Here is a 55,139-nt window from a genome sequence, read left to right on the forward strand (position 1 = left end):
TAGACTAACATTTAGTTGTATTACTGAAACAGGATACAAGTGGAAAATAGAAAGATCCAGTCCATTAAAAAAATTGGGGGCCCCTTACACTTCAGTGTTGTGATGCAAAAATTCGAGCAAAATGTAAAGCGCATAGAATTAAAAAGGTATTGTCGGACATTATTCATTCTAATCAGACAGGTTTTTTACATGGGCGATACATTGGAGATAATATAAGGCAAGTACTGGAAACAATAGAACACTATGAAAAATCTGGGAAACCAGGCCTACTATTCATAGCAGACTTCAAAAAGGCATTTGATAAAATACGACTAGGGTTTATATATAAATGCCTGGAGCATTTCAATTTTGGACAATCTCTTATAAAATGGGTTAAAATCATGTATAGTAACCCTAGGTGTAAAATAGTAAATAATGGCTATTTCTCTGAAAGTTTTAAACTTTCAAGAGGAGTGAAACAAGGTTGCCCACTATCAGCATATCTATTTATTATTGCCATCGAGATGTTAGCTATTAAAATCAGATCCAACAGTAATATCAAGGGATTAGAAATCCAGGGCTTAAAAACAAAGGTGTCATTTACGCTGATGATTCATGTTTTCTTTTGAATCCACAACTTGAATCCCTCCACAGCCTCATAGAGGATCTAGATACATTTTCTAACCTCTCTGGATTACAACCAAATTATGACAAATGTACTATATTACGTATTGGATCACTAAAAAATACAATTTTTACATTACCATGTAGTTTACCAATAAAATGGTCTGATGGTGATGTGGATGTACTCGGAATACATATCCCAAATGAAATAAATGATCTCACTCCAAAAATAAATAATAGAAAGTTAGCAAAAATAGATAAGATCTTGCTACCATGGAAAGGTTAATACCTGTCAATTTGTGGAAAAATCACCCTGATTAACTCTTTAGTATTATCCCAGTTTACCTATTTGCTTATGGTCTTGCCTACGCCTGGCGAACAGTTTTTTAAATTATATGAGAAAAAAATATTCCATTTTATTTGGAGCGTCAAGCCAGACAAAATTAAACAGGCCTATTTATATAATGAATATGAATTAGGTGGACTGAAATTATTAAATATTAAAGCATTAGACCTATCACTAAAAGCTTCAGTCATTCAAAAATTATACTTAAATCCGAACTGGTTCTCTAGCAAACTAGTAAGATTGTCTCACCCAATGTTCAAGAAGGAACTTTTTCCCTTTATTCTGATTACAACCCCTCACTTTCAGGTATTTGAAAAGGAAATAATCTCCCAAATATCACTATTTCTAAAACAAGCCATAGAAAGTTGGTTGCAATTTCAATTTAACCCTCCAGAAATGACAGAACAAATATTGCAAAAAATATTGTGGTTAAACTCAAATATACTAATTGATAAAACACCGTTATTTTTTGACAAAATGTTTAAAAAAGGTATAATCTTCGTAAATGATATTATCGGTAGGAATGGTGGAGTTATGTCTTACATGCAGCTAACAAAAACATATGGAAATGTCTGCTCTACCCAAAATTACAACCAAATAATTGCAGCATTACCGCAAAAATGGAAGAGGAAAGTGGAAGGAGGAAAAAGTAAGGAACTTGTCTGTCGGCCTTGCATTAAAGAACATAATTCGTTAAAGAAAATTGTGATAAATAAAAAAGTTTACCCGTTTCATTTAAGGACCAAAAGATTGACAGCCGTCCCATATAGATTGCAAAATAGTTGGGAAGAGATTTTTGACGTACTGATTCCATGGTATAGTGTTTATGAACTGATACACAAAACGACGCCGGATTCAAAACTTAGAATTTTTCAATGTAATTATTATATACAATTCTTGCTACCAATAGAATGTTATTTGTATGGGGGATACAATCTTCCCAGCTCTGCAGATTTGGCTGTGAAGAGACAGAATCATTAGATCATTTGTTTTGGTACTGTCCATTTGTAGCTTGTTTCTGGACACAGGTCCAGGAATGGCTGAAGGATTGCAATATTTGCATGGAGCTGACCCTGCAGATAGTACTACTGGGGGATCTGAAAAGTCATAGTCAATCGATCAATAAAATAATAATACTTTTAGCAAAAATGTTTATTTTCAATTCACAAACTGTAGAAACAATGAGAATAGAAAGGTTCAGAACTTTTGTAAAACATCACAGTACAGTTGAAAAATATATGGCAAATAGAAATCCAATATGGATGGTGTTAAGAGATAGATGGGAGGTGTTGAATGGAGCTGAATGATGGGACTAATAACAACAACTAATAACTAGTGTAAGACATGCTGTGTCCATAATAAGTATATAGGTTATATATTGTGAGCTTTTGTGAAAGAGCACAGTTAGAAAGATATGGCATATAGAAGCATACCAGATGGACATCATGAAAATGATCAGAGGAAGTTCAGGAGTAAAAACAAACAAAATATAATTATTGACTGTGTCCATAAAATGTATATAGTATGTATAAGCATGAAGTAGAGGCCTAAGCATTGTTGTTCACTAGTTCACTCCAATTAGGGAAGGGATGGTGGGGTTGGAAAGTAATAAAGGGAAAATATATATATATTTTTAAAGGATATGTATGTATATATATACAGTGGGGGAAAAAAGTATTTAGTCAGCCACCAATTGTGCAAGTTCTCCCACTTAAAAAGATGAGAGAGGCCTGTAATTTTCATCATAGGCACACATCAACTATGACAGACAAATTTAGGAAAACAATTCCAGAAAATCACATTGTAGGATTTTTTATTAATTTATTTGCAAATTAGGGTGGAAAATAAGTATTTGGTCACCTACAAACAAGCAAGATTTCTGGCTCTCACAGACCTGTAACTTCTTCTTTAAGAGGCTCCTCTGTCCTCCACTCGTTACCTGTATTAATGGCACCTGTTTGAACTTGTTATCAGTATAAAAGACACCTGTCCAAAACCTCAAACAGTCACACTCCAAACTCCACTATGGCCAAGACCAAAGAGCTGTCAAAGGACACCAGAAACAAAATTGTAGACCTGCACCAGGCTGGGAAGACTGAATCTGCAATAGGTAAGCAGCTTGGTTTGAAGAAATCAACTGTGGGAGCAATTATTAGGAAATGGAAGACATACAAGACCACTGATAATCTCCCTCGATCTGGGGCTCCACGCAAGATCTCACCCTGTGGGGTCAAAATGATCACAAGAACGGTGAGCAAAAATCCCAGAACCACACGGGGGGACCTAGTGAATGACCTGCAGAGAGCTGGGACCAAAGTAACAAAGCCTACCATCAGTAACACACTACGGCGCCAGGGACTCAAATCCTGCAGTGCCAGACGTGTCCCCCTGCTTAAGCCAGTACATGTCCAGGCCCATCTGAAGTTTGCTAGAGTGCCTTTGGATGATCCAGAAGAGGATTGGGAGAATGTCATATGGTCAGATGAAACCAAAAAAGAACTTTCCTGGTAAAAACTCAACTCGTCGTGTTTGGAGGACAAAGAATGCTGAGTTGCATCCAAAGAACGCCATACCGCCATACCTACATAAAGTTATGTCTATTTCAATGGGGGAGGTGCACTTGCCGACGTGAGATGCTTCGTACTTGGCAGCTGTATCACTATGTCACCGGCAGAAGCTAACGTGGCCAACTTTTTTCCTCCCAATACTTATTTATTTAGAGTAGGATAACAGCCTACATGGGAAGTTAATTGTAATATTGGTACCATGATTAGTTGGTAGCATAGTGATCAAAGGAGGCTGCTGAGGGTAGGACAGATCATAATAATGGCTGGAATGGAGTAAATGGAATGGTATCAATCACATGGTTGCCATGAGTTCATGAGTTCGATACCATTCCATTTATTCTGTTCCAGCCATTATTATGATCTGTCCAACCCTCAGCAGCCTCCTTTGATCACGATGCTACCAACTAATCATGGTACCAATATTACAATTAACTTCCCCTATGAGCACGTCCTCCCCAATTAAGGTGCCCCCAACCTCCTGTGACCGTGATACAGTTTACTCAATCAATGGGGAGAGAGGAGCATGCACTGTCCTTCGCTCCCACTTGCCGAGCACTGCTGTCCCACAGTATGGCAAGGGAAATAGCTAACGTTAGCTAGTGTAGCCAATATGGGTGACAGCTAAAGCACCATGATTGTAGTGATTTTCACCAAAAATGTACAACTAGGACATTAACGTCAACATTTTTGTGGGGGAAAAAACGAACAATTACTTAAATCAAAAGAAAACTGAATAATTCTGAACACTCGCCCAATTGTGCATAGGCCAGAAGGCCAAATCTCACATATTTGTCCATATGGGGTGGCAAAGTCTAATTATGATTTTCATGAAGGTTCATGTCTGTGGGTTATATTTTAGTATGATAGCCACATAACGGTAGCTAAATGTGGTAATCACTGCATTATATGTTAGGCGGTTTGTTGGGCCAACAGGATTGAGGGTATGTAATGTAATTTTGTATTATCAGGGAAAAATCTACTCAAACTAAGGCAATTTGATATGTTATTAACTTCATAATACAACACATTAAGGTTAGAAAAAATGGAATGTCTATGGGCCCACCTTGGGGGGTCAAAGGTCATACATGTATGCATTTTGTGTTATATTGAGCCAGAATTGCAAGAACATTTGCTTTCAAACTGCACAATTTTGGGAACCCCTGCCTAGATGATAATTACACCACATTTCACACAGAACAAGGAGATCCATTGGGGAAGTTTTTAAGTCATAATAGATTTTGTCAATAATCAGTCCCAGCAGCCTACTGTAAAAATGGCTGCCTTTAATTTCAATGGGGAGGAACTGCACTGATTTTGCATGGCCATACAGTGCCTTGCGAAAGTATTCACCCCCCCTTGGCATTTTTCCTATTTTGTTGCCTTACAACCTGGAATTAAAATGGATTTTGGGTGGGTTTGTATCATTTGATTTACACAACATGCCTACCACTTTGAAGATGCAAAATATTTTTTTGTGTGAAACAAACAAGAAATAAGACCAAAAAAAACGTGCATAACTATTCATCCCCCCAAAGTCAATACTTTGTAGAGCCACATTTTGCAGCAATTACAGCTGCAAGTTTCTTGGGGTATGTCTCTATAAACTTGGCACATCTAGCCACTGGGATTTTTGCCCATTCTTCAAGGTAAAACTGCTCCAGCTCCTTCAAGTTGGATGGGTTCCGCTGGTGTACAGCAATCTTTAAGTCATACTCAATTGGATTGAGGTCTGGGCTTTGACTAGGCCATTCCAAGACATTTAAATGTTTCCCCTTAAACCACTTGAGTGTTGCTTTAGCAGTATGCTTAGGGTAATTGTCCTGCTGGCAGGTTAACCTCCGTCCCAGTCTCAAATCTCTGGAAGACTGAAACAGGTTTCCCTCAAGAATTTCCCTGTATTTAGTGCCATCCATCATTCCTTCAATTCTGACCAGTTTCCCAGTCAGTGCAGATGAAAAACATCCCCACAGCATGATGCTGCCACCACCATGCTTCACTGGGGATGGTGTTCTCAGGGTAATGAGAGGTGTTGGGTTTGCGCCAGACATAGCGTTTTCCTTGATGGCCAAAAAGCTCAATTTTAGTCTCATCTGACCAGGGTACCTTCTTCCATATGTTTGGGGAGTCTCCCACATGCCTTTTGGCGAACACCAGCTTATTTTTTCTTAAACCAATGGCTTTTTTCTGGCCACTCTTCCGTAAAGCCCAGCTCTGTGGAGTGTATGGCTTAAAGTGGTCCTATGGACAGATACTCCAATCTCCGCTTTGGAGCTTTGCAGCTCCTACAGGGTTATCCTGTGATCCTCTGTAGCTCAGCTGGTAGAGCACGGCGCTTGTAACGCCAAGGTAGTGGGTTCAATCCCCGGGACCACCCATACACAAAAAAAATGTATGCACGCTTTGGATAAAAGTGTCTGCTAAATGGCATATTATTATCTTTGGTCTCTTTGTTGCCTCTCTGATTAATGCCCTCCTTGCCTGGTCCGTGAGTTTTGGTGGGCGGCCCTCTCTTGGCAGGTTTGTTGTGGTGCCATATTCTTTCCATTTTTTAATAATGGATTTAATGCTGCTCCGTGGGATGTTCAAAGTTTCTGATATTTTTTTATAACCCAACCCTGATCTGTACTTCTCCAAAACTTTGTCCCTGACCTGTTTGGAGAGCTCCTTGGTATTCTTGGTGCCACTTGCTTGGTGGTGCCCCTTGCTTAGTGGTGTTGCAGACTCTGGGGCCTTTCAGAACAGGTGAATATATACTGAGATCATGTGACAGATCATGTGACACTTAGTTTGCACACAAGTGGACTTTATTTAACTAATTATGTAACTTCTGAAGGTAATTGGTTGCACCAGATCTTATTCAGGGGCTTCATGGCAAAGGGGGTGAATACATATGCACGCCCCACTTTTCTGTTATTAATTTTGTATAATTTTTTTATATTTTTTTTCCTTTTACTTCACCAATTTGGACAATTTTGTGTATATCCATTACATGAAATCCAAATAAAAATCCATTTAAATTATAGGTTGTAATGCAACAAAATAGGAAAAACTCCAAGGGGGATGAATACTTTTGCAAGGCACTGTACATAGCCTGATGAAATATTAAAGCTTTAGGTACTCCAGCACTTTGAAATGATATGAGGTTAAAGTGCAGACTGTTCAGCTTTAATTTGAGGGTATTTTCATCCATATCGGGTGAACGGCCTAGAAATTTTTAGGGGACAAATTCACTTATATGTGTATTAAAGTAGTCAGAAGTTAAGTACTTGGTCTTATATTCATAGCACGCAATGACTACATCAAGTTTGTGACTCTACAAATTTGTTGGATGCATTTTCTGTTTGTTTTGGTTGTGTTTCAGATTATTTTGTGCACAATATAAATTAATTTAAAAAAAGTATTGTTTCACTTTTATTGTAAATAAGAATAGAATATGTTTTTTAACACTTATAAATTAATGTGATATTACCATGATTACGGATAATCCTGAATGAATCGTGAATAATGATGAGCGAGAAAGTTACAGAGGCATAAATATCATACCTGGGGCGGCAGGTAGCTTAGTGGTTAAGAGCGTTGTGCCAGTAACCGAAAGGTCGCTGGTTCTAATCCCCGAGCCGACTAGGTGAAAAATCTGCAGATGTGCCCTTGAGCAAGGCACTTAACCCTAATTGCTCATGTAAGTCGCTCTGGATAAGAGCGTCTACTAAAATGTAAATGTAATACCTCTCCCCTCTTATTGTAATGGTGAGAGGTTAGCATGTCTTGGGGGTGTGATATTTGTGCATCTGTAATTTTCTCACTCATCATTATTCACGATTAATTCAGGACTATCCATAATCATGGTAGTATACACATTAATGTAGAAGTGTTTAGAAACATATTCTATTCTTATTTACAATAGAAGTCACTCCAAAATGACACAATACATTTTTTACCATTCATTTCTATTGGGCAAAAAATAATCTGAAACACAACCAAAACAAACAGAAAATGCATCCAACAAATGTGTAGAGTCACAAGCTTGATGTAGTCATTACGTGCTATGAATATGGGACCAAATACTTAACTTTTGCGGTTCACCCGATATGGATAAAAATACCATCAAATTAAAGCTGACAGTCCTTTAACCTCATAGTCATTGTATCATTTCAAATCCAAAGTGCTGAAGTACAGAGCCAAAACAACAACAAAATTGTCACTGTCCCAATACTTTTGGAGCTCACTGTAACTTGTAAGGTTAGAGAGCATAATTTTAAGATCATGATGGTCAGGGATAGAAGAGATTATAATCATCAATGTTCCTTTTTAGAGATAATTTGTGTTTACCTAAATCTTTGTGGGGACAACTCAACAAATGACAAAGCACACCTTTCATTTTAGCATGCTGAGTATTGCTATACAACAGACTATTACAGGTGGCAACTACTGTTGAAAACCAATATGCTACTCTATTTTCATCTCATGTAATAATAATATAATATATAAATAATTGGTCATTTAGCAGACGCTCTTATCCAGAGCGACTTACAGGAGCAATTAGGGTTAAGTGCCTTGCTCAAGGGCACATCGACAGATTTTTCACCTAGTCGGCTCAGGGATTAGAACCAGCGACCTTTCGGTTACTGGCACAACGCTCTTAACCACTAAGCTACCTGCCGCCCTATGGACTTGTATTATTTCCCAGTATGACCAATTTCCTTGTGGGGAACAATTTAGCACAGTCAAACCTTTGCCACCCCAAAGGGGACATTTTCAAACTCTCGCGGGAGCCATCTTTCCTGCAATGGATTTTTTTTTTCTCGTTCACCCGGTACAGTAGGTGGCGGCAATACACCAATAGCAAATAGATTTCTAACTAACCCTCTTTGTTCAGTAGATTGTAGCACAGATAGAACAATGAGCCAGATATTTTACCGGATGTATAAATGTGAAGCATACGGTTCCCGTTTCCACTCACTACCAAATATGGTGATGAGAGGAAGCCCCGTGGTCGGCAGTGGGAGAAGATGGAGCGAGATGGATTTTGGCTGACATTCTGCACATTTTCTCATAAATTAAACATTTGAGCTCCATCAAGTTTTCTGATTCCAAAACTAGAATCTGTAACAAATCGAATGGACTGCGTTTGGTATACGTTACCCTTTGCCAAAAAATAAATAAATGGTATCGTTTAAAAGGAGTGCAAGGGCGAATTGAGTTATTGCACACGCGCACTTCACAGAGTAGGCGTTCCCTAGTGGAAATATGCAAATAAATGCTAGAACGCGCCAATAGGATCTCACTAGCTCGTGTTTGGCTCTGTCCACGTCCTTGCGTGTTCGGCCAACTATGATTCCTTTGCTCCCATTGGAAACGACAGGCTCTGGTCTGTCTTATAAAAATCTTTGGTGATAGTCTGCCATTAGATCTCGAAGAAGAACATTGCGCCAACGGGGGTACATTCACAAGACATGGTGGTGCAGCTAGAGGTCGTATACAAGGTAAGACTGAGAAACATTTTTATTTAAATATTAACGCAAGCTAATATTGTGTTGGCTTGTCCCACGACGTTGATGAACCGGGTCGGTGCGGTTGCCTGTGTGTTTCTATATAGTATTTTTAGCCGTTATGCTTGCTAGCTAAACTAACGTTAGCTAGCCTGAGTGAACGGTGTGAATTAGGTTGGTGGGTTGACCATTGAATGAAATAGCATCATACTAGCTAATGTTAGTTTAGCGTGAAGGGATAGAAGGGATACAGACTTGTCTAGAAGGGATACAGACTTTGTCAGAATTGACTTTTTGTAGCAGGTTTAGGAGAATTTACGTGCACTATCGGCTGCCTAGGCTAGATAGAAGTTACCTTACGCAGCAGTTTAGGATAATTAACGTATTAGGTTAGGATAATTAGGTTAACAAGGTCAGGAAAATGGTTAGGGTTAGCTCAAATGCAAAAACAACTTTTGACGTCATTTGACAAAAGTCTATCACATCTAGACATAACCGCGTCAACTGTGATTTGATGGCTAGGCAACAATGTGAGCTAGCCTGTGCTGTATAGCTAAACACACTGCACCTGTCCTTACCTATGCAATTTACTCAGCCATAAAGCTACTTCACGTTTTTCACGTCACTTTTATGTTCACTACAATAACAAATTGCGATCATCATCACCCCCCCCCCCCCCCCCCCACATGATCATCATCCCCCCACATGATCATCATCCCCCCACATGATCATCATCCCCCCACATGATCATCATCCCCCCATGGCATCTGTCTTGTCCAGCTTCTTTTGACCTGTTTAGTGAAGATTGACAGGCAGCTTGTGAGACGGATTAACCTAGCTAGTAGCCACCCACGCATGGATAAGATGTTTTGGCAGGCAAACCATCTACTCAGCGTTTCCTTTCTAGGAAGAAAACATTAATATATTTATAACTGTTCAAGCTAATGAGTCCAATAAGCGACGTGTGCAGTAGCAACACCTTGCCTTTCATATGTATGCATAGCTTGCAAGATGTGTGAAAGCTCAATGTACCACATATCATACGTCCTTTCAATTGAAGCATTGTTAATAGGCCTAATGATAATAGCGCTCACATTGTTTTGTAAATATTGATGTCCACAGGCAATTCATATGCCTATACCAGGATCAGTGAAGCGTCCATATGTGTTAAGAATTCTATGAGCAAAGTCCCCAACCCCTGTGTGCCTTGATTTTTTTTCGTCAGGAGTAGTGAAGCCAGATAACAAAGCATGCATTCGAATATGTTTGGTGTTGTGATGATAGTCCTACCATCAAATAATTTCACGACCACCACTGTTTGAACACGTCAGGCCATTGACCTTTTGCAAACCCAGCAGAATTCTAGTCACACTTCTGTCATCAATGTGCGGGTCACCTACTACAAGAACACAAAGGGACAATGCAGCAAAGCTCAGTCATTCATTGCTTGAGCTGGGCAGGAGCAGTTTGGCTTAGCTTATGTCCTATTCAGTGGTTAGGCCCCCCACACACATATATATTCACAGTCACAAACATGCGTGCTTGTTGGTGTAACTATCCATTCATAAAGAGATTCTCTCAGCGTCTGACGGTGACCTAGTTCCAAACTGGAAGGCACTACCGTGATTTTCCTATTAATTACATTAGGAATGCCTCCCCAAGCTATCTGTCCACAAATTAAGTTGTGTGTGTATACTGTACTTGTTTTCTTGTTTGTCAATGAACAGTGATTAGCCTAAGCCTACCACAGTGGATGTTGAGTTATTATATTGCCCATGGATTTATACTGTAGCCAGGTTAATTTTAGTAATAGGCTAGATGAACTGTAGTAGCCTTTCTGCTTCAGGATCAGAAACTTATTTCAAGCCAATGAATCAGCCTCATTGAAACCATTATATAGACTTGGCATGAACTGTCAAACATAAGAACAATGGAATGATCAGAAGAATAGTCTACATGTCACTCAGCTGGACTTAGGCTTGCCATTGACCTACATCAAAAACAGAGGGACAAAGGGAGGGAAAGGAAAAGCGAAGAAAGGAAGGTAAAAAGAAAGGTTCATTTGACTTCAATTACACCCATAGCTTTGGGAAAAAATCTATGTTTTTGAATAAGGATAAATAATTGTAAATCGGTTAGTAGCAACTAGCCTAATGCTTGTTATACGAATGCTTTCCTTTCTTCCAGAAAGTTAAGCTTCAGGCTTACGTACAGCAATAAGGGCTTTTGTGAGGACAAACCCCGTTTTGTCGATGACTCAAGCTAAAAGTCCTGACGATGGGCTTTTATGATACTGCATCTCATGTCACCCCAAGGTTGGCCCGCAGCTATGATACAGTGAGTGGGTTCATTTGACTGCAGGACTACAGGGAAAGGCAATAGTACAGAATACGTTGCTCTTTGTTTAGTGCAAAGTTCCTCTTTCCACACTGTCAGGGCAGTGTGATAACAAGAACTTTGACTACAGATGCATATCAGATTGGAGGAGATTGTATTCTTATTGTGCGTGGTTGTATTTCTGCTGAGCTCACTTGGAATAGGCTAACTCCCTTTTTTTGCTAAATTCTAGAGGAAAAGACAGAGCTAGAGTATCAGTGCATTTATAATGTCCATATTTTCTGTTAAACAAAGAGCCCTTATTAAAATTAAACACAACAGGGTTCTGGGGTTTGGGGTAAGAAATAACATTGGTTTTGTGCAGCAAGAAAACACATTTATTGTAACGCAGCTGCATGAGCAATTGTGTTTTGGGGTTAACCTATGGTTAGGCGATTCCATATCGAAGCAATCGCCTGTTCTCCCCTATTTATGACCTTGGATCAGATGAGACAACATGCTGAATTTAAACACAAAGCAGAGTGAAAGAAAAAAAGATGATATGTTTACCCATTAGAGAAATGGTTAGAATGTGATTTCTGGACCTGCCATGTGTATTTATTGATTAGATAAGAATGTAATGTCGAGTCCTAGTGAAGACCTTGCCCAACGGCAATAGACTGCCAAGTCATCATCCCAGTATTGGAGATATTTGGAGAGGGACATTTCAAGTCAACACAGGATGTTCTTATTATGGCTTGTAGGGCAGGGAATTGCCAGGGACCTCACGATCTCACGATACTTAGGTGCCGATACGGTGCATTCGGAAAGTATTCAGACCCCTTGACTTTTTCCATGTTTTGTTACGTTACAGCCTTATTCTAAAATTGATTAAATATAACATTTCCCTCAGTCTACACACAATACCCCATAATAACAAAGTGAAAACAGGTTTCGCAATACAAAACAGAAACCTTATTTACATAAGTATTCAGACCCTTTACTATGAGACTCGAAATTGAGCTCGGGTGCATCCTGTTTCCATTGATCATCCTTGAGATGTTTCTATAACTTGATTGGAATCCACCTGTGGTAAATTCAATTAATTGGACATGATTTGGAAAGGCACACAGTTGACAATGCATGTCAGAGCAAAAACCAAGCCATGAGGTCGAAGGAATTGAACGTAGATCTCCGAAACAGGATTGCGTCGAGACACAGCTCTGGGGAAGGGTACCCAAAAAATTCTGCTGCATTGAAGGTTCCCAAGAACGCAGTGGCCTCCTCCATCATTCTTATATGGAAGAAGTTTGTAACCAACAAGACTCTTCCTAGAGCTGGCCGCCCGGCCAAACTGAGCAATCGGGGGAGAAGGGCCTTGGTCAGGGAGGTGACCAAGAACCCGATGGTCACTCTGACAGAGCTAGGAGAACCTTCCAGAGGGACAACCATCTCTGCAGCACTCCACCAGTCAGGCCTTTATGGTAGTGGCCAGACGGAAGCCACTCCTCAGTAAAAGGCACATGACAGCCCGCTTGGAGTTTGCCAAAAGGCACATAAAGGACTCTGACCATGAGAAACAAGATTCTCTGGTCTGATGAAACCAAGATTGAAGTCTTTGGCCTGAATGCCAATCGTCACGGTGAAGCATGGTGGTGGCAGCATCATGCTGTGGGGATGTTTTTCAGCGGCAGGGACTTGGAGACTAGTCAGGATCGAGGGGAAAGATGAATGGAGCAAAGTACAGCGAGACCCTTGATGAAAACCTGCTCAAGAGCGGTCAGGACCTCCAACTGGGGCGACAGTTCACCTTCCAACAGGACAACAACCCTAAGCACACAGCCAAGACAACGCAGGAGTGACTTCCGGACAAGTCTCTGAATGTCCTTGAGTGACCCAGCCAGAGCCCGGACTTGAACCCAATCGAACATCTCTGGAGAGACCTAAAAATAGCTGTGTAGCGATGCTCCCCATTCAACCTGACAGAGCTTGAGAGGATCTGCAGAGAAGAATGGGAGAAACTCTCCAAATAGAGGTGTGCAAGTTTGTAGCGTCATACCCAAGAAGACTAAAGGCTGTAATCGCTGCCAAAGGTGCTTCAACAAAGTACTGAGTAAAGGGTCTGATTACTTATGTAAATGTGATATTTCAGTTTTGTATTTTGTATACATTTGCAAAAATTTCAAACTATTTTCGCCATGTTGTTTTGGGGTATTGTGTGTAGATTGAGGCAAACCTTTTTTTTACATCCATTTTAGAATAAGGCTGTAACGTAACAATGTGGAAAAAGTCAAGGGGTCTGAATACTTTACGAATGCACTGCATGTACTTCAATTCTATATATAACAGGCCCCCATTAACATCGAAGGGGCTGAAGTGGAGCGGGTCGAGAGTTTCAAGTTCCTTGGTGTCCACCACCAACAAACTATCATGGTCCAAACACACACAGACAGTTGTGAAGAGGGCACGACAACACCTTTTCCCCCTCAGGAGACTGAAAAGATTTGGCATGGGTCCCCAGATCCCCAAAATGTTCTACAGCTGCACCATCGAGAGCATCCTGACCGGTTGCATCACCGCCTGGTATGGCAACTGCTCGGCATCTGACCGTAAGGCGCTACAGAGGGTAGTGCGTACGGCCCAGTACATCACTGGGGCCAAGCATCCTGCCATCCAGGACCTATATACTAGGTGGTGTCAGAGGAAGGCCCAAAAAATTGTCAGACTCCAGTCACCCAAGTCATAGACTGTTCTCTCTGCTACCACACGGCAAGCGGTACCGGAGTGCCACGTCTAGGTCCAAAAGGCTCCTTAACAGCTTCTACACTGCTGAACAATTAATTAAATGACCCCACCCCCCTTGTTTTTACACTGCTGCTACTCACTGTCTATCTATGCATAGACAAATTACCTCAACTAACCTGTACCACTGCACATTGACTCTGTACCGGTACCCCCTGTATATAGCCTCGTTATTGTTATGTAATATTCTTGTTACACTTTTTTTTTTTTTTTACTTAGTATATATTTTCTTAACTTTATTTCTTGAACTGCATTGTTGGTTAAGGGCTTGTAAGTAAGCCTTTCACAGTAAGGTCTACAACTGTTGTATTCGGCACGTGACAAATAAAATTTTATTGCGATTTGCTCACTGCAGAGAGACGAAAGGACATGAGAATTTGTTTTGATCAGGTCATGGACATAAAAGTTCTAAAAACATGTTGGCTCACTATTAAAAAAATATGTGTAGTGTCTCTAATGTTTTATAACTTTAAATGCATTATGAAATAATGACATTAAAATGATTTTGAGCTTTTTAATGGTCAAAACATACAAAATATTCCATTGTCTCTGTCAGGTCCACATTGGGTAGACATTAATAGGAAATTACTATGAAATAATATATTACATGTAGATATTGCTTAGTTTTTATTTTACTTAGTTTTTATTCCTTAACCCCTAAAAGTCTAAACCGTGGGGGCATCATATTTATGAACAAATTATTTGATAAAATATTGAATTTGAACTTTACTACTATAGCCCATAGAAACGCATTGATTAACTCATTCATAAATGGCAAAACATATCTGACTGGCCAATAAAAAGAAAAGATTAAGATGGGCAGTCTGAGATATGGCTTGGTCAGCATCCCGGAGTCGCCTCTTCACTGTTGTCGTTGAGACTGGTGTTTTGCGGGTACTATTTAATGAAGCTGCCAGTTGAGGACCTGTGAGGCATCTGTTTCTCAAACTAGACACTCTAATGTATTTGTCCTCTTGCTCAGTTGCGCACCGGGGCCTCCCATTCCTCTTTCTATTCTGGTTAGAGCCAGTTTGCGCTGTTCTGTGAAGGGAGTAGTACACAGCGTTGTACAAGCTCATCAGTTTCTTGGCAATTTCTCGCATGGAATAGCCTTCATTTCTCAAAACAAGAATAGACTGACGAGTTTCAGAAGAAAGTCCTTTGTTTCTGGCCATTTTGAGCCTGTAATCGGACCCACAATTGCTGATGCTCCAGATACTCAACTAGTCTCAAGAAGGCCAGTTTTATTGCTTCTTTAATTAGCACAACAGTTTTCAGCTGTGCTAACATAATTGTAAAAGGGTTTTCTAATGATCAATTAGCCTTTTTTTAAATGATCAACTTGGGTTAGCAAACACAATGTGCCATTGGAACACAGGACTGATGGTTGCTGATAATGGGCCTCTGTACGCCTATGTAGATATTCCATTAAAAATTAGCAGTTTCCAGCTACAATAGCCATTTACAACATTATCAATGTCTACACTGTATTTTTGATCAATTTGATGTTATTTTAATGGGCAAAAAAATTGCTTTTCTTTCGAAAACAAGGACATTTCTAAGTGACCCCAAACTTTTGAACGGTACTGTATGTTGCATGAATACACAATGGAAATACAATTAAATCATTATTAAACTCACAATTTCACATTTTCAACACATATTTTCCAGATTCTGCGCTTGACAAGCAGTTCTCTTATTCCACCACTTGGGACAGTGAGTAGGCATGGTCATGGCTGTGTGTAAATTTACTCACACTCTCAAGCAAACATTCATATTGATAAAGCTCACACTTTGTGTGGAAATGATCTCATGCATGGTTTACGCACAGATTTGTGCCTACGCATGATTGATAAATGAGGTCCCTGATATCTCTAGCTTAAACAGACTGATTTCGATGGATTTTTGTTCAGTTATGTTCATTAGATTGACGCACGGTTGTGTCAATCGACTCGTCTCTTAAGGATTAAAGTAATCTAATTTCTGCCCAGGCAGTAGCAGCCAGGCAATCATCTAACGTAGTCTCTGTGCTCGCCGTACTGGATTGTCTTTAGCCATCCTATTTAGCTAGGCTAGCCTGCCTAGGTATGTCAGACAGCTCTGCAGCAGTCATTTTACTAGTTCTTCTGAGTAGATGAGGCATACTTTTTCGAACTGTCTCCATTCCTCTCTCATGCGGTCTGTGTGTATCTAACCTAACATAGCAGGCAGTGGTGTGAAGTACTTTAAAGTATTTTTACTTAAGTAGTTTTTTGGGGTATCTGTACTAAAAATGTTTACTTCATTCCTAAAGAAAATAATTGACTTTTTACTCCATATATTTTCCCGGACACCCAAAAGTACTTTTTAATGCTTAGCAGGGCAGGACATTGTCACTCACTTATCAAGAGAACACCCCTGGTCATCCCTACTGCCTCTGATCTGGTGGACTCACTAAACATAAATGCTTCGTTTGTAAATTATAAAACATTTGTGTTGGCGTGTGCCCCAGGCTATCCATATATTTATTTTTTTGCCGTCTGGTTTGCTTAATATAAGGAATTTTAAGTCATTTATACTTTTACTTTTGATACTATTTAAAATCAAATACAAATTGATACTTGGAGTCAAAGTATCGCTATAACATCGTCCCAAATAATATTGCAATATGTAACTATTTATTTTATTTTTTCATCACTAATGGTTAGGCTATATTTAAGCGGGGTTGTGGTACGTGGCCAATATTCCAAGGCTAAGAGTGCCTGGATACAGCCCTTAGTCGTGGTATATTGGCCATATACCACAAACCCAGAGGTGCCTTATTGCTATTATAAATTGGTTACCAATGTAAATAGAACAGTAAAAAAAATGTTTTGTCATTCCTGTGGTATAAGGTCTGATATACCACGGCTTTCAGCCAATCAGCATTCAGGGCTCGAACCACCTAGTTTATAATAAAACTTGATGAAGATAGCCTATGTCCGTGTTGTTCAAGAACACAGAGCAGCAGCTCCACGTGCGCGCGCAAGCACACACACACACACGTGGGTTTGGTGGAGCCTGCCTCTGCCCGTCCATAAATACGGAGTGGCTTTGTGACCAGACTCTCTGGACCCCTCTTCCCGATAGCTAAACAACCTTCTGCGCAGGTGCTACTTTACACACACCTTTTTTACGTTGCTATTGCTTCCCCCTCACTTCCTGTTCTCCCTCACCCCGTGGTGATGATTGGAGGTCTTTGTCTGGTGTGAGACATGGTCTGTTCTATTGTATTTTCATCAGCTCAAAACGGAATAAATGTCTGCGATACACAATGATCAATACATAACAGAACTGAATATAATGGAATAGTAACATTATAATGTCAAGACAAAATCAAAAACAATTTCTTATGCGATTTTAGAATTGTGCGAATGCTTGCATTTTTCTCTCATGGCCAGAACTCAGCAGCTCGCGCCATTAGGCAAAATATGTGCTTTGATTGAAACAAAACACAGTTAGGTTAGAGATTGTTAACATCTGCTCTATAATTTGCTCATGAAACAACACTACATAATTCAAGAAGATATAAATTCATATTCACATTTAAAATCTGACTTTTTCACCGGTAAAACGTGAAAAGCTATCCAGGGATTGACATTAGTCTGAAAGGCACTTGCCCATCAGACAAGTCACTAGTATTTCTTTGGTTGCGTGAAGATTAGTCACGTGCCCGAAAAATGTTGTTTAGTTATGAGACTATTCATTTAAACGAAACCTGGCCATAAGCATGCCGGCTCCGCGAGAGACCTGTGCTGCTGTAGTTATGCTTCAGTGATGCTTCAGTGTAGCAGAAAAAGAAAAAAAAAAGGTTGTTTTTTACACCTGTCTAACTGGGCAACCACAGAGCAGGCTCAACCTGCACGGCTACCATAAATGCCATACATTTTCCAACTTTCACTCAAACTTTAGGGGTGAATCAGTTTTAGGCTAGGCATACTGGAATTCTTTGCAGTTTTGTTGATTTTAATTTTAAAGGTGTCTTGGGTGGACGGGGCAGTTCGGTCTGGTCGCACACTTCTGCCTCATAAATATCCCTTTGAGATGGTGTGAACCAGCCAGCTCGCTTGCTGCTTACTAGGGCTGGGACAATACCGGTACCGCAATACTGGTATTGACCAGACCTGCTGTTTTCAACTCTCTCTCTCTACCGCACCTGCTATTTCAACCTCTAAATGCCCGGCTATGAAAAGCCAAGTGACATTTACTCCTGATGTACTCACCTGTTGCAACCTCTACAACTGCTGTGATTTATAATTTGACCCTGCTGGTCATCTATGAACGTTTGAACATCTTGGAGAAAAATCTGGCCTTAATGGCCATGTACTGTTATAATCTCCACCCGGCACAGCCAGAAGGGGACTAGCCACCCCTCAGAGCCTGGTTCCTCTCTAGGTTTCGGCCTTTTCAAGGGAGTTTTTCCTCGCCACCGTGCTTCTTCATCTGCATTGCTTGCTGTTTGGGGTTTTAGGCTGGGTTTCTGTATAGCACTTTGTGACATCTGCTGATGTAAAAAGGGCTTTATAAATAAAATGTGATTGTCCCGGCCCTTCTGCTTACACCCCTCTCACTGGACAGCTGCAGTGATGTGTGAATGTATGAGTGTATATAGAGGCTACATTATTAGTTTGTGAATGAGTTTATCTGCGTGTATTTTTGTGTGTGTATTTTTACATGCATGTATTTGTGTGTGTCTGCATCATTTAGGGTGTGTGTGTGCATGCATGGTGTACATTTGTGTGTGTTGATCGGGGGCCAGAGCCTGGGTAGCCTGTAACCTGACACAGAAGGGGAAAAAGGCTCTCGCCCACAGGTCAGCGAATTGGCTTCTGGTACTAATACATACTTAGGTCATGAAGGACGTGAAGGAATGAACTCGGGGCCGGGGGGAAAAAAAGATCTCTACTCATTTTGCCAATTGCCAGTGGTGGTGAGGACCTATTTAGAGGGACTGGAGGGGTCACTCATACCTCCAATTCTGTCATTCCCAGTCCCAAGCCTAGGGCCGTATAAAATCTGCGATGCAGACGGAATCACAGAAATCGGACAATAAAACGGAATTCAACAATATAAAAAATGTAGGAAATCAATTAAATGTTTTGAACTTATTAGAACATTCATTTGCCCAAGTTTATCATAAGACATGAACAGAATGCATCAGTGATTTGTATTTCCTGCAACTTTCTGAAGAGGCAATGACACAGGAATGCCCCTGTCTGTATATGTGCGGTGCGCGACGATCATGGTAGATGTAAAGGCTTTCCCAAAAACCTTATCTATTCCAATGTTGACTACAAAGTAACTTATGCCTACCTGGCAGAATGATATCATGATCATTTGCCTAAATCCAGTGTGGATTTGTGTTGCAAACTCTGCCATGATCACGTGTGGTACAGAAACCGTCTCCTGCTAGCTGCGCAATTGAATTAAAGAGTAACTACACTCTAAAATCTAAATGTATTTGACACAACCCCAATTCAATCATCTGTCACTCCAGTCCCAAGTTCCTACCACCATACCTCATTTGTTTAGCCTGATATATTAGCTATATAAGCGCCATATGGCTTGGAGCCTGGTCATTGCTGTGGGGACCTCTATTGATGGCATTGTGTTGATCGGTGATTGTGAATCTCTCTGTCCCGCAGATTCCTAGCTGGTGTGTGATATAAAGGGAGGAGATGGAAATGGCCGTCACGATTGGGCCAGACAGCCTGCTCCAGGTCAATGGAGCCGACCAGGGAGGCAGCCGCTGGAAGCAGCCTAACGACGACTCAGTAAGATGGGATTGAAAGATGAAGTAGTGATGCGGTTCCCCATGTTTGTTCTTTTTTTTTAGTTGCCGGGATTTAAAAAATGTTTAGGTGGGTGTTAGGGAGGACCATCTTGCTCAGTAATGGTAGGGGAAACACTAAAAGACTTGACACTGAGAATTGCTGTTGGTTGAGAATTGTAGTGTGTAGGTGTGAAAGACTGACACGGCGCAAAGAACTAGGGTCTATCTATTTCCTATATGGTCATCTTTTGTGTTTTGAACAATGGTGAAAACTGAAGTGTGTGTGTGTGTCCAGGACCGCAGCTCCAGTCCGTCTGTCTTGCGCTGTGTGACCAGCACGTGGAAGGAGGGCTTGCTGAACAGAAAGAGGCCATTTGTGGGCCGCTGCTGCCACTCTTGCACGCCACAAAGTCAGGTGAGCCCAGCTGTGGTCTAGTTTACTCTAGTCTAGCCGTAGGGTTACTCAAACCCCAGCCTGGTGATCCCAAGTATTGCTGGGGGGGGGGGGTGTTCATTAGGGCATGACGTTTCGCGACGGAAAAGGACTTCTCCATTTCAGGTTTTCTTCCGTTTCGTGCCTACTGAACATGACCCAGGGTCATGTTCATTACACCAAACAGAAGAAAATGGACTGAAACAGGAAGGGACTAGGTCCAGGTCCTAGGTCCAGATTTGAATTAATTCCACCTGGAGGACAAAAAAAGTATTCCACTGAATAGATTCTGTGGATGATTCTCCACTCTTCTGCTCCGTCCAACATTTTAGGTAGACCCAAACCACTGTTGGTGATATTCTATTTTTAGAACCCCAGAGCATGAACTTATTCATAAGCTTTTGTGTCCCAGCTTGCAATAGATTTACCTGACAGAGCTCCTCTGTTTTCTTCCAGGAGAGACTCTTCAACTCGAGCATTCCTTCTCTAGGACTGCGCAATGTGATTTACATAAATGAGACACACACCAGGTAAACCCACGACAGCACTTAAGTCATTGGTCGGAGAGACCATATTGAAAGGCTCCCTTTAATAGACCTTATTCACGTGGCGGTGTATTCAAACACTCGTGCTGACATTCAACGTATTTCCAGCACGCAGGTTTGACACCTGGTACAGTATAGTAGATATGCTGGTCTAGTACTGTACTTCAAACGACATGTACTCACCACTAGTCCATGAAGCTCATGGTGTCCCTGTGAAACAGTGGAAACCTAAAAGATGAATAATTGACTGTCAGCGGACACGGTCCACTCATATCCGGTGACTGACCTCAGTGATCCCAAAGTTGACAATAGCTGCCTTGTGCTTTACAAAACAGGACAAATGCAGATGTTTTTCATATCAACAAAACACCAACTTGTACATTTGACAAGATGAGTCATGACAGGTGGATTTTGGTGGTGGTAGGGTTGTAAAATTGCTAAGTAGAAATTGCTCTCTTGTAAATAATGACCAAAGTATTTCACTGTAACTATATTACTGTACAAGATAATATAAACAGTTCCACCCAAGTTGATCCTGTGCATTGGTGGACTACAGCTGTTACAATGTAATAGTTATTTCTAATTTGTTTCTATATGGCTACGGTAACAATGTTAATAGTATATCATTGTGATTGGGTGCACTCAGACTCTCGCGGTTACTGTGTGTATGCACAGTATGTGACAAGAGTATTCCCTGTGGCCTTGCAGACACCGGGGCTGGCTGGCCCGCAGGCTCAGCTACGTGCTGTTTGTCCTGGAGAGGGACGTCCAGAAGGACATGTTCGCCCGCAACGTGGTGGACAATGTACTCAACAACAGCAGGTATCACAGAGAGACAGAAAGAGGGGAACGGGAGGGATGGGGAGGGCCACTCCTGCATTGTCTTGGCTGTGTGCTTAGGGTTGTTGTCCTGTTGGAAGGTGAACCTTCGCCCCTGACTAGTCTCCTGCTGAATTAAGATTACTTAATCTCCTTTTGAACTGACTTCATAGACTTTGAAGACAAACCAGCCCTTGGTTTCACACCTCTAATGTATTTATATCTGAGGTCATGAAGTAAAGGAAAGGAGCTAATGTATTGGTGCACAGCCAAAGAAACAAAGCAGACAACTCTCAGATCATGAGTTTAGCAGTGCACTTGTAATGGTAATTTCCCATGAACAGTACCCTTGAAACAGTCATGTCCTGAGAATAGGGGTCTTGAAACAGTCATGTCCTGAGAATAGTGGTCTTGAAACGGTCATATTCTCAGCATAGCTCCCTTGAAAGTCGGAGGTTTGAAAGGCATTATACTCAATTAGCTTTTGACCTTCAAGGAGAAGACTAATGCTCATCTCTGACAGTACTTGTCTGTCCCAGGGTGGAGAGTGCCATTGTGGAGGTGGCCACTGAGTTGGACCCTACGGCCACCGAGGCCGGGGTGGAACGTAAAGCGGTCAGCAAGGTGAGGCGGAAAGCCAGAGGGTTCCTGCAGGAGATGGTGGCCAACATCTCACCCGCCTTCATCAGGTAGAGCACCTTTCAGCGAGTCCTCTACTCTCAAATCACTCAATGTAATGTTCTTTGGCACTGGCAGGGTTCCCACCAACCTTTTTGAAATAATTGAAAATGGGTGACATCCTGGAAAGTCATGGTTGAGGAATCACAATGTCCTTGACAAGTCTGAATGTGTGGTTATTTTCTAACAAATGTATGGTTTTGTCTATGGATATTGCTGACAATCAGTTATATAACACAGATTTGAATCAATCCTCATGCTAGTTCTAATCAATGTAAGCAGTGCTCAAAGGAAGAAGACCATAGCATGTCGGTTTGTCCCTGTTACAAAGAAAGTTGCTGAACTCAAAAATGTGTCAGGGACAACGTCACTGAAGGAGCCATACTTGTACATTTTTGTCTTTCAGGTTGACAGGATGGGCGCTTCTCAAGCTCTTCAATGGCTTCTTCTGGAGCATCCAGATCCACAAAGGCCAGCTGGAGATGGTGAAGAAAGCTGCTACAGAGGTTAGAATCACTGCTAACATTTTATACTGCTGGCATGATGCTGTTGCGACAGTGTGAAAAATGTCCTCATGTTTAGAATATGTAAATAAAATAACTTTTTGATAGTTTAACATTTTATGCATAATCAGAGTTAAATTTGTCATTAAAGGTACACTATGGAATTTTGAGTTGCTAATTGTTTACCTAAAATGTTGGCACGTGTTGACTGTATGGTTCATGGAATAATATAAATAAATGTCTTGCTTCATTAAACCATACAAACCTTAGTCCTGGTAAATCATGGGACCCTTTCTGTCTCGAGAGCAACCCCGGGAACAGATCTTCCGCAATGTTACCTTAACTGTCTTTTTTGTTGTTGATAAAGCTACGCCAGTCTTATGTCAAGCCAGCTAAACTAAAGATGTTGTTCAGATTACCCTTACCACCTTTAACCATTATTGATTGCCCTATCACTTCCATTGATTGTTAGCTATTGATGGCTTGAGTTAGCTGAGATTTGTAGTGGCTGTTTAAAGAAAACCAAACCATGGATTGGATTATAGTTTCTGCTGGCCAATGCTGTTGACTACTTTCAGGGTTAGGGAACAGCTAACTTCCTGAACGTACACTTTTATAGGGCGTTCACTCACTGCTCTAGAATGTAGTGAAATACGGGTAAATTCAAGAGGGTGCTACTAAATTCATGTCTAAACCTAATTTTCTTTAGCCTTTGTCATTATGAATCGCATACAAATAATCAATAGATTGTTCTCTACAATATTACAACCTTTAATATGCTTGTACTTAATAGTGTTGATTAAATAATTTTAGTTTGTTGTGACCATTCCTAGTTTATATTGCCCTAGTCTTGGTTGTATTTCTTTCATATTTCGGCATTGGGAGGTGGTAACATTAGGCGTTTCCGCGCTTTGGATTAATCAAACTCGTCTTGATACCCTCTTCATTTTCATCTCCAGATCCGTGCCTTTCTATTCCTCTAACCCTGGTCAATCAATGTTGACAGGGGCTGTTTCTATGGCAATTTAAATGGGAAGACTCACACAATTCACAATGAAAACTGGAACAGATTTTTTTTGAGGTAGGGTAGATATGGAAATTCAGTCTTAACTTTATACTGAAATATAAAAATATAAATGCAACCATTTCAAATATTTTGCTGAGTTACAGTTCATATAAGGAAATCAGTCAATTGAAATGAATTCATTAAGGCCCTAATCTATGAATTTCACATGACTGGGTAGAGGCACAGCCATGGGTGGTCCTCTGGGGACCACACCTGTCAGGTGGATGGATTATCTCGACAAAGGCTAAAATGCTCACTAATAGGGATGTAAACAAATTTGTGCAATTTTCTTTAGAGAAATAAGCTTTCTTTGCGTATGGAAAATGTCTGGGATCTTTTCTTTCAGCTCATGAAATATGGAACCAACACTGTTATTGCGTTTATATATTTGTGTGTGTACAGTGCATTCGGAAAGTATTTAAACCCCTTGACTTATTCTAAAATGGATTAAATAGTTTTTCAGTATTCAGACCCTTTACTCAGTACTTTGTTGAAGCACCTTTGGCAGCGATTATAGCCTCAAGTCTTTTTGGGTATGACGCTACAAGCTTCGTACACCTGTATTTGGGGAGTTTTTCCCCATTCTTCTCTGCATATCTTCTCAAGCTCTGTGAGGTTGGATGTGGAGCGTCGCTGCATAGCTATTTTCAGGTCTCGCCAGAGATGTTCGATCAGGTTCAAGTCCAGGCTCTGGCTGGGCCACTCAAGGACGTTCGATGACTTGTCCCGAAGCCACTTCTGCATTGTCTTGGCTGTGTGCTTAGGGTCATTGTCCTGTTGGAAGGTGAACCTTCGCCCCAGTTTGAGGTCCTGAGCGCTCTGGAGCATGTTTTCGTCAAGGATCTCTCTGTAATTTGCTCCATTCATCTTTCCCTCGATCCTGACTAGTCTCCCAGTCCCTGCCGCTGAAAAACACCCCACAGCATGATGCTGCCACCCCCATGCTTCACCGTAGGGATGGTGCCAGGTTGTGGAGAAGTACAGATCAGGGTTGGGTTATAAAAAAATATCAGAAACTTTGAACATCCCACGGAGCACCATTTTTTAAAATCCATTATAAAAAAATGGAAAGAATATGGCACCACAACAAACCTGCCAAGAGAGGGCTGCCCACCAAAACTCATGGACCAGGCAAGGAGGGCATTAATCAGAGAGGCAACAAAGAGACCAAAGATAACCCTGAAGGAGCTGCAAAACATATGGAAGAAGGTACTCTGGTCAGATTAGACTAAAATTGAGCTTTTTGGCCTTCAAGGAAAACTCTATGTCTGGCTCAAACCCAACACCTCTCATCACCCCGAGAACACAAACCATGTTTTTCATTGGCAGGGACTGGGAAACTGGTCAGAATTGAAGGAATGATGGATGGCGCTAAATACAGGGAAATTCTTGAGGGAAACCTGTTTCAGTTTTCCAGAGATTTGAGACTGGGACAGAGGTTCACCTTCCAGCAGGACAATGACCCTAAGCATACTGCTAAAGCAACACTCGATTGGTTTAAGGGGAAACATTGAAATGTCTTAAGCCCAGACCTCAATCCAATTGAGAATCTGTGGTATGACTTAAAGATTGCTGTACACCAGCGGAACACATCCAACTTCAAAGTGGTAGGAATGTTGTGTAAATCAAGTGATACAAACCCCCCAAAAATCAATTTTATTTGTAAGGCAACAAAATAGGAAAAATGCCAACAGGGGTGAATGCTTTCACAAGCCACTGTATATGTATGTGTGTGTGTGTACCCCCCCCCCCCAGTTCCAGTTTTCATTGTGAATTTCTGAGTCTTCCCCTTTAACTGCTACATTTTGTTTTGTATTCCGTGGATTTCATTTTAGAAAAAGCCCATGTTATCACACACAAACCTGCAGCTACTAGCTAGCCTGTCAGTTGACGTTCGAAGTTTGCGCCATTCTGCCCACGGAGCAGTGACCGAGTTCTATTGAGCAGCGACCACTTTTTGACCATGGTGTTAATGACATTCTATTCACTCTAGTCATGCAAATTTCTCTGAGTAAATCATCTAACTTTACAACTATAAATATGGTAGAGACATAGGGTCTGGACTATTGTTTTTCTGATGCAATTCTCTATTGAATGAAATAATCAATTGTATGGGTGAACACCATACCCTTTAACCATGGCCTAAACTAAGTTTCTTTTTTCTTTTTTTTGTGTGTTTTGCAGTACAACGCTCCCCTTGTCTTCCTGCCCGTGCACAAGTCTCACATCGACTACCTGCTCATCACCTTTATCCTCTTCTGCCACAACATCAAGGCTCCCCACATCGCCGCCGGCAACAACCTCAACATCCCCATATTCAGGTGAGCCTTCAACTGGAAGAGGACCCATCTAGATGCTGATCTAGGTCTGTCCCCCCTTCGCCTAATGATTTTAAGAGTAGGATTTGGGAAGGGTAAACTGATCCTAGATCTGTGCCTAACTATCTGGCACTACCTGGTGAAAGCTGATGATCTCAAGTCTGATAATGGATGAAGTTATCAAGCTAGGAGAAACTGAACCTAGATCTGCACTTGGAAGAAAATCTATTTATATTCACCTGTGCAATGTGGGAGCTAGCCTAGCCATTACATATTTGTTTGAAATATGCCATCCAGATGCAGGGTTGGTTTAGTTTTATTAGACTGTATTATCTCAGTGAATGACTGGGCTTGCTTGTTTTTTCAGCACATTGATACGTAAATTGGGAGGATTCTTCATTCGGCGAAAACTCGACGAGACGCCAGACGGAAAGAAGGACGTCTTGTACAGATCTCTATTATATGTAGTAAGTCTACAAAGGAGAATGGTATCCCCTTCACAGTACTAATTAGCCTAACAGCTCTATGTGTGTCTGTCCATGAGGGAAAAATAATGTGTGTGTGTGTCTATCTGTCTGTAGTGAAAAGGGCCTCTGGGGTTCTGCTAATGGCTTTGGTGTTTTACACCCCGTTTGGTAAATGTGGATAGGCTGGCTAAACTAGTTCTAGCTGTGTGTTGACCTTGTGTTGATTTAGAGCTGTCAAGTTGTGGGTGTTTCGTAAATATTTCTGCTATTATCACAGCGGGAATCATGGGCGCGGTGGCGCTAAATGTCTGGGTTTGATTTAATAAATGAGTTGTAGGTGTGACAAGGGCTACACCATTCGCTGGCCAATAAACGTTCTCCATGCCTAAATACTGAATGCGATTTGCTTCAAGTTGTGTAGGTTATTGAGGGTCTTTGTTATCATCAACTCTAATTCGGCTGGAGGGCCCGGAATGTTCTCGACCTAGGCCATTGTGGATTGATACTGTTTATTAAATGGCATACAGTAACGAATAATAATAACAACAGTAAAATGCTTCCAGATTTTCTTAATATGGTTGTCGTTTTTGCAGTCCACAATGTTCTAGTTGGCTTCAACATGTAGTAGGGCTGGGCGATATGGTCTAAAAATCATAGCTCTATTTTCTATCTAACTTATCTCTATACTTATTTAATTTTTATATTTGTTTTTACTGTTCTCTCTAAATAAGCTTTGTTGCACAACAAAAGGTCAATACACTGCATTTCAAACAGTCAGGAATAATCTAATAAATTCAGGGCTTGTACAATTATACCTAGGCTAAATAAAAGCCTTCCACAACCATAAGGCCCACTAATTATTTTATGAAATTAGTTTAACCTGCTTTTTTTGCAATAATCACTGATCTGGCTTTCAAGTCTATGAAAATGCCATTTTTGTTACAAATTTAACCAGAACCATGCACCTCTACTAATAATTACCAACTTCTTGTAGCAGGTATTATAGAAAATGAATACGGGTCTCCTAAACAATCTCTCAAGCACAAGCCCCACGTGCTAGTGAGTAGCCAGCTAATCTTTATATTTAAAGTGTAGCCAACTTGGATTTATTTGCTTGCTAACAAGGTTGAATAGTTGAACTGTTATGAATAGACCCTCGGGGGGGGTAAATTGTATTGTCACATTCTCAATAGGCAAGATAAATTCCCCGTTGATATGGCTATATAGGACTGAATAATTTTTAATACGTTGGAGGACCTTGTCTTTGGTAATTGGATGAGACATTCTCTTTAAAAATGGGGATGGACACTTGAAATGAAGAATGGAGGCTTGTGAATTATGCAAAAGCATGAGGGCAAAAACCTCCATAGGCTACTTGGCTAATACATTGTAAGGTTTTTAAAAAGACACGCCTACGCATTGCTGTTGAATCAAACTTTGTTATAGTAGGGTAGTCTGAGGGCTTGGTTGTTAATCTAATGAACCGGGGGGAAGCAATTGTGCAGGAAAATAACTGACTAAATACGAGGGCCACTGGCATCATCGCATCTCTCGTTCCATGATGGGTCTATTTCCCAGCTCTGCCAAATGTCACGGGGCTATTTAAAGCCAAAGCATCGCTCACCTAAAGCCTTTACACTGTCCGGAAGCTGTAGACCAGTTGGAACACATTACATTTATTGCAGAATGGGGCCAAAAGCTCACACACACCATAACTGTGGTCGGTTGACCGCAGTAGGGGGATGTTGCATCTCTTGCTTTCACCGAGGTGTGTTATAGGGACCACCTGCTGGGTGCCGACGAGCGGTGGCTACTTGCACCAATTCAACACGTAGAATTGTCAGAAAATTAACAAATGTCAGCTGGTATTCTGGTCAGAGGCACTAGGTTGCACTGGGCTGCCCATCGTTCTGGTGTGTGTTGTACACCTGGGAGTAGAAATGGTCTATTTTGTACTAGATGAGTAGATGTCATGAATTTAACCCATGTAAGCATGTCAAACAGCTAAATGATCATATTGCTAATCCCTTCCCCCTCCCCCCAGTACACGGAGGAGTTGCTGAGGCAGCAGCAGTTCCTGGAGGTCTTCCTGGAGGGCACGCGCTCCCGCAGCGGCAAGCCCTCCCCGGCACGCGCCGGCATGCTCTCCATCGTGGTGGACGCCCTGTGCAACGGCGTCATCCCCGAAGTGATGGTGGTGCCCGTGGGCATCTCCTATGACCGCATCCTCGAGGGCAACTACAACAGTGAGCAGCTGGTACGGACGTGTGTTGGTGGTGGGGGGGGGGGGGGGGGGGGGGGCGTAAGTGTGTGTGATTGGTTCTGTGTGTTGGATTTGTGTTGGCGTACGTTTTGTAGTTGGGGGAATATCTCTGAATACCGCCCTAAACGTGTATGTATTTATTTTCTGTAAGTATATACCATAGAGCTTTGTGTGAATGATATGTCTATGTCTACAACCCTCTCAGGGGAAGCCCAAGAAGAATGAGAGTCTGTGGGGCGTCGCTTGCGGAGTGTTACGGATGCTGCGGAAGAACTACGGCTGTGTGAGAGTGGACTTCACCCAGCCATTCTCTCTAAAAGTGAGGACAGGGAGCGAGACCTTAACACAAGCCCCCTCTGTGAAGCGCCTATCTTAACTGAACCCTTTGAAAATGTCAACTAGCCAACTCCCTCTTTTTTTTTTTTTACCTACCAAATGTCAACTAACTCACATTGTAAAGTACACCAGAGTCGTGTTAAGGTCACGATATAGAAAACGATAATTAGCGTTTGTTACTGGACAAGTCCAGATAGTCCCTACCTGTTTCAGTCCGTTGTATTTCGTGTGGTGCCTAATGAACACGTCCCAGTCTTACCCGCTCACAAACAGAAAGGAGATGAAATTCATCTTAAATATAGTTATTGTATAAGTGGGTCAGACTTGTGGAAACACTGTGGGTGAAATGTGTCACACGAGTACTGGGCCCGGTTTCCAAAAGCATCTTAAGGCTAAATTCATCGTTAGAACTTTCATAGGAGCATTGATAAATCTCCAAGCTGTTTCTCAAAACCATTGCGACTTATTTAGAACAGCTAAGTGCGTCGTCAGATGCTTTTTTTCCTTTCCGTGTCACTTTACACAGAAGGCTCCGCTAAACATGGAATTACATTTTAGTCATTTAGCAGACGCTCTTATCCAGAGCGACTTACGTGAGCAATTAGGGTTAAGTGCCTTGCTCAAGGGCACATCGACAGATTTCTCACGTAGTCGGCTCGGGGATTAGAACCAGCGACCTTTCGGTTACTGGCACAACGCTCTTAACCACTTACCTACCTGCCGCCCTAGAATCAAGATGTTTATCTGTCTCTCTGAACGCTGATAACTTCAGAAGGAAATTGACTACAAATAAAGTTCCCAATGTCTTTTCAATTGTTAAACGAAGGAAGGGTTAAAAGATGCTTCAAATGCAGATGACTGCATTAAGAGAAATACAGTATAGGCTACATAGACCTATATATTTTAATCATATTGAAATACATTTCCATGTTCAATCGAGTTCTACACAGTGTACAAAACATTAGGAACAACTGCGATTTCCATGACAGACTGACCAGGTGGAAGCTATTATCCCTTATTGATGTCACTTGTGAAAACCTGGATGGACTGAGACAGGGATTGTTTGTGTGCCATTGAGGGTGTATGGGCCAAACAAAATATTTAAGTGCCTTTGAACTGGGTATGGTAGTAGGTGCCAGACGCACCGGTTTGAATGTGTCAAGAACTGCAACGCTGCCGGGTTTCTCACGCTCAACAGTTTCCTGTGTGTATCAAGAATGGTCCACCACCCATTCTTGATACAGAATGGTACTGTAACAGTGTATTTTGCTAATTGTATGCTACGGTCTAATTTCTCCCTCAATACATTTATGATATGTGCAATGATGTACCACATCTGTGATTAGTGCATTAATATAGCCTAGGGTGAGCATTAGACTAAGCCGCCTCAATAGATTGTTTTTCCCTCACCCATTTACACAATACCCCATAATGACAAAGTGAGAAAATGTTTTGACATTTCTTTTTACAAACTTACTGAAAATGAAATGCAAAAATAACTAATTTACATAAGTATTCATACCCCTGAGTCAATACTTTGTAGAAGCACCTTTGGCGGAGATTGCAGCTTTGAATCATCTTGGGTATGTCTATCAGCTTTGCACATCTGGATTTGGGGATTTCTCCCATTCTTCCTTGCAGATTTTCTCAAGCCCTGTTAAGTTAAATTGGGAGCGGCGATGAACAGCAATCTTTGTCTTTCCACAGATTCTCAATGGGATTCAAGTCTGGGCTTTGGCTGTGCCACTCAAGGACTTTCCCATTCTTGTTCTGGCTGTATGCTTGGGGTCATTGTCCTGTTGGAATGTAAATCTTTGCCCCAGTCTAAGGTCATTTGCACTACTCTGAAGTAGGTTCTCATCAAGGATTTGCCTGTTCATTGTTCCCTCCTATCCTTACCAGTCTCCCAGTCCCTGCTGCTGAAAAGCATCCTCAAGGCATGATGCTGCCACCACCATGCTTCACGTTAGGGATGGTTTTGAAGGGTGATGAGCTGTGCCTGGTTTTCTCCAGACATGGCGCTTTGCATTCAGGCCAAAGAGTTGTCTCATCAGACCACAGCCTTTTTGCAAACTCCAGGCATGCCGTCATGCCTTTTTCTCAGGAGTGGCTTCTGTCTGGCCACTCTCCCATAAAGCCCAGATTGGTGAAGTGCTGTAGACTATCCTTCTGGCAGGTTCTCCCATCTCAGCCAAGGAACTCTGTAGTTCTGTCAGTGTGGTCATTGGGTTCTTGGTCATCTCCCTGACCAAGGTCCTTCTTGCTCCGTTTGGTCGGACGGCCAGCTCTAGGCAGAGTCTGGGTGGTTCCATATTTTTTCAATTTCCCAATGATGGAGACCACTGTGCTCTTGGAAACTTTCAACGCAATTGTTTTATACCCTTCCCCAGATATATGCCTCATCACAATTCTATCTCTGAGATCTACGGACAGTTCCTTGGACTTCATGGTATAGTTTCTGCTCTGACATGCACTGTAAACTCTGGGACCTTACATAAACTGGTGTTTCTTTCAAAATCATGTCCAAACAATTGAATTGGCCACAGGTGGACTCCAATCAAGTTGTAGTGACATCGCAAGGATGATCAAAGAAAATTGGATGCAGCTGAGCTCAATTTGAAGTGTCATAGCAAAGGGGTGTGAATACTTATGTAAATTAGATTTTTGTATTTCATTTTCAATAAATGTGCAGACAATTCTAAAAACAGGTTTTCACTCTGTCATTATGGGGTATTGTGTGTAGATGGATGAGGGGGGAAAAATCGATTTAATCAATTGTGTATTCATGCTGTAACACAACAAAATGTGGAATAAGTCAAGGGGTATGAATAGGTTCTGAAGGCACTGCAGGTGATATCGCTCCGTCAGTATTGTGAAGTAATTCCAACGACACACTTAGGGAACGTTCTCTCTTCGTGGTGTTTTGGGAAATGCACGTTACAACTTCGACCGTTATAGGAACGATGCATCGTTAAAACACTCGTTAGCCTAAATTCCATCGCTATCGGGAAACCCAGCCCTGATCTGTGCAAAGAATACTGTAAAACTCAATCTAAAGCATGATATAATAGGAAACGTTAATGATGTGTGTTACAAACAGGTGAATATTTAACAAGGAGTTTAGTCAACTGTGGTTCAAGGGACGCGCGTGATGCAATGCCTTGACCTTTCAATCTATTTGAAATATTATGTTTATTTTGCTCACTGCCAATTACTCATGCAAGATGTCGCCGTCTTTTTGTGTGTCCTTAAGGAGTACCTGGACACGCAAAGAAGTCGGCATATTCCGCCCACCCTCACCCTGGAACAGACCTTGGTGCCCACCATCATCGATGCACAGTATGTACACACACACACACACACCAGGCCTATGTGATTCCATTGGAATTAATTGAACTTTATTCCCAAGGGGGAAATAAAGATGTCAAAGGCTTACATACAACCACATCATAAAAAAAACATTTAACATGCACATTACAGACAATAAAGTGCTGATTCCATGTGACTGTGATGATTCCATGTGACCCCCCCCCCCCCTTTGTGTTGGTTCAGGCCGGATCAGGCCCAGTTTGAGGGTGAGCAGGAGGAGCAGCCCAACTCCAGGGACCTGTCGGACGAACCCTGGAGAAGACAGGTCATCGCCAACCTGGCCAAGCACGTCCTCTTCAGTAAGTAACACCCCCTCTTATAGGCCTTAGTCCTATAGTGGTCCTGTGTGGTTCAGTTGGTAAGAGCATAGCGTTGGCAGTTTCAATTCCTGCAGGGATCACAAACATACAAAAAAATGTATGCACTTTATTATAGTCCAAGAGTAGTCATTTATTGAAGCCACTCTCTGCCGTAATGTGTGCACCTTCAAAGACTGGGACCACCAATGAAAAGCGTAAGCAAATGATGGTTCAAATGCATTCCATGACATTTTCAGATGCAGATCATTGGTTTAGACTAGAGCACTCTTCAGCCCACGACTTTGTCTTGAGTCAGGCCATTTTATTTTCTTCATCCAATGAGTTTCTTTATTAATATAACCCATTTTCTTATGGACCTGTAAAATGTATATTTCCTATGTTTTTCATATGATATCCACTTAGCTAGTCCCTCTCACATTTGATCTCTTATTATTATCTGCTTACTGCACTTTGACTTTCCTTATCACTCCTCTCTCCAAGAGCACCCCCTTTTTCTAAAGCAAATCCTTATACTTAGAACCTATACTGAAGGATATGACCTTAGAGCTTCATTTTTCATGATCCACCGACAACAATCTGCTTTGTGCTGTGGTCTGAAAACAAACCGTTCTCCCTAGCTTCATTCAGGGGCATTCTCCTCAGCTAGTCCTATTCATGTCAGCCAATCAGCTGCTACGGAGCAATATGGCATGTTGTTCTCAGCCAATCCCAGCGAGGGGAGGATGGAGGATCTGGTCAGGGGTGGAATTGCAGTATCAGTGGCTGCAGTTGTAAATGTTTTACACCCAGGCTGACATTAAACCCAAGATTAGGCACTAAAGACACCCTCTCTGCGGTTGGATTGTATTATTTAAATTATGCCTTTTGGAAACCCACACACACACTCTCTCTCTTGCTCTTTCCCTCTTGCATCTAGTTCTCTCCCTCACGTCTAATTATCCCTCGCTCTCTTTCTCTCTCCCTCTTTCTTTATCATGTTCAGCCTATTCCCAGTCCTCTTATCTTGCTCCCTTTTTTTTTTGTGTTCCTTTTTCATTAGAACAATATTGAAATCACAAACCCTAGCCAAAATATAGCAACTTGTCCATCTTGATAGAGCTCCATCTCACTTCAAGAAGTGACATCTCGTCTACTTAGTTAGTTGAGAGTTCAAAAGGACTAATTTCACCAGGGCCCGTATTCCTAAAGCGTCTCAGAGTAGGAGTGCTGATCTACGATCAGGTCCCCATGTCCATGCAATCGTATTCATTATGATCTAAAAGGCCAAGCTGATCCTAGATCAACACTCACACTCTGAGACGCTTTAGGAATACAGGCCCTGACCGGTCTTAGCGCCAGCTGACACTGTCACGTTATTTAGAGACAGTCGCTCACTGTTTACTGTCCTTTCTTTCTCTCGGTCATTCATCTGGGCGTCCTGACTGTGACCCTGGTCAGATAACGTGGTGTCGTCTCTGTTTCCCTCCCACAGCGGCTAACAAGTCCTCAGCGGTCATGTCCACCCACATTGTAGCCTGTCTGCTCCTTTACAGACACAGACAGGTAAGCAGCCCTACTTTTCTCAAGAGTAAGATCCAACGATCACTTTGATTCAAGACCTTGCATTAAAGTAATTGATCCCCATTCACGGTTTGATGCGCTTCACTTCATGTTTCACAACCCATTAAAGGTAGACTGCAATATGACAAATTCATACGTGACGGGGTGACTCCCTGCTAACAGACGTCAACAACAATCATTTGAATCTGCCTGGACTGCTGTTATTGGCTCTTCCCAATTTGAGGCCCTCACTTGAGTCATAACCCACATCGAGAAAAGCCAATCATTGCAGATTATAATTTTTTCTTTGTTGATTTATGTAAAAAGGAATTACTCCTAGCTGGGTATGATAATGTCATAATGTGGATTCTACCTTTTTAAGTTGTCAATAAAATTACACATTGCTACTCATAAAGTATACTTGGTTTTAGTGCTTAATTATCCTCAGGTTGAATGAACATTGTGGAAGTATAGAATGAACATTTGGAATAATTTATGAATGAACATTACTTATTATTTTTAACATTATTTTTCACCACATCTGTGTGTCTCCCCTCTGCTCCACAAGGGGGTTGCGCTGTCCAAGCTGGTGGAGGACTTCTTCAACATGAAGGAGGAGATCCTGTCGCGGGACTTTGACCTGGGCTTCTCCGGCAACTCTGAGGACGTGGTCATGCACGCTCTCCACCTCCTGGACAACTGTGTCAACGTGACCAGCACCAACCGCAACACAGAGTTCACCATCGCCCCTAGCAAAACGGTGCCGGCGCTGTTCGAGCTCAACTTCTACAGCAACGGCCTCTTCCATGTCTTTATCTCGGACGCCATCATAGGTACTGACACCGCACGTTGTACTCCGCCACTGTGTTTTGACATAGGGAAAAGTATTGAGTGAAATAAAGTATACAAATTAATTCGTGTTTCCCAATTGTGTGTTGCGGCCAGTCCCTTTTGGGTTCTGTTCAGTTTAATGTATTGAATTGCCTATCATCCACTAATGTACATTTATTTTCATCGATGTCTCAAAACACCCGTTTCATTTTGTCATCTCACCATGCGTTCTGTGTCCCCCCTTCTTTTTTTTTTGCCCTCTCAGCATGCAGTGCTCTGGCATTGCTACGGGAACAGGCGGCGTCTGAGGTGGAGGGGGAGCAGGGCGGGCCCAGCACCCTCCTCAGTCAGGAGAGACTGATCCGCAAGGCTGCCGGCCTCTCCCACTTCCTCACCAACGAAGTGTCGGTTGCACCGGTCAGTCACTTCTTCCACATCTCCCCCCCCCAGTACACCTGTCCCGTGCACTTAACAACCGTTTTAACGTTCTGCGCATGTGTTACTTTACACACACGAAAACGTATTGAACAGCCACTCTGTTTTAGTTATTCTATCTCGCCATCTTGTTCAAAATGTGTACATAGGAATATTCAACCCCAAAACTATTTTGGTCCCATTGTTGATATAGTCCCAAAATGTTTTGCATTTCAGCAATCAAGTTTTCAAGATATATAACTTGCATCATACCGGCTGCATTTTGTATTTTTAAAGTTGTTTATCTTAACTTGATTGCTGACATGCATAACATTTTGGGACTATATCAACAATGGACTAACGAAACAAATACAGAGTTTTCCTTTAAGTGCTAAATGGAAGAGATGAGACTGCTTGTGCAGTATTTTGTTCTGCCAAGCCAGTCTGTTTTCTACCCTTGATAGAACTATGATACAACTGCACCACCTAGCGGGGAAGATAAAGCACTGTTTCCTTGAGTCAGGAGTAGGCTTGAGTGGTATACCAGGGTATTTGGAAATGGCCGCAGGATAGTTTTTCAAAACTATTTCTTTTGAATTTGAGTATTTGTAGCAACTTTTTAAGTTAATACCTGTAGTCAACTTGTGCAATACCTTAGCAGATTGCAGTCTTCATTTCACCTGTCACATTAGTTTACATTATGAAGTTTAACGTAGTTCCCCAGAACAGTTGAGCCAGTCATGTTTGTTTGTAAATAGCACAATGGGAGAAAGCAGGAGCTGGTATTTGGTTGAACTTGCTTGTAAGCTAAGTGGCTGAATTAATAAGGGGATGGGACGTCATATAGTGTTAGCTTTCTGCTGTGTTTGAGAAGTCCAAGCCCTTTGGATGAGTTATCTGTACAGCTGCCACTGCCATCTTGATTTCCTTGAGTTTTTTCTCATCTCCTTTCTCGGCCCTTCTTCTCCGAGCAGAGCAGGTAGGCCCATTGCCCTAGCGACTCCAGTCTCCAAACAGACAGCGTGTACACATGCTGCTCCAGAGCCAGTGCTGTTCTTCCTTCAGACAAGCATATGTCAACTTTGTTCATTTGCACAATGTCTCTCTTTCACAGTCGCTTGTAAATGTCCAAACTCACCAAAAGTGTCCCTGTGCCCTAGAACGCCATGGTAACCTTTCTAAATGACTATTGCTCGGTTAGCACTCACATCTGTAGCCATGAAATGCTTTGAAAGGCTCCACCTCAGGAGGCTGAAAAGATTCTGCATGGGCCCTCAGATCCTCAAAGTTCTACAGCTGCACCATTGAGAGCGTCTTGACTGACTGCATCACCACTTGGTATGGCAACTGCTTGGCATCCGACCGCAAGGCGCTACAGAGGGTAGTGCATACGGCCCAGTACATCACTGGGGCCGAGCTCCGTGCCTTCCAGGACCTCTATACCAGGCGGTGTCAGAGGAAGGATAAAATAATTGTCAGACTCCAGCCACACAAGTCATAGACTGTTCTCTCTGCTACTGCACGGCAGGGTGGTACCAATGCACCAAGTCTGGAACCAACAGGACCCTGAACAGCATCTACGCCCAAGCCAAAAAAACTGCTAAATAGTTAGTCCGAGTAGCTATTGGTTAACTATTTAACGATCTGCATTGACCCTTTTTGCACTAACTTTTTTGACTCATCACCTACACTGCTGTTACCGTTTTATTATCTGTCACTTTATCGATACCTATATGTACATACAGTTGAAGTCGGAAGTTTACATACACCTTAGCCAAATACATTTCAACTCAGTTTTTCACAATTCCTGACATTTAATCATAGTAACAATTCCCTGTCTTAGGTCAGTTAGAAATGTCAGAATAATTGTAGAGAGAATTGTTTATTTCAGCTTTTATTTCTTTCATCACATTCCCAGTGGGTCAGAAGTTTACATACACTCAATTAGTATTTGGTAGCATTGCCTTTAAATTGTTTAACTTGGGTCAAACATTTCAGGTAGCCTTCCACAAGCTTCCCACAATAAGTTGGGTGAATTTTGGCCCATTCCTCCTGACAGAGCTGGTGTAACTGAGTCAGGTTTGTAGGCCTCCTTGCTCGCACACACTTTTTCAGTTCTGCCCCCAAATGTTCTATAGGATTGAGGTCAGGGCTTTGTGATGGCCACTCCAATACCTTGACTTTGTTGTCCTTAAGCAATTTTGCCACAACTTTGGAAGTATGCTTTGGGTCATTGTCCATTTGGAAGACCATTTGCGACCAAGCTTTAATTTCCTGACTGATGTCTTGAGATGTTGCTTCAATATATCCACATAATTTTCCTCCTGCAGCAAAGCACCCCCACAGCATGATGCTTCCACCCCCGTGCTTCACGGTTGGGATGGTGTTCTTCGGCATGCAAGCCACCCCCTTTTTCCTCCATAACGATGGTCATTATGGCCAAACAGTTCTATTTTTGTTTCATCAGACCAGAGGACATTTCTCCAAAAAGTACGATCTTTGTCCCCTTGTGCAGTTGCAAACCGTAGTCTGGCTTTTTTATGGCGGTTTTGGAGCAGTGGCTTCTTCCTTGCTGAGCGGCCTTTCAGGTGATGTTGATATAGGACTCGTTTTACTTTGGATATAGATACTTTTGTACCTGTTTCCTCCAGCATCTTCACAAGGTCCTTTGCTGTTGTTCTGGGATTGATTTGCACTTTTCGCACCAAAGTACGTTCATCTCTAGAAGACAGAACGCGTCTCCTTCCTGAGCGGTATGATGGCTGCGTGGTCCCATAGTGTTTATACTTGCGTACTATTGTTTGTACAGATGAACGTGGTACATTCAGGCATTTGGAAATTGCTCTCAAGGATGAACCAGACTTGTGGAGGTCTACAATTTTTTTCTGAGGTCTTGGCTGATTTCTTTAGATTTTCCCATGATGTCAAGCAAAGAGGCACTGAGTTTGAAGGTAGGCCTTGAAATACATCCACAGGTACACCTCCAATTGACTCAAATGATGTCAATTAGCCTATCAAAAGCTTCTAAAGTCATGACATCATTTTCTGGAATTTTCCAAGCTGTTTAAAGGCACAGTCAACTTAGTGTATGTAAACTTCTGACCCACTGGAATTGTGATACAGTGAATTATAAGTGAAATTGTCTGTAATCAATTGTTGGAAAAATTACTTGTATCATGCACAAAGTAGATGTCCTAACCGACTTGCCAAAACTATAGTTTGTTAACAAGAAATGTGTGGAGTGGTTGAAAAACAAGTTTTAATGACTCCAACCTAAGTGTATGTAAACTTCCGACTTCAACTGTATCTACCTCAATTACCTCGTACCCCTGCACATCGACTCGTTACCCTGTGTACTGTATATAGCCGAGTTATCATTACTCATTGTGTATTTATTCCTTGTGTTATTATTTTTCAATTATTTCTCTTTTCTCTCTGCATTGTTGGGAAGGGCCCGTAAGCATTTCACCGTTAGTCTACACTTGTTGTTTATGAAGCATGTGACAAATACCCGTGTAGCTCAGTTGGTAGAGCATGGCGCTTGCAACGTTAGGGTTGTGGGTTCGTTTCCCACGGGGGGCCAGTATGAAAAAATGTATGCACTCACTAACTGTAAGTCGCTCTGGATAAGAGCGTCTGCTAAATGACTAAAATGTAAAAATGTAATATGATTTGACCTAGGGCTGGGCGATGTGGCCAAAATTTAATATCACGATATTAGTCAAATTTATGATGGTATTTTATGTTTTGAATAATACATGTTATACATTTGCTTTGAGTTGTGCATGACCCTAGGGAGGCAACGCATACATTCGATGTGATTTCAATGGGGCTTTCTCCTTTCTGATTTGTTTTATACTGTTCAATCAAACTTCAACCAAAAATAATTTTCTGCATTTTCATAAATTTCTGCATTTCCAGCACTCATTTGAGATCATTTCCACACTGCCACATAGGGCTCCAAAACATCTTGGCCTTATTTCTAACAAATTATTGCACTTTGGTGAGCTGTTGGAATCATGGAAATAGAATGACTATTCTAATTCTATAGTTAGAATATAATACTGGGCACTTAGAATAGTGTTTGACATGACAACAAATGAAAAAGCCAGGGAGGCGTTATTGCGATAGGGTAGGGACCAAAGTGTTGGTCATTGTTTCCTTGGGAACCCTATAATCTTTGGCTAAATTATGTGTTTTTCTCTTAGCTACTTAATGTAGCTAACATATTCATGCGTCGCCTTTTCCTCTTTGATTTAGAAGATAGTGTTGCACAAACAACATGCTGATTTAGGCCTACACCATCTCTGGTATCAGGCTGTATTAGCTAGCTATGTTTACTCAGACTCTGTACATTTACTAGCTAGCCAGCAAACTAGCAATTAGCATTAGCGGCTAAAACAATTTGTTTTAGCCACAACTTGCTAAGAACTTGCTGTTTGCGGACCGTAAGATACAAACTAATGGTGTCATTATAGAATGCTTGTGGATTTATATTAAGACGCAGTGTCATCAACATCTTGATGCATGTGCTGCATTGACCATGCAGACTGAACGCAAGTGGTCTCGTAGTCGAGCAACAACTGCACTCCTTGAGTGACGGGGTGGGGCTTGGTCTGTGTGGAATGGAGAGAGGGCGGGAGAGGAGAGGGATGACTCAAGTAGCGGAGAAAACTATCAAAATGGATGCTACACACAACAGAGTAGCATCCCACATTTAACAAACCAAACATTGAAATACCGTTATAGAAGGTAAAGTAAAAACCCAAACTGGTCCATGCATCAATACTGGTATATAGTATACCGCCCAATGCTACTACTACCTACAGTGCCTACAGAAAGTATTCACACCCCTATTACTTTTTCCACATTTTGGTACTAAAGTTATACTGCAAAAAATGTGGCAAAGCAAATCACTTTTGATCCTGAATACAAAGTTATGTTTGGGTAAATCCAATACAACACATTGAGTACCACTCTCCATATTTTCAAGCGTAGTGGTGGCTGCATCATGTTATGGGTATGCTTGTAATCATTAAGGACTGGGGAGTTTTTCAGGACAAAAAAAGAAATGGAATGGAGCTAAGCACAGGCACAATCCTAGAGGGAAAACCTGGTTCAGTGTGCTTTCCACCAGACACTGGGAGATGAATTCACCTTACAGCAGAACAACAACCTAAAACACCAGGCCAAATCTACACTGGGGTTGCTTACCAAGAAGACAGTGAATTTTCCTGAGTGGCTGAGTTAGTTTTGACTTCAATCTACTTGAAAATCGATGGCAAGACCGGAAAAAGGGTTGTCTAGGAATGATCAACAACCGATTTGACAGAGCTTGAAGAAATTTTGAAAAGAATGATGGGCAAATGTTGCACATTCCAGGTGTGGAAAGCGCTTAAAGACTTACCCAGAAAGACTCATAGCTGCAATTTCTGCCAAAGGTGCTTCTACAAAGTATTGACTCGGGTGTGATTACTTATGTAAATGAGATTTCTGTATTTCATTTTCAATACATTTGCAAACATTTCTAAAAACATGTTTTCACTTCGTCATTATAGGGTTTTGTGTGTAGATGGGTGAGGAAAAAACATCTCTTTTTTTTTTTAATCAATTTTGAAAACAGGCTGTAACACAATGTGGAATAAGTCAAGGGGTATGACTACTTTCTTGTATAACGTTATGAGCTGGATTGCCTGTTTTTGCGATTTATTTACGTTTGCGCTCGTTAGCATATTTAGTTAACAGCCTCTATGGACATTTGCTAGTAAAATGTGTCTAAGGGTTGTTTTTGTTTTTTTGCTCCCCCTTGTGTGCTAAAATGGTAATACCATAAATCCTGGTATGACGATATGAAAATCTGGATACCGCCCAACCCTAGTCACTAGAGCGGAAAGGGAAAATGTTGCTAAGTGGTACACAATATATCACATGTTCATCCAGGGTGAAAGCTGTATCAATGTGGGATTTACTCTTTATTTACCTGTGTGTGTGTCAATAGTGACCATTGTCTCCTCTCCATCCCCAGCCCTGTCAGACTATCTATCAGGTCTTCCACGATGCTGTCAGCCGTTTGATCCAGTATGGAGTTCTGTATGTGGCAGAGGTGAATTTTACATGAGAAGGAATGCTGCACACTGCCAAAACAATGTCTTCAGGCTCAAATGAAATGTTACTTAATGTTCTGGCAAATGTTCTGAACCACGTTTGTGTGTGTGCGCGTTTGTTTGTGTTATTGTGTGTGTCCGTCCGTGTATTCATCCAGGAGGACCAGGAAGAGCTGACCCCCAGCCCCACCGAGGAGCCATGGCCTAAGAAGTTCCCTGAGCCCCTGTCGTGGAGGAGTGATGAGGAGGACGAGGACAGTGACTTTGCAGAGGAGCAGAGGGACCGCTACCTCAAGGTAAGCCAGCCACACTGACCTTGGAAAACAATCACCACAGTCATAGTTAGCTTGGGTGTCCAAAATGGCACTCTTTTTCCTATGTAGTGTAGTACAATAGATATACAGATAACTGCCAAAATAAAGGATACACCAACATAAAGTTTCTTAATAGTGCGTTGGACCACCACGAGCTGCCAGAACAGCTTCAATGCGCCTTGGCATAAATTCTACAAGTGTCTGGAACTCTATTGGAGGGATGCAACACCATTCTTCCAAGAGAAATTCCATAATTTGGTGTACATTTTACATTTACATTTTAGTCATTTAGCAGACGCTCTTATCCAGAGCGACTTACAGTTAGTGATTACATATATATATATATATATGTTTTTTTTTTTATATATATACTGGCCCCCCGTGGGTACTTGATGGTGGTGGAAAACGTGGTCTCAGGCACCGCTCCAGGATCTCCCATAAGTGTTCAATTGGGTTGAGATCTGGTGACACACACACACACACCCTTTAAACCCCCTATGCTCCTTTGAGACCCCTCTTTCAAAGTCACTGAGATCTCTTCTTCTAGCCATGGTATCCAAAATAATGGGCAACTGGGCATTTTTATACATGACCCCTAAGCATGATGGGATGCTAATTGCTTAATTAACTCAGGAACCAAATCTGTGTGAAAGCACCTGATTTCAATATACTTTGTATCCCTCATTTACTCAAGTGTTGCCTTTTTAAAAAATTTTGGCAGTAAACCTGGACACCCCTCAAATTAGTGGATTCGGCTATTTCAGCCACACCCGTTGCTGACAGGTGTATAAAATCAAGAGCACAGACATGCAATCTCCATAGACAAACATTGGCAGTAGAATGGCCTTACTAAAGAGCTCAGTGACTTTCAACGTGGCACCGTCATAGTATGCCACCTTTCCAACAAGTCAGTTCGTCAAATTTCTGCCCTGCTAGAGCTGCCCCGGTCAACTGTAAGTGCTGTTATTGTGAAGTGGAAACGTCTAGGAGCAACAATGGCTCAGCCGCGAAGTGAACGGGACCGGAGAGTGCTGAAGCACGTGGGGCATAAAAATCGTCTGTCCTCGGTTACAACACTCGCTACCGAGTTCCAAACTGCCTCTGGGAGCAACATCAGAACAATAACTGTTCGTCGGGAGCTTCATGGAATGGGTTTCCATGGCCGAGCAGCCACACACAAGCCTAAGATCACCATGCACAATGCCAAGCGTTGGCTGGAGTGGTGTAAAGAGCGCCGCCATTGGACTCTGGAGCAGTGGAAACGCCTTCTCTGGTGTGATTAATCACGCTTCACCATCTGGCAGTACGGCGGAATAATCTGGGTTTGGCGGATGCCAGGAGAACGCTACCTGCCCCAATGCATAGTGCCAACTGTAAAGTCTGGTGGAGGAGGAATAATGTTCTGGGGCTGATTTTCATGGTTCGGGCTAGGCCCCTTAGTTCCAGTCAAGGGAAATTTAACGCTCCAGCATACAATGATACTCTAGACGATTCTGTGCTTCCAACTTTGTGGCAACAGTTTGGGAAAGGCCTTTTCCTGTTTCAGCATGACAATGCCCCCGTGCACAAAGTGAGGTCCATACTGAAATGGTTTGTCGAGATCGGTGTGGAAGAACTTGACTGGCCTGCACAGAGCCCTGACGTCAACCCCATCGATCACCTTTGAGATGAATTGGAACGCCGACTGCGAACCAGGCCTAATTGCCCAACATCAGCGCCCGACCTCACTAATGCTGTTGTTGAATGGAAGCAAGTCCCCGCAGCAATGTTCCAACATCTAGTGGAAAGCCTTCCCAGAAGAGTGGAGGATGTTATAGCAGCAATTGCGGACCAACTCCATATTTAATGATTTCGGAATAAGATGTTTGACGAGCAGGTGTCCACATACTTTTGCGGTGTATGTATGTGTTGCATTTATATTTTTGATAGATAGAAATAGCAACAATTTCATTAGATTTTTACTGAGGTACAGTTCATTTGAGGAAATTAGTCTATTGAAATAATTTCTTTACATTTTTGTCATTTAGCAAACGCTCTTATCCAGAGTGACTTACAGTAGTGAGTACATACATTTTAATACTATTTTTTTTTATTGGTCCCCCGTGGGAATCGAACCCACAACCCTGCCGCTACCAACTGAGCTACACAGGATCATTAGGCCCTAATATATGGATTTCACATGACTGGAAATACAGATATGCATCTGTTGGTCACAGATAACTGAAATGGGCCTCACAATGGCCCTCAGGATCTCGTCCCGGTATTTTTGCGCATTCAAATTGTGTTCGTTGTCCGTATCTTATACCTGCCCATACCATAATCCCACTACCACCATGGGGCACTCTGTTCACAACACTGACATCGGCAAACCGCTCGCCCACACACGTGGTCTGCGGTTGTGAGGACGGTTGGACATACTGCCAAATTCTCTGAAACGACGTTGGATGCAGCTTATGGTATAGAAATTAACGTTAAATTCTCTGGCATATCTCTGGTGGACATTCCTGCTGTCAGCTTGCCAATTGCAAGCTCCCTCAACTTGAGACATCTGTGGCATTGTGTTGTGACACAACTGCACATTTTAGAGTGGCCTTTTATTGTCCCCAGCACAAGGTGCACCTGTGTAATGATCATGCTGTTAAATCATCTTCTTGATATGCCACACCTGTCAGGTGGATGGATTATTTTGGCAAAGGAGAAATGCTCACTAACAGGGATGTAAACACATTTCTGCACAAAATATGGGATTTAAGTGCCTTTGAACAGAGTATGGTAGTAGGTGTGTCAATCAGCATCCAGGACCCAAACTACCCAGTTTTTATATACAGTGGCATATAAAATTAATGATGCCTTTTCAGCTAGCTGAATAAGAAGTGATAAACAAATATGACGTAAACACATGAGTTCAATCAAAGCTACCGGAGATAAGATGCGTATTTATCTGTGGCCAATGACCTTGAGGCTTCTTGGGCGGGGCACTACTTATGTAACTGTATGGCAGCACCCAAGGGGGCTAAAGCTGCCTGGCCCTCCCAGTACCTGCTGCAGTCACACACTGTACTTCACTCACCCAACTGAAGCCCTTGAGCATGCTCCAATTATGCGCAACATATCACGCACAACCAGAGAAAATTGATGGGCTAGCCCCTCCGCAACGTAGCACTGAGAGAGGCTGAAATAGCTGCATTCGGGAACTGACTTACTCAAAGAAAATGTACCAAAACGCCAATACAACGGGGATGCGGCCACGTATGATTTATTAACTCAAGCAATTAAAAAACTAAAACATGTTTGCTAACTGATATGTTGTGGCATGAATGAATGCCAGAATTACATGCAAAACAGAAGTATCTGCTGGAGGGTGGTGCGGCTGAGCCCCACTTGCCCTGAATGACGCGTCGCCACTGAGCTGTCGGCTCTCACTCACTCTCCCCCCCTGTTCGCACAGATTAGGCTAAAGGGAGAGATGCATTCCGAGACTGAGCAAACACTGTTTTTAAAGCAACTACTGTTATTGTTAGAGGACTGTCTCAGCGTCCTGTGCGTATGACACATTTTTTTCTCAACTCTAAATATTTAGGCAATGGCACAACTTTACAATCGTAGGGCATTACATTTTACTGTTGACTAAATTACATGGCTATCTAGCTAATGTGTTTTGAGTTCCCACTTCTTCAGGTGGTAAATAGCCTAGGCCAATATGTACAAAAAAGATGCAGGCAAATTAATCTCTAAAGAGCCAAAAATAAATCTGATCCTATTTTGACACGTTGCACATCAATCATGCATTCCCTGATCATGTTAGATGAAATAGCCAACTTCTTTCTTGTCTTACTACTTAATGGCACTAGAAAAAGTTAGTCTAGAGCCCTGCCGCTAATAGAAAGTAACTGCATTTAAGACAAATATTGTATTGTTGAGAAATGTCAATTTATTGTGATATTACTTTTTTATCCGTATCGAATAGGGTGCTGCCCTTCGGATGCAGCCCTTGTTATACCTTGACTCATACACCCTTACACACGCTGATATTGCCTACACCTTTATGTACCAGGTCCAGTGTTTGTGCTGCCGTTTTGTCCACAACAATCCTAAACTGTGTCAAACTTTTAAAAAGACCTCTGACCGTTGCCCGTGTGCATGTGTGTATCCACAGGTGAGCCTATCCCCCGAGCACCAGGAGTTCTTTGTCTTCCTGCAGCGTCTCCTCAGCCCCGTACTGGAGGCCTACAGCGGGGCGGCCATCTTTGTCCACAGCCTGAGCCAGCCCATGGCCGAGCCAGAGTACACGCAGCAGCTCTTCCGATACCTGCTCACGCGCACCGAGAAGGGAGTGGCTGCCTACGGTACATACCATTGTTAGACGTTTCTTTTCTGTACTGCGGCTTTTACCAGATAAAGACCTCAAAGAGCTCTGCAAATCGTACACTGTAATGCCGCCTAATATCACGTTTTAATACTAATGTTCTGAACTGGGGCCATAAGTATGAAGCTTCTCAGAGTAGGAGTGCTGATCTAGGATCAGCTCCCCACGTCCATATAATCTTGTTCTTTGTCATCTAAAAAGCTAAACTGATCCTAAATCGGCACTACTCTAAGACTACTACATACAGCCCCTGAGGTTGATCTTTGTCAGGACAAACAACTGGAAATAAGATCCTCTCTCGTCTTCTATCGTTTATGGTCTTCTGTTCTCTTCTCTCAGGTGAAAGTGCGACACACTACCTCGTGAAGAACACAGTGAGAACGTTTAAGGAACTTGGGGTGAGAGACCATTCGCTAAATTGTAGCATGTAGCGTCCATCCTCCCTCTCTGTTTTGGTAGTTCTGAAGACTGTCTTCTGTTAGTCAACTTCTGAAAATATATATGCACAAAATTCAGTGGTGGCTCATTGCAGAACAAACTCTGCTGATATTCTAATCTAAATTCCAAAAAGCTTTTCTAACTTTTTTTATTATGTGTTCTCTAATTTAAATGGCTGCAGGTCCTGAAGGAGAGGCGGGAGAACCGTGTGTCATTGGTTGAGCTGAGCAGCACCTTCCTACCTCAGGCGAATCGGAACAAGCTTCTGCATTACATCCTGGGCTTCACCCTCCTGTGACCTACGACCTTCCCACCCAGCTCCACCCACCCTGTCTCCCCTCCACAAGGGCTTTTACTGGCTAGTTCTAACCAATCAGAGGTGCTACTCTATGGAAAGCTTTACCAGGAAGTGCCTTTCGTGAAACCACTATTAGCCAGAAGAGACTTGAAGTCAGTCTTCCTCCTCCAGTTGAGACCCTTCCACCTGTAGAACTGTGCAGCTAGATTGAAAGGAAAAAACAAAACAAAACAAAACTGTCCCTCATCTGACTCTATAATCGTCCTTCAGTGAAAGTCAGTTTTTAATTGGATTGGTCTTTTAACTATAGGAATACGTATTCATTAACTGTAGGAATACGTATTCATCTTCGTTGGACTAATCATCTTGTTTATCTCTCAGTCCAGTAAATGAATGTCATCTTTACAAACACAAAAAACAATGCCTTTGGTGTAAAAAAATAATGTCAGAGGGCATTTTTACTCATTTGCACCAGAATGCATGTAGAAAATTTGCTCATTGCTAGGCCCCTATCCATATGTTAGAAACTGAAACCACATGTTAGAAACAGACATAATGAAGAAGACTATAAAAAAAAAAGCATGCCAGTCAAACAACTCACTATATACAAGTGTTACTCATCTCAAGTTTAGTCCATGGGCGTGTCTACAGTGAGCAGGCAGCCCATGGTTCTGTAGACCTCTAAAGACATTAACCTGTGTTGTTATTTTTCTGTGTTGTATGAATGAAAGGGCATTCTGGTGCAACCGCTACATAAAGCTTGCCCTTTGTGTTACCTTGAACATGGGCCACTCGCTTTGATGTCTGACAATCGGCAGACTCGTCGCGCTACCTTTTTTCTGACTGAATTGGCAACTGTGGCTCAGAATTCCTGGTGTTAAAACATAATTGTATGATTTCCATAGCCATTTGGAACAGCTATGTAGCTACATGTAAAACATTTTATTAGTGTTTTACGTCTGCCGAAATGGAATTAGAATTTGTCAAAATGTTTAACTAAAGCAGAGAGCTGATATGAACAAATATGAATTGCTGCACAATATAAAAAAGAACAACAAAAAATCTCTTCTCGAGAGTCATGAAGCATTACGATACCCTGCAAAATCCAGCACTTCCTCTTCATGCACGAGAGTATGTAGTATAGTTTAGGTACTAAAACTGTAGTCCTGCAAAGGTTACAGTACAGCCGAGTAGGTCTTTGCAGTGCTAGCACCCTTTTTACAAATTGATTCAAATGTAATAACCAATTTTAGTGTTGCTAAAACATGAGTTGTATATTACTAAATGTACTTGGAAGCCTTAAATAGCATACAAGGCTCTTGCAATGTATACTTTGACTTTGTCGTGAATTATTTTGGTACGGGGGTGGGGGATCCGATTGGTGTGTTTACCCAACATCTACATTAATGTTACGCATCAGAGCACATAAACGTCCTCAAACCTGTCCTACGAGTTGCATAAGATCAGCATAGCAAGCCTCTCTTTAATTTTCCATTAACTTATCTATGGTCTCCCACTGTATCTTCCTTAGAGTGGGGTGGGTTGGTAAACTCATCTGTCTATTTTACTTGTTCTTACTCGCAAAGACCGTACTGTAGAATACCTTTACATAGTTTTACATGGTTGCCTCCACATGGTTCGGTTGTTAGCATAGTCACAGGAGGACTGTTGGTTATGAATGGTAAATATCCCATGAACATCTCATTTGGTTCATTAAACAAGCTAACTGGTCCTCCTGAAGCTAGCACGTTAGATGGGAGGTATTGGCTTAGATGTGTGTGTCCTATAGCTAGCTTTGCACACTGGAATAGGTTATTTTTAGTCATACTTCGAGGAAAAGATCTGTCTCCATTTTTTGCCTTATGTAAAGCCGCAAAGCTTTAGCTAGTTAGTACATCAATAGTCCCTCTATCCTATCTCCATTTCTCCTTTGTGGTCTTTGGTATGGAGTATGAACCTAATAATCCATCAGCTGCCAGGCTTGTCCTTTCGCAAGTGTGTGTGTTGACCCTTGTCGTTGTGGACTAGCCTCTCTGGCTGGGTAATAAGGCCCTGTTTTAAGACTTTAGAAATGCATCCCTTCTATCTTTAACATCTCTGATCTGTGAAAGCAAGGTTTCTGTACTTTATTACTCGGTCTTCTCCAATCTTGCCAAGGAAGGAATGATGCATATTCTAGAAGTACATGAACAGGGCCCAACTCCCTGTCCGGTAATATTGGTGTCTGAGGCGTTGGGGTCGGTCATGCCTATGTGCAGCGCAGGCTAGTTTGAAAATGAAGGTTTGAGGTAATGGGAGCAAAGGGAAAGCCAATGAAAGTGCAAGGGGTGGCTGTGACAACACAAATGTTGAAAAAGATTAACTAGAGAGACTGCTCAAGACCAGTCTAGTTTACACTATGGGTACCAGTCTTGATTTTAAGAAATTTACTAATTTGGTGTTTAGGTGGAGAAATATGGATTTGTATATAGTTTAAGCCCTATTGCGATATTGTTTATTAATTTGCCGATCATGGTCTGCAAGGGCATAGTGAAATGTAACTCATCAAAATTAGTTTAAATGTATTAAGCTTAGCTTGAGTCAATGTAAAATGTAGCAGATTAGATGTCCCTGTATTTATGGTTTAGTTGTGTAAAACTGTTTAGATAAAACACTGGAACTCTGCGTTGGGCAGTTATTTAAAAATGTTGGAACTGAATCTGAACGCAACTCTGCATTATGATATGGACTTTGTCATTTTCCATTTGAATTGCACGTCTTCAGTATTCATAAGGATAGAGCTGACACCATTGAATAGCAGAGGCTCACAAGGGGAGTTAAATGAGCACAGAGCATCAAATCCTCATTTTGAAACTTTTTGGTGTTGCCAGGGCCTGGATGTTTCTTTTGGGAACCACACAAGGGGGAAATACATTTTCGTAGCAACTTGTTTGCTAGGTGCCACACAGTACCTATGGTATGTTGAACAGATATGGTATGTATGTATATTGAATGGGGACATCTGTGTGCAGTGCACGCTATAAGAACAGTCACAGCTATCTATCTACTCTCTCGGTACAGACCGTAGCTCCGAGAGCCCAGTATTTAAAGCAATAATAACCCCAGATTCTGTAAGTTACTCAAACTCACCCCTGTGGCACGCCAAAGTCGAGACGAGGCTTTGTGTATGTATCTGCTGGCCGCCATCAATTTCATAGGAACTCTATACTTAACCTGATAAATATAGACTAGTTACAGACTAGTGTGTGAATACTTTATTTGAAGAGAATGATAGTAATTTGAGTAGGAAACCAAGTTTGGTTTGTTACTTCTGTATCGTACCTTTCCCCCAAATAGTAAAATGTGTTAGTTGTAGGACTCTCGATTTAATCAGCGCACAAACATGTTTAGTTTTGACACATCTGGATGGTGATTGAATCATGTCACTAATGTGAGCAGCAACATGTTGATGCCAAAATGATGCATACAAACCACGTTAACTTGTTTTAGACAATAAACCTTAACTGTATTCTTTGAGCATGGTGCCTTTTATTGCACTGTAGAGTTTTCTTTGTGTTTTTTGGTGTATGTTGTGCATGTTAGCTGAGGCCCATGTAGCATGGCCGCTAAAAGAATTCACTGTAGGAGTAGTAACTCGTTAGAAAAAGTCATTATTTTCTTACAAGAACACAAATTTACCATAGGAAGAGAGTCGACAGCTACTAAAAAAAACAAATGACACTCTTTATGTTCCTGCTCCCATAGAACAAAAACAATATCCAAGCACAGTTGTCAGCACATTTATGTTTGTTTTGTTTTAAAATAAATTAATGCTAGATTAACAATGCAGCTTTGTCTTGTCATTTTGAAAGGAATGATTGTGGTGGTACATTCATGCCTCTGCTGTTAAAATGAAAAATGTCTTTGTCCGTAACATTTCTAATCAGTTTACGTTACTGTGTGGGCAAAGTCCCTTAATGGAATACTTTTATGTGAGGTGAAGAAATGAAGCAAAACTCAGCAAGGGTCCTCCTGACACGATCTCGCTAGAGGTTTACGACTTCTCTTTGGATCTGTCCCATTAGGACGTCTGAGAGCACGGGCAGCGCCATTGATGCCATCTCCATAGACCGGTTGGTTGCTTTGGCAACAAAACCGACGCGTGCGTAATTAGGGGGCAGAACAGACAGGGTTGGTTTAGATCAGGGATGGGCAATTCCAGTCCTCGGGGGGCCTCACCTTGCGAGCAAAACATTTGTCACCGGAGAGAACATTTTAAGTTTAGAGTACATTTCCTGCAATTCTACACATTTTGCCATGATTACTACAAGTTTAGATAGCTGGCTAGATTCATTTACCAATCAAAAAAAATAAATGTATGCGGACATTGCGTAGTTGAGTGACTGACATACCAAGAAAAAACTGCTGATGTGCAACCACATTTCGAAATTGCAACTTGTGTATTCTACTATTCAAACTCTCAACAGTAAATTGAGACGAGACTCAGTTCCCCCAAAAAAGGAGGGGAAATTGATCCGCCGACCTTCAGTGCTGGAGTCTTGAACCAAATATTGTGTCTTTCACCCCGCAGCGATAGACTGTAAAACTTAGCTGCGAACCCTAATGCCTAACCTTAAATTAAAACCAGAAAACTCATTTTTGTTTTCATAAATTTGTACAATATAGCCAATCATGACTTTGCAGCTGTCCCATCTAGCAGAAATCGCTCGGTTCTGCCTCCAAGACAAGACTAATCCCAAACGTCAACCTACGAAAATTACATTCGTTTTAGGCTACTTTTGACTGAACGATGTCAGCCTGCCTGTTAGGTCCTTTTCTCTCTTCCTCCTTGCAGGGGAATATGGAAAGGCTGTGGTTGTTTTTACTTTATGATATGATAACCCGCGTATTGTGACATTTCCGATGCTGCCCTAAAATAAACAGAAGAGCAATAACAGCAAAAGTGGAGATTTAGCCCATGGATAGCGCCGCGGTTGATCAATTTCCCGCGAATCTGACTAGTCAAGCCGGTACCATGCGGTCTATGGCCCATGCTCTATTGCTCGCGACTGTAGGAGGATTTGAAAAAGTAGCTTTTTGGTAAGAAGAAGCATTTGCTCCTTTCCCTGCCTCTGTGCAATGTGGTCTCGGGGCAATTCGTATTATTCTGTACGTAAATCTGTGACACTCAATTTAGTTCATACAAAATTGAGTGTCAGACTTATGTAAAGAATGTTGCACAGGGGCAGGGAATGGATCAAACGCTTCTTCGTACCAAAAAGCTACGTTTTCCAAAACAACCTACATGGTATGTTAGGGTACCTTACGAATTAAATAGTGGTTGTACAATATCATACGAATTAGAGGATGTATAGTATCATACATCTTACTTGGTTGTACAATTGCACACGAATTGGATGACAGCTTAATTATCATATGCCTTGGAGGAGGTATAGTATTGCACATCTTTATCTGAGACCAGATGTTGGCGGTTAGGGGACCTAATGACAAAGGTTAGATGAATTGGTTAAGTTTAGAGTAAGGGGTTATCATAAATGTAACTGTTGTCCGCGACGCGACTTGAACATGCAACCTTTGGATTGCTACTGTCGCAGATTACGCCCACCCATGCATCCTCCCCCACTAGCCTTCCTACTCAAGTAACTAGACCATTAGGTATCGTACGTCTTGAAGGTGCTCAGAAATTCGTAAAGTATATTTCGTATGGCTCTGATCCAGGCTGCTCTGTGTCAATTTGCCTACAAACGCTGCGCTGCTCATTAAACTGGTCTTCAATCACAATTTGACAATTGATAGTCACCCATCAGACTATTGTCAATGTAATATGTTGTTGTCTTTAGGCTATATATCTATTATTATGTGAAATGTCTCGATATAGTTTAGGTGCAGTTTAGTGCCGCAGTTTTATAGGTTATTGTGGTGCCAGTGTCACACAGCTAAAGTTAGGAGATTTGTGAATGTGAGGTGGAGATTGCCTAACTGCGTGGAAAGGTCACGTGTAGCCATACACATGATAGTCATCAATGCAATTGATAGGCCTAGAAGTCATGCAAGTACTGATGTTTTCTTTTGGAAACTTTATGTTGAGTAGGCATAAATATGGAAAGCTACTATTGTTGTGATGACTGGTCTAATGTATGAATGGTATGTCCGTTTCCTGCAGCAATTCGCACGTGCATATTTTGTGTTTTTTGCATAAGTGCGGCATAGAAATTGTATATTATTGGTTCAGGTTCCCATCACTTTTCTTCTCGGGAAACTGGAAGGAGCTTTGTCGGGAAATCTCGCTATCCCAGTCACCTAATTATTGCTCCTATCATGGCAATAAAAACAAACAATTGGGTATTAGCAAGGTTCTTAGTTTTCGGTTATGATAAAGTAAGAGAGTAATCTCATAGGTAGGCCTAGAGCCTTATATAACAATTATATAGCTTAATGACTATTTTTATTTTTTAATCTAAGACACATTTTAAGTAGGCCTACCAATGATTCAGTGTGAAAATTGAACAAAAATGACATTTTATGACAGTTGCACATAGCCTACATGCATTTATGGGCATTTGTGTTCCAATTGCAATGTCCCACGGAATAATGACGCTCCAATCAGACAGCGGTAATGTGGGAAACAGAGAGAAGGCAATCGTTTGTTTACTCACAAATTATCCATTATATTGACCAGATACTCAAGTGGCCGCTCCAACAATGGAAAAATAAATGTTTTCAAACACGGAAAGCAGTTGGGAGGAGGCAAGATCAGGTGGGACCATTCTAGCCAATGAGAGGGCAGATACGCGCGTGAACGTCAACCTGCTTAGGGTAAGTCCCCTTAAAACTCACTTATTTTCTTTTCAGACGACTTTGTCGCTATATTTAGCGAGTATTCAGACCCCTCTAGCGAAACATTTTCAAAAAAGCACCTAGCGACCTGTTCACCCCTCCGCGTCCAGACTGCAAATGAATCGCGCATGCGGGAAACACACTGGGCTTCTGGAGTGAGATTTGGAAGTTCAGGGATGCAGCTGGAATCAACCCGTTTCAAGAATTTGCCATGGCTGCTGTGTCTGTGTTGTCCTTGCCACACTCGAATGCTGAAGTCGAGAGAGTATTCAGCCAGATGAGTGTGGTAAAAAGCAAACTTAGAAATCGGATGTCCTTGCAGACCCTTAACTCCATCCTGTACATTCGATATGGACTGAAGCTGTCTGATGATGTTTGCTATGAGCACCAGCTGCCTGATAATGTTTTGCAGCTTTTTGGCACATCAGCTGCTTACTCATGTAAATCAGCTCCCTCAGTTGCTGAACCTGCCATAGAGAGCCTTGACCAAAATGACGATGACCCACTCTTTCTGTGAGCCAGCACAGCCTGTGTGTGTGTGGAGGGGGGTCTGGAAAAAAAAAAACAATTAACCTGAATTAGGGCCAGACTAGTTACCATAATTTTCTCACATTGCCATTGACAGTTTTTTCTATTATCTCTTTTTGGTCCATTTAGATTGTTCATGTAGATTGTATACCATTTAAAAAAAACAAATGTTATGGTTAAAAATGTTCATGTTTTACTGTGACTTGTTGTAGGCTCCTAAGTGGACCATAAGGTTAAAAACCAAACCAAACTTAAGAAAACGAAACTAAAAAAACACAAAGTAACTCCGCCAGAGTGTCTCTTTTGGGTCACTTTTGCTGGTCCCAAGCCCGGATAAAGGAGGAGGGTTGGAATTGTGACACAAAAAAAAAACAAGAATCGACAGAAGAAAGTTCATTTGTAGTTCTAAACATATTTAGGGTGTTTTTTACTCACTTTT

The 55,139-nt window shown here is 41.7% G+C and overlaps 1 protein-coding gene across 1 annotated transcript; it reads left to right on the plus strand.

The window, feature by feature from the left end:
- Positions 1-8,905: 8,905 nt before the first annotated feature.
- gpam (glycerol-3-phosphate acyltransferase, mitochondrial) lies at positions 8,906-48,664 on the plus strand. Its single transcript, XM_084160066.1, has 21 exons — positions 8,906-8,999; positions 19,787-19,915; positions 20,210-20,329; positions 20,804-20,877; positions 21,601-21,714; positions 22,251-22,400; positions 22,796-22,895; positions 26,143-26,279; positions 26,644-26,743; positions 28,788-29,000; positions 29,212-29,325; positions 32,596-32,681; positions 32,895-33,010; positions 34,503-34,573; positions 35,139-35,403; positions 35,667-35,818; positions 41,841-41,918; positions 42,078-42,215; positions 46,390-46,579; positions 46,939-46,997; positions 47,219-48,664. The coding sequence occupies exons 2-21, from the start codon at positions 19,820-19,822 to the stop codon at positions 47,333-47,335; spliced, it is 2,490 nt and encodes an 829-aa protein (XP_084016192.1). The 5' UTR covers positions 8,906-8,999; positions 19,787-19,819; the 3' UTR covers positions 47,336-48,664.
- Positions 48,665-55,139: the final 6,475 nt, after the last annotated feature.

This window comes from Coregonus lavaretus (assembly GCF_964263955.1).
Source record: "Coregonus lavaretus genome assembly, chromosome: 1".
Classification (NCBI taxonomy): Eukaryota; Metazoa; Chordata; class Actinopteri; order Salmoniformes; family Salmonidae; genus Coregonus; species Coregonus lavaretus.

Coding starts and splice junctions, on each gene's coding strand:
- gpam (XM_084160066.1), top strand. CDS start 19,820: ATGGAAATGGCCGTCACGATTGGGCCAGACAGCCTGCTCCAGGTCAAT. Junction 26,280..26,643: donor CTCAACATCCCCATATTCAG/GTGAGCCTTCAA, acceptor TTGTTTTTTCAG/CACATTGATACGTAAATTGG. Junction 29,326..32,595: donor CCCAGCCATTCTCTCTAAAA/GTGAGGACAGGG, acceptor TGTGTCCTTAAG/GAGTACCTGGACACGCAAAG.